At 40.5% G+C, this 51,123-nt stretch overlaps 1 protein-coding gene across 2 annotated transcripts; it reads left to right on the forward strand.

Annotated features, from left to right (window-relative positions):
• Window positions 1–11,598: 11,598 nt before the first annotated feature.
• Window positions 11,599–50,752, forward strand: NXPH2 (neurexophilin 2). 2 transcript variants are annotated; one of them, XM_030488539.1, is made up of 2 exons: window positions 11,599–11,852; window positions 48,305–50,752. In XM_030488539.1, the coding sequence occupies exons 1-2, from the start codon at window positions 11,799–11,801 to the stop codon at window positions 49,046–49,048; spliced, it is 798 nt and encodes a 265-aa protein (XP_030344399.1). In that variant the 5' UTR covers window positions 11,599–11,798; the 3' UTR covers window positions 49,049–50,752. The 2 variants fall into 2 exon arrangements, with proteins under 2 accessions (XP_030344399.1, XP_030344400.1); XM_030488540.1 differs by lacking the exon at window positions 11,599–11,852 and adding an exon at window positions 45,797–45,867 and having other exon boundaries at window positions 48,305–50,650.
• The last annotated feature ends 371 nt before the right edge of the window (window positions 50,753–51,123 follow it).

Raw genomic sequence — 51,123 nt, forward strand, 5'->3', positions numbered from 1 at the left:
CGCATCTCATTCAACTCTGACACAGCAGTGATAGCAGCAGAGCATTGTTTAGGAGCACTGATCACACAAAAGCAGATAGAAGTACATAACAGACCTCTTCATTTGTACTAAGAAGTTAAGCAGCAATAACCCCACTTATGCCTGCAGATGGTTCAGTGCCTATAATGTTTGGTTTGGGTTTTAATGCAGAAATATCAAAAGCTGTTAGTGGCAACACTGAATGACCTCCTCCCTACAGTCAGTGATTTTCTTTTGATACTGAACGCATACAACAGAGTGACTGATCATATTTTGAGTCTCATTAGGCAGTCACAAATGGAAGGAAAAGAGGCACTAGCTAGCGATCTCTGTCCTGATGAGCAATTGCAGGATAAACCGCTGTCAGTCCTCATGGATAAGAACCTGCACTCTCTGGGAATGTATCAGTACAGGAAAGGTTGCTGTGTATAACCAGCCTATGCAACATGTGCCAGATGTGACACTGCAGGAAAAATACAGGAAGAAACAAAAAGGCATAATGGGTATAACAGCCTTACATGTGGCACTCCGTCTGTCTTGTGAGATGAAAAAATTTCCGTATCTTACCACATAATCATATGATAACTGCTTTATTAAGTTGAATAGCTAAACTATATTTTTCTTCCTTTACTCAGTTGGCAGGCCCTTTAAAATGTTAAAATATTCCAGTACTGTAAATGTAAACCAACTTACAAATGGCATGTTTTTCCCAGTTATTCTTCTTGATCCCTGAAAAGAAATACATTAACCTCAGGACAATGGGTCAGAAGCCGCTGAACTAGAGCCTTTGCCATAGGTACGAGTCTGCACTTGGACCATTCCCACTCACACACAGGGCCGCTAACAGAAGCTTCTAGTAAAAGTAGTTAAGCATTTTCAAATCACCTCCAACTGCTGTGAAAAGAAGGGAAAATGACAAATACAGCAGACATAAGCCTCCTCACTTATAACTCACTTTCTTTTTTAATGTTCTAGCATCTTTCCACTCCTCACAGTTGCCAAACACATTGCATTAAGCACCAGTATCAATAAATTTAATCTTGCATATTGATTGTCCTAGAAAATAAACTATGGTGTATGTTTCTAGAAAACTGTTACAAATGCTGTAAGCATGTGGAAATTACAATCATTAAACAAAAATTCCTGGTAATTTAAAAGCTTTCTAAAGTAACCTTGAAGGAGTCTATATACATCAAATACCACCTGCCTAAACTTATGCCCACTGTTGCTTTGAAATGACTGGAAGCAGCACTAACAAGGTTTGACTCCTAAAAGGAATGTTGAGCTTTAGGCCTTTCAGTAGTGAACAAGACTACTGAAGATTTCTACTTGCTACACTTATTCACAATCTGGCTACAATGTGCCTTATGTGATCTGAGAATAAAGAGGAAACTACATGACTGCACAAAATCCCCAGATATCTTTTATGAATTATTTAATCCTACAAAGCATATTTCCCTCGATTCATTACTTTATTGATGATATTTGTTGATTGAAAAGTTACAGTAGTAATACTTGCCTCCACTAATCATCAGATCAAAGAAGGCTGTCGGGGGTTTTAATTTTGGTAATGCTTTTGAAGAATGTCTTCTGACTTGAGAAATCCAGCTTTTCTCATCCATCTGGGCATTTTCTTTCTTCCTTCCTCCTGATTCCACTCTCAGAAAAATTAATCTGTCTAATCTTTGCTGCTCTAATTCTGCAACTTTTAAAGATGGCAAAAGCTTTCATGGGTCTTTTCAACTTAGTCTTACAACCATAAAAATTTGTGAGAATTCTCCAACCAAGAAAAATGAGACGGTGATAGATTTGTCAAAGACTTGGTGGACAAAAACGAACATAAGAAGACATATATATGCCTCTTTCTGCTGTGAGTGAAAGAAAACCTCTCTGGAGTCAATAGCAGGAACACGCCATTCCTCATCTTCCAGTCACACTAGGTTTACAGCTTTGTCTCCCTGTGAGCAGACGGATGATGTTTTCTATTCAGTCCTGCAGCATCAGACCAGATGATATTGACGATATCCAACGTGCAATTTTAGACTCCTGTAACCATCGTAGATTAATTGCTTCCACACTTTCTAGAACAGGGGAGTCTTAGTCTGCTCCAGATCTCCCACAGGTACTGTAACATTCACTGCTGCATTTCAATTTTCATACAGTGATTTATCCCCTGAGCTGGATAGTAGAGTAAAATCAGAGGTCAACACAGAACAAACTGCAGTGTGACCTTACGTAGGAAATGTTAATAGGTCATTCATAAATTATTGCTGTTCTCCTTAGATCAGCCAACTGGTCTCGATATACCATTTTTAGACAGCTTGCCCTTATTGAGACAGGTTTTTCAGAGCAAAGTTAAATAGCACTGATGGGAATATATGGCAAACTCAATCGCAAACCCATGGCTGTGCCTCTGGACTTCTAGTTCAACAGTTGCTCCCAGCGAGGCCTCTTTTTCCCCACAGTTGTCTGAATTTCAAGCACCTGGTCTCCAGACATCACAGATTTTTTCAAACAAAACCCCAGCAAAAAAGCAATAAAATAAACAAAATAAGCTACCTTCTTTCAGTGAGATTCCTTAGGTCCTCTGATTTATTCTAATGATGAACAAACTGAGCACCTTCACAGCAGGCTTTGCCAGCAATCCTAAATAACTGCTGGAAATCAAAGTCTGCCGTTCTTTCTCTCTTCATCCACAGAGAGAAGCTGTTTCTCCAGAGCATCAAAACATAACTTCATCCAAAGTTCCTCAGTGGTTCTGGTCTGGATTCTAAACAAAAATAAGAGGTTTGTGTTTATTTTCCTGCTCCTGAACTACCTTTCCTAAGGTACTTCACTCCTCTGAATGAGCAGGCTGATGCTTGCTCCAGGGCCTATAGTGCCTGAAAAAGAAGTAGATATTTAAAACAATGCAGGAAAGGAACTATAGGAAAAATTAAAAGAGAAAAGAAAAAAAAAAAAAAAAGGGATGCTGTTTTCAGTGCTAAAAAAAGGTGCTGAAGTACACAATTACCTTCAGAGTGAAAAAAAATTTCAATTTTAGATGTTAAGGATGTTAAACGGAGGGGATTTTGCCTTATTTAAATTACAAAATTTTATACTGAATGTCAAAGGAAAATTTTGATCTATGAAGCAGGATGAAGGTACATTTAGAAGTTTGAATTCACAGGGGAATGAGTAACTAACTACAGGCTGCAGTGGTCTACACCACCTATACCACACTTAACAGCAGCAGGGCTTGCATTACAGGCTGTAATTCTTTGATCTCATAACTGTGGCAGCCAGTATAGGAAATCAGTGGAAGGAATTGTACTTACTCTCCACCTCAGCTGTCTAATGACAAGCTTACAAAAGAGGGAAGCACAAACTCTTTCACAGTAGCATGACATGAGGAAAGCTTGAAAAATTCCCTGTTTCCCTCACATATAAAAGTGTTTTGTGAATAGTTCTTCGGCATTGTGGAAGATGATAAAAGAAACAAAGGATTTGTGTTAATTTTCAAAACCAACTGATTGTGTACTTAGCCAAAGAGCTTGCATTATTTGTCAATCCACTAGAATTGTTCTGATAATGTAATGCATGTTCTGGCTGTTTTATGAAGAACTTTATCTCATGAGGTACCAAAGGCCACTGGGACATGTGCTACAGTCTAGCTTGGGTAGATTTAGAATAAAAAGGAAAAAAAGAGAGTAATACCATCTGACAATTGCTGATAATTCATATGAAAACAGACGTAGAGCACAATGTCTCAATCAGTGATTCAAGTCACTGCTTACGTGGGAAATGTAAATAAGGAGATACTCATTTGGCCAATTTGGACAGAAAAATGTTCTTTTCAAAAAACACATGGGACCTCTTTAAGGAAGAAAAAGATACGTTTTTCTCTATCTTTGAAAAAGTTCACTTGGGCATGTTATTTCTTTAAGCTATTTATATCCCTGACTTGCTAAAACTCTAAAAACCATGAAAAGTATTATTTTTGTGTTCTCCTTTAGAACTAGCCATATTCACCTTGATACTTAGTAATTGTGAATGTTCTATATAGATATTTTCTTATCAATCCTCATGCAAAAGTTGACAGTAAAAAAATTGCATCTTTTTATATATGAGATTATGACTTAGAAATGAAAGTGAAGTGGATTTGGAAGTGCTCACTGAACATTTTTTTTTCCCAATACTAAATGAATGCAATAACAAATTCTAATCTCTCCAGTCACAGTCATCATTTTAGCACAGCTCTGACTTTTTTTTGTTCATAATATTATGTTGGAATTTTTTTAGCAGAATTACACAGCAAATATTTTTGTCATAATGCAGATTTGCTTCTTTGTCTCCTGGATCAAACATTATCCACATGGTACAGGTGTGCTGATATGGTTTATTCATATTCTATGGAAAAAAGAGTAAAAAAATTAAAACCCCTCAAAAAAATCTTCAAATAGAAAACAATTTTAGAACTTAGAGCCTTAGTGCTAAAGTAAACAGGGTAGCCACCGCATAAATGAATCTCACACAACACTCCATTCTAAATGATAAACTATTCTTTTGCAAGAAATTAACTGATAAAATACTATATCCATTCATGAGGAGGAAAACATACTAAAAATTCTGAAGGTGGGAAAAAAGAACACCTGAGAGTATTAATGCAGGGACACTCTGCCCTTAAATGCTATGATTGCTTTATGTGAATATTTAGTACTGCAATAACTCTAGCTAGTATGACTTCTAAACCCGATTTTATTTGATAGCTCTTGTTACCCAGTTACAGATAACTCATTCTCCTTCAAAGCAGAATTTTCATCATTTTTCTCATTGTATCTTCCAAAATCTTTTCCATGTTCTTGTTTTGACATGTCTAGCCATAGTTTATAAACTTTAGAAGTTTAACTATTCTAGTAGATTATAATACATCTAGATTTTAAAATAAAAAACATTAAGAATTTAAGCAAGCTTAACTTTCTATGAAGTGTAAAACACTATCTTAAATCAGAATTAATCTATGCCTGGAGTATCCCCTGAACTTTGACAGAGGAACATATAAAAATATTGTCAGGAATACAGCATATTAAGTGGATAACTTTCTTCATCTGACACAGTTACTCATATGGCTCCAATTCAAGAAAATTTCTCTGTTGAAGATGTTTATAGGTGACTAAAGTCAATGAAGTTGGGCAGACGCTGAAATGCTTTCTTGAAAAGGACTTCAATACAGGCTGCAGCACTTCCCTGAATGGCAACTACTCATCATCAAAAAAACCCCATTTGATTCACAAAACAAAATACATAAATAATTGCATAGAATCATAGAATAGTTAGGGTTGGAAAGAACCTTAAGATCATCTAGTTCCAACACCCCTGCCATGGGCAGGAACACCTCGCACTAAACCATGTCACCCAAGACTCCATTCAACCTGGCATAATTAAAACAAAACAAAAACGCACCACACGATATACATTATTTGTGATTATTACAGCTGAAATCCTGCAAATTTTTCCTCCCATGATAAAATATTATTATTAATGGGAATAGATATAATCAGAAAAAAATCCTAACAAACAAGCAATGCTGGAATGTGAAGTTTGGTCTAGTCTTTGTAAAAGCAGGAACATCAGACACTAAATTGCCTTCTAGGTCCTGTTGTATCAATTTCTTTAGTATTTTGCCTAGAATTACACTTTGACAATTGCTGATTTGCCAAGGTCCCTTTTTATTCATTCATTCATACTCATAAAAACATTTAAAATGTATTGATTACCCTACTGTACACCTCTCAGTTTTAATTAATGACCTGCTCTCACCAATCCTCTTCCAGCGTCACCAGCATGTCTACTAGAAGTTTTGCTTTATCAAAAGGTTGTATTTGTCCATAGAATTAGATCTAGATGTTCTTTTGTATATACTCACAGATCTGATAAACTGTTATACTCGGTTGGATTTTTAAACTTTTGAATATATTTGAACTCTAGGAACTCAACAGGAGCTAGTAAATACTGGTGACTCATCTCTCAAATAATTTTCAAGATCAAAAGTAAAGTTAAAGGTACAGAAGAAACACAGGTCAATACAGCAGCCCCGCATAGCCTTCTAAAACCAAACTTTAAATCTAAATTTGAAGCACTTCTTTAAGGATCTGAACTAGAGTTTGTCAGTGCTATAGCACAGATTCATTACCTGAGTTAAAGCAGGAGTAGTAAATAGCAGACTATTATTCTCTATTTAGACTAGTCACTGCAGAGAAACCCAGTACACTAGCTGCACTGAGAAAAAGACTTTGTGTGTAACCCTAATTAACCGATTTGATAGAAAACTCCATTGGGAAGGCAATCTCCATTTCACACGAAGTTTACAGGTCAACTTAAAGACAACTGAGCACCTCAGATAAACAAGGGAACTATGAATAAAGAAAAATGAGAAGGTAAGAGGATGGATAGCAGAGAGACATAAAGTGCTGCTGTTAATGCAGCTGCAGAGAACAAAATGACAAAATTTAAAAATTATATGAAAGTCATTACATATAAGGAGAGAACAAACCAAAATATGTCAGAATATGTCAGCTTGCCAAGTCTTGCTCAGGGAAACAAGGCTACTAAAATTCCTGCATGGACCGGAGTAGAACAATTAGGTATTGGAATACAAAACAATGGGAAGCTGGAATAGGCTTATTTGTTCAGTGTATAGCTAAGATATTTAGGGAAACCAATCACAGAAAATCAACTTGTAATGATTTTTGAAAAAAACTTCACATAGTTAAAATTAAATTAATGGATAAATAAGAACAGGCTTGCAACTTAGGTTCCTAATGTCTCGGTGCCAAGTGTGCTAGGCCTAACTAGATGAAATAAATCTAATATTTAAAGATAAGCACAGACCGCAAAACATGGCAAAATATTGATAATCAAAGCTAGTATGTTTATTAGAGGTCAGAAAGTGTAATAAAGTGAGAATCATTAAAATTCACATGAAAAAGTGGCCAAGATTCTTCAGCCTCAGATAAACATATATGAAAAGAAGAAATCTGAAGGCATTCTCTCTCCTGAATGAAAAAAGAACTAAAGATCGTCTAGGCGTACCCTCAAACGAACCTCCTGCTTTAGTGTTCAACATGAATGAAGGTTCTGAATGTTAGGGCAAATATAACTAATACAAAGGACAGGAGAAAATGGAGGTGGAAGTTATAACACCCATAGTAAAACCGAAGTACAAAGGCTGATATGTTCAGACAAGCGTAGATGCAGAAAGGGTGGCAGGCCATCCTCATTCCAGAATTCTGAGATAACCAACGTGGAAAACTGCCAGTCAGGTAGACAAGATTCGTAACAAATGTGTAAAATCAGGAATGATATATATGTAGAACAACAAATGCAATTCTTATCCCTAAGAACATGGAAAGGAAGAGGAACGCAGTATCAGCAAACATAAGCTTTAGAAATAGGCAAGAAGAAAAGGGCTTGGAAACATGGCTAAACAGAAAATGCGATCAATTTGTTTGGTTTTTGTTTGGTTTTTGTTTGGGTTTGAGTTTGTTTTGGTGTGTTTGTTTTATCCAGAAAGGTATAGATTATTCTAGGATGATTAATATTACCTCCCTTTGACTAGGTTGCTAATTTTCCAGGCAAATTAAATAGAGTCATCTAGCAGGACTTCAATCAAAACATGACTGGATGTCATGTGGAAAAAAATAAGATAGGCTGGAGAAGGTGATTAGGAAAAGGTTGTGAAAAGGGTAACATATGGTTTAACAGGTTGTATTCAGGGTCTGGAAGGAAATAACTAATAGGGTTCACCAAAGATTGATCTTGGGACCACTACTATTCAATAAATTAATTCGTAATTCCAGCATGAAATTTAGGACCATGCTATTGAAATGTGCCACTGACACAGACGCAGTAGGCAGCCAGTAGTGTAAAGGACCTGGATAACATGTTGGAACAACCGGCACAATAAAGAGAGAATATAATTGTGACATATTCTTGAAAAAGGAAATACAATAACACACTGTTTCAGAGAACGTATTTCCAACAGAGACAGATTAGGCATTCATGATGTTCCACAAGACTACTAACATCTAAATTTGGACACATACCCACATTTGAAAGAGATTAATTCTAATGGGAATAGATAAAAGAAAAGCTTTACTAGACTAACACAGGAAATGGAGTGCTGCTGCCTGAGAGAGACTGCCTGGCTCACATAATTAATAAAATGTGAGAAGGAATCTTACCTTCTATATTTTTGGGGCTACACATTGTCAGAAGGAGGAAGAGGAGCTCATTAAGATAAAGCAGCGACTGTAAAAGGACAAAAGTGTATAAACCCAAATATCAAATACAGTAAATCTGGGAACTAGAAGGGTTTCAAATGAAAGCGGAGTGAACTTTTGGAGTGGATTCTTTATGCAGCGTGGGATTCCCCCTACTCCTGACTAGCTAATTTAAAGACGGATCTTGAAGAGTTTCCAAAAAGAACCAACACTTCACTGCCTGCACTCAAGGGAGATGGACTGAATGACACCAGCAGCTCTTCCCAGTCCGCCATTCCTAATATTTGGAAACAGAGTGAAGGGTCTCAGGACTAAGACAAGCAATAGTTGATGTCAGTGTTCTAAGTTAACTCAGAGGAATGAGATTTAAGAATTAAATTGAGGTTGACTAACAGATGGGTTTGATGCTAACTACAGGTTTTACTTGTTTGTGCTTATAAATTCCTTGATAAAGAAATAAAGATTACTATTAACTTTGTGCATAAGCATTAGAGATCATGTGTTAATCAGATATTTTTCACTGTCTTGCAGCAGCCAAGATGGTTTAGTACAACCCTGAGCTCTTAGTTAAGTTTTTCCACAGCTAGCTCATGAATTCATTTCTAGAGAGATTAGGATTACTTCCTGTTATTTCCTGAGATGAACCAACTATTTGCTATTGTGCCCTAAAATTAGACCAGAAAATTTTCCCTTCCCCATTTAAATGACATCTGAAGAAAATGCTAACATGCCAAAGCAAGGGAACGCAAAGCTAAGGCCCTACGTTCTGTTCTTAAACAACACTACCATGGGTTTTCTGGGAAGTAATACAAATGACAATAATCACTTATTGTGCACAGTGCTTTTCATCTTCAAACTGCTTAACAAATATTTACTGATAGTTAATCTGGAAAAAGTATGGTTTAGGGCCAGATTCTGATAGCTCGTGTGACAAAGTTAATGTCATTTAAATCGAGTCTGTTTGTATTTAATAGGATAGTACAGTACTTTAGTTTAAACACTATTGTTCCATTAAAAGCCAGTTACAGAAATTCGGCTTTCTTTGAATTTATAGAGCACAGCTTTTCATTTTAAAAAAGATCTATCTAAATACTTCATCCAAATTTAGTCTTCATAATTCTAACTAATTGCATAACAGTGTTTTCACCCAGCTGCATAATGCAATTCGTCATGAGGAAATAAAATCTTCATTCTGCACTTGCAGGCAGTACCGCCTGTGAGCAGTAGATAGCACTCAAGATGTTTCCATTTACTATGAGGACCCAAGACCGGACCGCTATTGCAGGACAAGCCCGGCACAAGATAAACTCACACCCATGTGTCTCGTATTAATACAAGAGCTTTGGTCAGCTCAACAGAGCGCTTCATTAGACCAATAACTGGGTAATTCACACGTGCAAACACACAATTTCTGTATCATAGAAAATATCTTTTTTTGATACTAAACATATGTGTAGCAGCATTTAACTATTTTCCACCCAGGATGTGAAGACATCTTTTGGATTTAAATTCTAATAGGAAAATCCTAACACATCTTATGCTGATCATTTTATATCAAAAATAAAATCAAATGGTAGCACAACAGGTTAAAGAACATTAAAATAAACACTTCAAAAAAAACTTTTTATACTATATTGACTCAGTGATCATCACTTTGTTTTTTTTCTCTGAATCTCTGAATCTGCTTCAAACGAACCCATTTTAGAGTTGCTCAGTTTATACGTATTTTCCTTTGCCATAGATCAAGCATCTTTTCTGAACTCAGAGGAGAACACAATTTGTGGCTTGATCACACGCACATGATGTGTTTTTCAGGACCCCTAGTAGCAGAGCTAGGAAAGGAACCAGTGGGATGTAACAGCTAAATAACCGCAGTCACTATCTGGTAAAATCATGGCTGCTCACCACTGCAATGAAAGGTCTTGCAAAGCTGTTTCCCCTGGCATTTTAGTGGTTGAAAATACAAAGGCAGTCAAAATGTAACCTGAACACAGGCCTAGTAAGAGGAGATAGGGCAACCAAGAATTAAGAGGAAACTAATCTGCAAATGACATGCAAGGTTTGGAAACTGATGCCACTACCTTCACTTGAGTGGCAGAGAGCTTGTGTATCACATCTCACGTGAATTACCGACCAACAACCACCCACCCTGCCAGGCTGGATGCAGGTGTACCTGTTAACGGCGCTACCGCTTCGGTTCTAGGCACACATGCAAACATGGCCGGTTTCCGACAGGTCCTGCCCTCCTGCTCTCAGAACTGTATCTCCCCTTTCAAGGCTGCTGCATTACAAGGTGGTCACTCCTGCAGCTCGAAAGCACAGGAATGAAATTTTCAGGCTGCTCATGCCCATCTCAAAAGCAGGTCCGGAATGTATTCATTAATTTATGTTATTAAATGGACATAACCCCAGAGCGACTTCTTTGAAGCCGAATTCTCCAGCCCTCAGGCTCCCAGCACACTCGGCTGCCGTTTACCAGGCCCGGCATACCCCATGTCTCCAGCAGCACCACTTACAACCCACTGCCCTACGCAGCTCAAGCCCCACACGAGGAGCCCACCTGAGCTTGACCCTGTCCCCGGCACCGCTCAGGGCCACAGGCATGTGGTGCCCCCGGGCAGGCGGAGGGCCGCATCCGGACCCCACACCCCTGACCCGCTATGCCTCCTCCCTCACAGCTGGGCAGAAGAAACTCGTTAAGTTTCCCCGCAAGGACCACAGTGTGTGGGTGCCGGGGGTGGGAGGGCAGACCCACCCTTGTGAAACAGAGCGGTCATAGCAGTTTTCCTATAAAAGCGGGACTGGGAAAGGGACACATCAAGTGAAACTCTTCACCTGTCTCTCCTTTTGCACCAGCGCAAGAGGCCGGCGGCAGGGCCGGGCAGCGATGGCTCCCTGAGGAGGGGGCAGCACCAGGGTCGCTTCCCTCAGCGGCAAGCTCGGGCTCTACTCCCGAGGGCCGCCATTCCCCTCTGAACCAGGTGGTGGCTGCAGGCGGAGGAGGGGCGGCCGCGCCTTTAAACTTCCCGTGAGGGGCGCCCCGCCTGGGGCAGCGGGGTCTCGTTAGCGCTCGGTGGGGGCGCGCCGTTCGCTGTGCACTTCCTGGTGTGGTTTTCAACTTTGGTCTGGCCGGGCGGCTCCTTCGCTCCGGCGGGACCATGGCAAACAGCAGGGCGGTGGGCTCGCACCACCGGCATGCTGCTGCACCGCCGGTCCGTGGCAGGCTGTGAGGGGTTCCCCCTGCGCCCCGCGGGGGCTGCCGAGGCCACCCGGCCCGGCAGCGCCGCCACCGCCGCCTCCTTTTTCCCGCCTCCTGCCCGCCATGGCCGCCCGCGGAGCTGAGCGGCGCCGCGCGGAGCGGCGTGGCAGTGCCGGGGTCTCGCCGTTGCCTGCCAGCGCCCCGTGAGGGGGGACAAGCGGGGCGGCGTGTCCCTGCGCTCAGCCCGGCCCCCCCGCTCCCCGCAGCGGAGATGTGCGAGACCCGCGCGGGGGGAGTCGCCTCCTAGACCGGCAGCCAGGATGGTGCACCTGCGGCCCCTGCCCCTCGTCGTCGTCCAGGGCGTCCTCCAGCTCGTAAGTCTCCTTCCCCGCGGCCCCGTTCCGGTCCCCGCCGCAGGACTTCGAGGGAACCGGCTCCCTTCCCGCCGGTGTGGGCCGCAGACGCGGGCTGCTCTGGAGGCAAAGGCAGGGCTGGCTCTGGGCAGCGCGCACCGCGACAGTGGGTAGCTTCCCACAGCACGACATCGATTCTTATTTCTTTTTTTTTTTTTAATGTGTGTGTATACACCTATATACATATATATATATGTCTTAAGCGCGTCCGTGCTTTTCCGCGCGTTTGCCGCTCGGCGGGTTTGTTTGGGATGGCGGGGCACGCAGGTACCCGGGCGAAGAGCGGCCCCGGCAGCCGGGATGCGCCGGGAGCCACCGCGGGGCCGGGCACGGCGGGCGGGCGGGTGCCGAGTACCACCCAAACCTGCCCGCTCCGGAAAAGTTTTCTGTTGGCCTCAGGTGCCTCTCTTCGCGTGGATGACATAATGGGCTGTGTAGGTCGAGTCACCCGCGCTTCGGAAGCTCCCCCGTTAGTTTCGGCTTGCTGCAGCGCGGGCGACGGGGGCTGCTAATTTTTACTCCAGACGGTAGCAGTACACACGCCTCTATTGCGCTACATGTGCCTTTACGTGCAGCGGGGGATTTGGGACTGACGTGGCGGCAAGGTGAAATGTAGAGTTTGGGACCCCGGAGCTGTGTCGGGGAGGGAAGGACAGCGAGGTGCGCGGCCGGAGTCGGGAACGCGGAGCCCGGCTTCCCCCCTCGAGTCAGAAACTGCCGGCTTGTGGGGTGTCAGTGGTAGAAAAATGGTCCTAATGCTCGTGGTAACGCGGTGGGAGAGGTTTAAAAAGAGGAAAACCTGTATTTGCAAAAAGGTTTGGCAATCTTCGCTTTAACTAGTGTTTTTAAAACGTTAATTCGAAGTTACGTGGGGGGTGGGGGGAAGTTTTGGTTTTAGTCCCCTCCGATTCGTGCTGCAAAAGTTGTGCCTCTCTTCCCCGGCTGAAAGTATTTGAAAGTTTGTCACTGTAGTCAGTAGGGAGTGTGTAATAAACCTTGAAGGGATTAAACACCCTGCTTAAGAACTGGAGTCTAATATTACAGTGTGAGTTGATTGATTAGTTTTTGAGGAAGCTTATGTCAAATTCTAATCCGGTTTCGGCTTGTGCTTGTCGTGTAATGTTTTTTGCTCCAGCGGTTTATCACAGCAATGGAGTAGCGAGCTGCAGTCCTGCGATAAGGTACCCATTGCTTTCACACTCCTATCCTTTTGGACAATAAAAGGCTGTTTACACTCTCCACATTCTCACAGCCCGATTTTCAGCTAAACAACGCGCAGGGGTGAGAGATGGGAAAGGAAAGCAGAAAATGGATTGCAAAGTTGTTGAGCAAAGAGAACTAAATAAAACCTCTCTTCCTCGCACCTACAACCTCTCTCACACTCTCCTTTTTACTTATTTTAAACAGATATCAAAGGGATTGATTGAACCCATCAACAGGCATCGGGTTTGTTACATGATGTTTTATTGATGATGTTGGGAAGTTGCTCGCTGTGGTTTTACGTGCCTTGGGTGAAGGCAGACTAAAAAAGCAAAGTTGCTGTCTTGAATTAAGATAAATAATCATGCATAGTCAGTGCAGGTTTTCAGGTGGACGTGGCATTCAGCTCACACTGGGGTATTCATATTTTCTGTGTTCCTTATATACAAACTGGTAAAGTTTTAGAGCCAATTAGTTTTATGGCTTACATAAATTAGTTGAAATTATAAATTAAAGCAACGTGAGAATGGGTGATATTTTGGAGGCATTTTAGGTATACCTTTTAGTAATAGATTAGTATTAAAAGCTTGTGTAAATGCATTTTGGCATACTAATATCAGAATACCTGGTTAACATCCGATTAAAGTTACAGCTTATTATAAATTGAGTTGAGAAATACTTGATGCTGGTGGTAACACATTGAATACAAGTCTCTGCTATTCTTTGTTCTCTGGCCAGTATTTGGAGGGACTGGTGGCTTCTGGAATGTAATTAGCAGTTTTAGCAGGCAGGCATTGGTGGTACTAAATCTCAATTAATTTTTTGTTTCGGTTTGTTTTGCTTGTTCAGTTATTTTGGTTTTCTTTGGTTTAACTGAAGATTGACATTAAAATTAACACAACACTAAAGGCTCAGTGTTTCGGCCGAGAAAGAAAACAAGTATGGGTTTCAGTGTTGCAGTACAGAAATTAAACCCTTCCTGATGGCGCAATCTTAAATTTTTATGAAACTGGAGATTTTGGAATACAAAATACTTTGGCACTGTATTTTAGCAAAGGTAGAAGTACTTCATTTATTTTTTTGCTAGATTTAACTTCAAGCGTGTGCTCGGCTTTCAAGTACTGAAGTGTGCTATCTACTTACCTGCTTCTTAAAGATGCATAAATATAGGATAAAACCCATGTGAAACTTAACAAATTTGAGGAGATGCTGAGGATTATGTCAGACCATCTCACTGAATTTCGGAAAGCAGTGTTAGTTAGGTGGTTGTTTATGTGCTGTATCTAATACTGACCAATCAGAAGTTCATGTTTAGTACTTAATAGAGTGTGGATGCATTTCTGTAGCATATTCCTGGATTATTATTTTGATTAATGGGTGGCGTACAAGTATGCATGCAGCGTAAGCGCATACACATTCCTTAGACTACTCTGCATATTTGGGTATATTAAACAGTAAGAAAACCTGCTATTGAGTCAGGTTAAGGTGCTAACTTCTGTAAAAATGCATTAGTGTTCAAAGTCATGTTTACATTATATTGTCAATATAGATGGAAACAATAACTTACAATGCATAGGCAGTACTTGTCTGGGCTGTTAGCAATAAGAAGTCCAAAAATTGTTGTATTGTGTCATCATTAGTAGGTACTCTTGCTTTGCTATTAATTTTCTGTAAGCTCTTTCAATTGTCACATAATTGCTGAATGTCTTGTTACTTAGCTCTTTATAAATAATGGAGTTCTACATGTTGGGAATTGAAAAGACTGAAGTATTAGGATTATATGGTTTGTAATATGCCTGCTAGTGTTTGTTAAGTTAGCTTTAATGCCTTAAAAGGAGGGCGGCTTCTGCTGCATCCCTGGGAATATTACTTATCATTTTAAAGAAATCTTGGTTTAAAAAAACCCCCCAAAACCAACTAAGAAAACAAACAAAAAAAACCCCCACAAAAACCCCAAACCAAAAAGAAAACCCCTCCGCTATCAGAATCCATTACTTTCTTTTTGTGCTATTAATTTGCACCTTTTAAAATGTCACATTTCGTAACGTTTTTTAAAGTAGTTCATATGGGATCTTCAAAATGTATGAAATTTCTCCCTTTAAGAAAGAAGAGGGCAGGGGGGAAAGGTCTGTGTATGTTTTCAATCAAGAAGCAGAGTTTGCTTTTGCTAGAGACAGCTACTATAGCCACTACTTTCCCTTTGTCTTGGCAGTTACAAACACTCACAGACAGGATCTGTGGTTCCGTAGGATAACCAGGCACCTTAACTGTTAGTTTATTCTTGCATCTTCGCAATCTGAAATCAAGAAAGGATTACAACAGCATTTTCTTGCGCCTATAGTTGCATCAGCATTCCCACCAAGAAACTCCTTTCAAATGTTATCAATTGGGCAGAGTTGTAACCATGTTAGAAAACTGGGAATCAATTCTTTTACAAACCCTTAAAAGCAGTTTTTTTTTTTTTCTCAGTAGTGTTTCTATAGACGATGAATAACTGGGGGGGGGGGTGTGTGATGATGGTGGAACAACCAAAACCCAAACAATGTTATTTTAAGTTTTTTCTCCACCAAGACTGAAGTATAGCATTTGACATGAGTGAAATTCAATGACAGATTGTTTGTTGTGGACTTTTCAAGGGCTGAAGTTTTTAGCACAAAGCAATTTGTCAGACAAGCCAAAATTTTTAGAGGGGTTTTGTTTTATTAACGGAATTTGAGGTTCTTAACAACTTCAGCTGAAAAAAATATTTATAACTTGCTAAAGTATATGACATTGCTTCATAAGCAGAAATAGCTTGAAAACTGAGATAAAGCTGCATTTCCATTTAAAACATGTATACCATGCGAGGCATAGGAATGCAGAGGTATGTTCCTCCTGGCTACTTTAATTTTGTCTCCGTAGCCTTGCAAACGTGGTCTGTGTAACATGCCCTTGCAGTGAGAATCAGAAATAGGCACCATGCAAAACTCTCAACTCTCCTTTGGAAAGGTAAATGCTTCCCTCTAGTCATCTTGAAGCATGCAGATGAAATTTCATCCCCCTTAATTTCAGGGAGAACTTTGACATGAAATATATTGGGCCCAAGATTTCATTTGATTTATTTTGGTATTTTTCTTGATGCTGTAGGCATTGTAAACCTACATCTCATTCTAGAATAATAAAGTAATATAAGTAACCCAAGGAATGCAGGCAGTTTGAAGTTGAAGACAGCTCAACAGACACTGGTTTTAGCAGTTCAAGAATTTATTATCCTGAATAAGAAGTTATGTCTTAACGTGGATGAGGCTAGGTATAGTTTACATAGGGTGTTCACATGCAACTCGGCTTGCCCTTACATCACGTCTTTTGGCCTAATTCTGTGGAATCGTTGACTGATATTTTTCTGTTTATTTGTAGGTTGTCTGGGGGCATAGAAAGGTTATAGACCCTATTTAAAATCTGTACAGCAAGTCTGTTTGACTGATATCCAACAGACCACAAGATACTCCAGGCTTCCCTAACACAGGGCACATAAAATTCAAATCTCACTCTTTCCATCTGTAACATGGAAGGTATTTTTCTGCCATTGTAAAGCATGTTGAAAGCTACATGTCAGATGTGCTGTAGGTACTTCTTGTTACTGGTAGTGCAGTGTAAATGATGGGGAAGTAAAACAAAGATCAATGGAGCCCAAAACCAAATTGGGATGTGCTGATCGGTCCCAGCTTTCTGTTTTGCATTTTGAGCCTTGGTTTCTGCAAGAAGGGAATTTGGGCATGTGAGTTGAAAGGGAACAGCAGAAACCACTCACTGGTCTGGACATTCAGGACATCGGAGAGGTACAGCTCTGCTATAGGTGCCCCAAATTCCTCCTATACTGTTGAAAGTCAACACTTCAAAACCAAAAACATATGAGAAGCAAGAGGTACTCTGGCATAGCATGGGAAATAAGCACTGGGCAGTAACCCTCACCTGGGGTGCCAGCGCTTAGCTTGTGATCACTGGGTGAGGTGTTAACCCGTGTTTGGCACACGTATGGAATAAGACATGGTAGTTCTTGGTAAATAGCTGCAATAAGGAAAGATCAGCCCTATTGTATGCTGAATGGTTTGAAGACAAAAGCTGTAATTCCATAGGCTTAGGTTCCAGCCCCTGTTGGATTAAATCTTCATCAGAAAGAGCAGAACTGTTCTGGTGCTCGGGGAAACTTTGAGTCTTTCACCACATACTTGTCAACGTATCAAAACCAAATGCAGCGAGGAAAAGGGAAGAATTTTTTGCCTTTATCACAAAATTGCTGTGATAAGTGACTATTTAAAAGCACATGTACTTCAAAGGACAGTGCATTTGCTCTGTTAATCTGCCTTCTAGTCCTGATTTTTGCCCACCTCTTTACTTCAGTATACCCATTATAGAGCAAAAATACTGGCCTTGAAATTTTTACTAGATCAAATCTTGCAGAACTGGATCACGTCTAGCAGAACTGGAAAAAAGAGTGGAAGCTCCCTTTCACATGACTCTTACAAGTTCATCTTGAATTTGATTTCCAAACATCCTACTCTGGGGCAGCTTTGGCCTTTCACCTCAAATCTTAAGTATGCTTGTATATGTTTCCTTAACCCCATTCATTGTTCCCATTCTGTTTTCATTCTCTCAATTTCCCACCATGTTTGTGGATGTAGTTTATGTTGTTTAGTTAGTTAAAGAAACAATCAGAGTTAAGGAAAATGACGGGTGGACCTGCTAGGTAGGTTCTGCTTTCAGCAGAGCATCACTCATCCATGAGAATCATGTTTCACATTCTTAGAATCCCTTACCCCCAGTTTAGTACTTTTCACACTTGCAGGTTTACTCTTATATTCTTATCTATATTCATCCTATTTGTCGTCTGTTTCATTGTTCTTCATACTTCACATGCTATTACTGTACTGTTGTAGCACTGAAAATGTGCTAACATCTGTGCAGAGTCATGCAACACCATTGTGCCCACACATCGGGTCATGCACTGGGGGTGCTCCCTGCGTTAAATGAACTGATGGAGGACCCTCAGCATAAAGCTGCAGTCCAGGAGACTGCACCTTGCAGCAGGACTCCTCCCAGCACGGAGCACAGGCTGGAGCCCTAATGTTCACCTGCTCCCAGGCTCTGCATACCAGGCACTTGGAATGCTGTAAAAGCTCTGGGTCCTGTGCAGAAATATGGGAGATGTCAGCACTCTGCCAGCTGAGCAAGAGGTGAGACAGAGGGTGGATGAGTTTCTGGATGAATCTCGCACAAAACCTATGAGGTCTGTAGGTCAGGACTTTGAAAACAGTGTTCATTCATTTCCTGTAGGGAATTTCCCTGGGGGTTGGTGTCCTGTGTCAGCTATAAGCTTAGTCTCAGTTAACAAAGAGGCTCAATGAAATAAGAGTGAAAAAGAAATAAAGAGCTGTGAAGATGGGTCCACAGTTAAGATTATGTAGTTTCGTCCTTGCAGCAGAGATTTTAGTGCTGGTGTGATGCTCTCCTCTCCCTGGAATGGCAGCACTACTGTAAATACAGAATTTGAACGACTTAACTGTAATTTAAGATAGAATTAAAGAGCTGTAGGAGCTGTAGTTCTTGAGATAGGTTTTCTCTTTGTTCCAAATGATTGGTAGTAATAGAAGCTGTTACTAGCAGGGAAGTGAAAATGAAAGAATAGGGAGAAATAAAAAAATCAAACTAAGAAACTAATATCTCTAAAATAATTTTTTATGTGCACTGAGACAGTTATGGTTATTGTGTCATTACAGTGCAGAGTTGAGGCTACTTCAAATGCCCTAATTCTGATTCTCCAGATCCAGCATGTTTGGTTTATGTTTATGATCAGTTGAGAATTCCTGACTTGGTACTTGGTTTTGATGATGACCAGGTATTTCTAATATCGTGCATTACCAGTGTAATGCACAACCTTAATTTCATCTTGCTGTACCCATTATCTAGGAAGATAAAACACCATGCATAGAAATGCTTCTATATTTGTTTTGTTATTATATATATTTAAGGGCATTTTATGGTTCTGATGGAGAAGGAGCTGCCTGTGCTTGAGGCTGACCTGAGGAAAAAGAAGAACTTGGAGTCTGCTGTGGGAATACGAGGTGAAGATGAGAGGGAGGAAGATGGTGGAAATAAAACAGCCCAATGGGCAGGTGGAATGAGCCTGAGCAGTTACTGCAGGAGAGGGACAGACAGACCAACAGTGGCAAGGAATATTCCTACAGTAACACCAAGTTCTGCGTGTGAGAGGCTGTGGTGGATCCTTTCTGCTGTAGGGAATTTCCTTGTGGAAAATCCATCTTCCTTTCTCTCATCCCACTGGAGAGAATTTGGAAGTGGGATTTTTTTCAACCGATGCCTTTGAGGAGGAAAACATAAAATGCCTTCCTGAATATCTTTACAATATATTTTAATATAAATTCAGGACAAAGTGTAGTAATAAGATATTTATTTCATATACTACAGGGCAGGGGTTGCATTATGAGGCTGTGGTCTACATGGGCGCGTAGAAACTCCAATGTATTCCCTGGTTCATGGGGTTCAACCCCGTCTGGAAGTCAAATAAAGCGCAAGTCAGTGCCACTAAATCTTTCTAAGAGACCAGATTGGCAAGATTTAAACCTAAATATATCTAAACAGCCTCCAGATTTAAATGCAGGAGAAACTGTACAACTGCTGGTTGTAGGCCATGTAGATGTGTATTCCCATGTGCCAGGAATTGTGTATTGCATGTGAAAAACTAAACTCCTTATTTCACAGATTTTGGTGTTCAGTTTGGGGGTAATTACAGAATATTCCTCTTTTACTTTATTCTGTTGTGGATTCTTAAAATGTGCTTTTAGTTTGGAGCCTCCTTGGTTTAAAAGCAAATAAAAATATCTTTAAGATATTCAGAAATAATAAGAAAGATGTTGGGAAGCAGTATCTTGAGTTAAAAGTGAAACTTCAATCTTCTAAATTATTTTTTTAAAGATTAAAGCACTGTAGCTGCAGAAAAGAGCTACTGAATCTGATCTTAATTGGTCAGTGACAGGGACATTTTCAGAGTGAGATGATGTGGAGCAAGGGAGGAGCGAAGCCCAGTCCTTCAGTTTCTTGAGCAACAATGTGCAGGAGAGAAGGCTAAAGCCTGCATTGTTTTCCGCTCATTAAACTAACAAAATGGTAATCAGCTTTGTGGAAAGATGTGTGGTAGATAATGTTACTTCTGTTGCTGTGGCACCACTGAAGAGTTATCAGGTGCGTTAGCCTGGACCACTTTAAGTTAGATGATTGAAACACTTCTATGTGACAGTTGCTTACTGAATTACACCTCGCTTCCTTTTAAAACAGATTAAATTTTGTACATTGCTAATTTCAATTCTGTCATCATTCAAGGCAAGGAAAAGACTGATGTCAAACTCCTTACTGGGTTGGGACAAATCCTGCGATGCAGCTGCAGTTGTATGCCAGATTCTGCTCTATCCCTCTGCTGAACCAGTCATTGAATGTCTTCCAGTACTGGAAACCTCAATTTTTGAGTTAATTTTGAAACAAACTGCACTGTCTTCTGTGCTGAATGACCATAAGTCATCTTTGCGTTCCCCTGGCTTGAGTCTGCTCTCTGCTGTAAGGAAGTTTCTGGCCCTCCAGGGAGCTTTTCTAAGCTGCATTCTGCCATGATCTGCCTGCTTGCCTCCTCTTTTTCTCTTTTTCTCCCCGCTCTGTCCTCCTAAGGCCTTTTCCAAGGAAGGGCTGCTCAGTTCCTCTGGGAGAAGCAGCATCTTCCTTGCTTGCTTCTTCCTCCTGGAGATGCCCACCTAATCCAAAGTACAATGGCCAGGAGCAGGTAAAAAGACTTCCTTTCTACTGCTCAGATTTATTCACTTGGGGGTTTTTTGTTTTGTTTGGTGTTGGGGTTTTTTTTGTGGGTTTTTTTGTTTTGTTTTTAATTTAAAACAAAATGCACTGTTTTTGTACAGGAAACAAGTCTGGGATAAATAATTCCAGAATCTATTAGTGATCATAGTTCACTCCTTGCTGACAGCTACCTGTCCAAGCTCTCTAGTAGCAGATCAATTCAAAGGCTTTATCAGCTTTGAGTCCTAGGTTATATGCCATACTCCTAGGCTGTTGCTATTTAAAAATGTCCAGTTTTAACTCATTTGTGACACAGCAAAATCTGAGTGGGTAGCCATTATTGTAGCACAAGACTAGGACATGTAGAACATGAGCTGGGGACTGTCACACTTTTTGTTTTTAAGAAGCAAGTTTTACAGAACTGCAAATTCTATAGACAGTGCACTAGTTCTCTATGAACCATATATTTCCCTTCTGACACCCTCTCCCTATCAAGGTCTTGCTGTGACAGTGAGCTCAGGTGTGTAAAATTTAGATCAAGACCAAGAAATACAACAAGCTGCATTTCTACCACGTTAGCATTCTAGGGTCAGAGAAGGATTTTTGTTTTTATGGTTTCCCTCCTTCCCCCTAGAGCCTCAAATCCCATATTTCTTTTTGTACAGAAGTTGTGGTGAAACCACAGCTGATATTTTTCCTTAACATTCTAAAAAAGTGGGGGAGCCATTCTCATCCAGCTCACTCTTCAAGCCTCCTCTTATTTTTCATCTCACTAAAACTCCAGTATCCAGTTCCTGGCACCTAACTGAAGCTAGCTTAAAATAATACCCAGGTAGTTGAGTGTCTGACAGGAGAATAAATTCATTGTTGAGTTGGGATCTATTTGATTTAAAGTAAATGACATGCCTGTAAATGTAAGAATGAAAAAACTTGACATACCTCATACTCGGATCCATTTTATGGTATTCACCCCATAATCCTTTTATTCAGATATGCATGATCTGTGTATTATCAGCAGTGGACAGCCTAGCACTGCTGTGACTAGCGATTTCAGACTCCTCATTTTGTTTAACAAAACGTTTTTATGGCTGTTGGGTAGGATCGGTTACTCTGCTTGCTTAGATTGAAGGTTCAGCGTTGCTGTTTTTTATACTAAATGTTGAACACTAGGGGGAAAGGAATGGATTTAAAATGGCTAACTTTGTATTTATGATGACTGAGAATACCTTTCTGCAGAGATTTGCCGCCTGGTGAGTTTGCCGTATTCTTTCAATGAACACCACAGCTATATTTTTGGTGGGATAACAGGATTAATACGTTGAAAAATACAAATTTTGGTGTATCTTTCCTGTGTTTTGATGAATGGCATCGTCTTGTCCAGTTCAGATTAACTACTAGATATACTTGTAATCAATGTCCATAAGGCTGGTAACTGCGAAGGAGATTCAACTGTATGTTCTATTTAGATGTTAAAACTGTAGTTCTCATAACACAAACCAGTAGTCACTTAAGTGACTTATCCTGTACCAGTGATGCTAATATCCTCCTGTGCACTGAGGGAATATTGAGATAAACTCGTCTGTGAGCAGGTATTAATAAAACTTGCTCTACTATGAGTATGTGCCCTATGCCCCTATTTCTGTCTTACCCACTGCAGTTATTTAATAGAAATCTAATTATCCTTGAGATCACCAACTCTGTCAGATCCAATTGAAGTGCACGGAATGGTTGAACAGTTACTTGAGTGGGACTGACATACAGCTGATGGGCAACAGTGTCATAGGAAGCCTGATTTTCTTAGGAAAAGGGCTAAAGTAATGTTTAAACCAGAAATGAGTCTGAAAGCCAAAACACGCCTGCATCCCAGTCAGAAGTTCACCAGGACCTCCAAGGATGGTCACATTTCAAGGGTTTGGTGGTTGTTGTATAGATATGTAGAGGCTATAAAAGAGGTTTGACTCTTTCCTTACTTGCTGTATAATTCATTTGGTTCAGGCTCCTCTTCAAAATACTCAACTGGGAAAGTTGTAGTAATCAATATTAGTGGGCCAAGAAAACCTACGCAAATAAAGGCCTTTTGTGGGTTTGTTTGGTTTTTGTTTGGCTGGTTTTTCTTTTTAATTTCTTCAGTATAACAACTAAATATGGTCAGGATTTTTCCTATGTTTCCGGAAAATTCAAAATCATTAAAAGCTTAGTACAGAAGTGATCTATATCACAGCTTAGAATAAACACCTGCAGTTGCATATGGTGCCTGAGAATCATGTTCAGCAAGCTCCCCACACAGAAGGAGGGGAGATACCTAGCAAGGTCCTGAGAAGAAAGGAGCAGTAGCGTAAAATGTAACCTTTTTAGAAACTTCAGAGCCTTCCTCTGGGTTGCAAGATGCCTTCTTTCGCTTAGACTCATGGGCTTTTTAAGGAAAGCAGGTTAGCCTAAGGTAGAACAGCTTTTAATAGGTGATAATAATATCTCCATTCTCTCTGTGCAGGTAAGTCAGCACTTATCCCCTAATTAGGGTAGCAGAAGGGAAAGCTAGCCTGCATCTCTCAAGAAAGTATCATATTTATCAAGATAGAGAGTATTAGACAGGAGGGTGCTCAGTCCATGTCCCCAAAGGGACTGAAAGCTGCTTGGATCTACCTTTTTGGAGGAAGAAACAGATTAAGTACAAAATTGTTTTGGGTTTTGGTGGTGGTTTTTTGGTTTTTGTTGGGTTTCTCTGTTTTTTGTTTTTGTTTGGGTTTTTTTTGCGGGGGGGGTATTATTTTTTGGTTTAGTGTTTTTCTTGGGGTGTTTTTGTGTTTTGTTGTGGTTTTTTTTTTTTTTTTTTTTCAGGAGGTGGGATAGGTATGTTAGAATTTAGTGGAAGTAGGAAACTGACTTTCTTGCACACCTACCAGAAGATGTACTTCCTTCCGTAAGGAGACACTAGACCAAAAAAAAAAAAAAAATTCCAACAAAACCCCCTAAAAACTAAACTAAAATAAAAAGTGGTGGAGGCATCATTGCGAGCATTTTTAACTCTTTCTCTGACCTTACTCAAAGGTGTATGAAAACCACATCCTGAATTGGATCCTTCAACAGAAATCAATGAAGGAATGCCTAGATTTGTATCCCAGGAGAGCCCATACATGGATTAGGATCTCAGGTGCTCGGAGAGGCATGCTCCGAAACAAACTAAAGGCAGTTTGCCTTCTTAAAGCATAAGGACTACTCGGGTCATGTGTCTTACAGTATGGTTTTAGAGATTATAGACTTAGAACCTAGGCATCTGTTATGAACCTGTGGAAAAACTATACTTTGTGTCTCTCGCTCTCCCCATTCTTTGGTTGTGTTGTGTTTTTTTGGTTGGTTGGTTTGTTTTAGCAGATGTATACCAGGAAAAGCTACCCAATATCTTCCTGTGATGTACTGTTGCTCATACTGAGCGCTTCCTAGTATTCTTCCTTAGGTTCCCATGATAATCCCTAGGAAGTTTCACAGCTGACAGTGTGATATTGTTTAGTAAGTTTTTCCTAATATTATACACAAAGTTTTCCTAATTCCTTCCTGTTATGTGTAGTTATCTTCTTTTCTGTCACTCTTGAGACACTTTGCTTTATGCTGCAGTATTTGCCTGTTCTTGGGACCTTTTCCTCAAAGAACTACAATGTTAGCATTGTGAGTCAAGGCATGTTTTGCCTCTTTATTGATCTTTTTCTACTGGTCATGCATGTTTGGAGTAACTTGCATCCATTGCCATTCCTGACACCCCCTCCCCTCTATCCCCCCATTGGTTTTCACAGAACATCTTAATGGAAAGATATTTGGAGTGGAGACCCATATAATTAGGGTTAAAAGATACCAACTAAGCATAGAGGTCTCTTGCAGAATTTGGCAATTTTGCACATGAAGAAAATGGACTAGATTCAGTAGAAAAACACTATATTCTGATAATTCTCTTGGAATATCTTTTCTACTTCAAACTGCAATGCTTTCACTACCAGATCTTTTTATGCATCTCTGGCCAGCTTATCTGGGTAGCTTGGGTTTTTTAATGGACATCAGCAGTCAGCCTGTGAGGATGGGACTATGTGGATGCTATGTGTGTGTTCTGAAGATGTCAACTATGTGACTACATTAGCACTGTGCACAAGTTAATGAGCATACCACCAAAAAGATGAGTGCAGTTAAAAGGTTTTGATTAGCTCAAAGCTCAGACAGAACATTCTTGTATCTAGCTAGAAACATTACCAATCTCCCTGCCGTATTACTTCCATTACAAGCTCTTTGGGAGTACCTTCTGCTTTGCTTACAGAGCTGAGCACACATCAGTGCTCTGAGTAAATACAGTAGTGGCTGTAAAGAAAAATAGCAGGAATTACACATAAACAGATTGTATACCAAAATATTTTGCTCAGTTTCTAATGTTTGATTAAAGAAAAAATTCCCAAGTGACATGTTTCTTTGCAAACAGTGACGACCTTTGTAGCCGTCAGTGTGTAAGAAAAGCTTCTGTTGAAAGATGCTATTCCCATGTTCTGTTGCTGTAAACCTGATATTGCTTCAGATTTCTTATTCCTGAAAGAAATACATTTAGAGTAGACTGTAAAATAGTGCTTTTACTTGGAACCACCACTTGCTTCTCGTTCAAGTCATCATCTGTAATAGATAAATTTTCCATTAAGAGCAAGACAAGGTGCTGTTTTTTCTTGCAGTAGTCAGAAATAAGAACAATAAACGTGTGGGAGAAATTCATCAATTTGGTTAGAAACATCAAGGTGCGTGCCTATCTGAAGTACAGACAAATTGGTTCAGAGAAGGCTCCAAGTATAGAATTATTGACCCTGGAGGATAAGATACAGAATAACCTTCCTAGGCTGTACTTTGTCCATTTTAAGTAGTGTTTGCAAGGTGAGTAGTTTAACAGTCTCCTACTCATGAGCAAAATTTAGCAGTAGATGCATCAGAGCTTTTCCTAAAAATTTTTTCCTTTTTATAAATTACACTGCTGTAAAAGTATATTAATGTTATCTTCACTTACTTAATGTTCTGTAAGACAGTATAAATAAGTACAACTGATAAATGCAACTCGTAAAAAGAGAGACACATTTATGTACTTTTGATCTAGTGGTTCATTTTCTGATTGTGGTCTCAATTGCGGTGGCACACCATAGAGTTGATCCCTCCCTATGGCGTGTCACAGTCCTGGAAGTGATGGGGGGTCTGCAGTACTACATGCATGTCTAAGGTGAAAGAATCAATCAGCAGATCCCAGTGAATCTTTTTTTTTTTCTTTTAATCTTTGTAAATACAAATAAAATTCTTAAAAGTTAAATTTGAGATAAATTCTTATTTTGCACAGTGCTAATCATGTATCTGCACTGAAATATTTTTAAGTCTATCAGGCAAAAAAAACCCAAACCTGTTTTCTTAATGTTTTTGAGCTATCCATTCAGGAAGTGCGCTGTTTTTCAGACAACTCAAATAGGCTTCGGTCTCTGTCTAGCTGTATTGCCAAGCAAGGAAGAACATCTCATCCTATGGCACATTCAGTGGGAAGTTACCAGATGAAAGCTGTCCTTTAAGTCTACTACACAACACGAATATGACTTTTGTTTCAAGGAATATGTATGTTTGAAACAAGGAAAAAAATATTGCCAAATTCATTTATATGCTTCCATTTAAAGTCTGTAGTTCAGATAACTTTGAGTCATCATGTTTAAAAAATAAAGCTGCTAGGAAAATATTATTTTGAGTGGATCATATAGAGCATTTTGGCACAAGCATTCTCTGAAGGAAAGACTGTACTTGAACAGTAGGAGAAGAGTGGTGATAGTGCCTTTTTGAGTATCCTTGCTTGCTTAACTTGGTGAAGGAAGTCCACCCTCTCATGATGTTGCACTGCTGACATAAATATGGGCCTTGAGGGGTAAAAGTACACTACTAATACTGACAGGAAGACGCTAACTTAAATACTCAGCACCCATCAGCGTCTGCTGAAGAGAAAGTTACATTTTCATTAATATGGGAATTTTGCATGTTTAATAACACCCCTCCTTTGGGTTCTTCAAACCCAACAGCAACAACTTTCAACAATGTATTTTGAAAATAACTTTGTAATGAAATTTGAAGCAAACAAGATTGTTGTAATCATCTTCTTCGGGAAGATTAGTTCTCAGGCATTTTATTTTGTTTATATTGTGTTTTCCAGCAAACTATATAAAATTTTTTTCAGTAATGATAGTGATTATGAAAATTTAAGCCTCGAAAATCCCTCTCTGAATTCAGTGTAGAATCTTACGGAAGAATGGGACTCCATTTGTTACTGACCTCCAGTTGGAGTACAACACTTTAATCACTACCTTCTGAGCCTGAGTCCAGCTGCTTTTTCACCCAGACAGTAGTCCACTGATCAAGGCAGTTAATGTCCCAACTTGGAGACACAAATGCTTGGGAGACTGCATCAAAAACCTTGATAAAGTAGATGACATTGCTCTCTCCTCCTCTGCAGATCTAGTCTTTTGATAAATATTTGGCAATCAGTTTAGTCAAGCATGGTAAATTTAGTAAATCCATGGTAAATCCATGCTGGCTATTCCCAGTCATGTGCCCAGATATGACTTGTGGAAGGATTTGCTCCATGATTTCCCCAGGGTCTGCTGTGAGTCTGAGCAGCTGGTAACCTCCTGGATGGTTCTTAGCATTTTTTGAAATGGTCACTGTATTTGGGTTTTTCCTCCCCCAGTCTCCAGAACCTTTCAAACTTGATAGCGAACAGCCTCATAATAACATCAGCCAGCTCTTTCAACACACTTGAATGATACCCATCCATCCTTGTGGACTGTGTATGGTTCAGATTGCTCGGGGGATCCCTGACTTGAATTCTCTTCTGTGACTGATTAGTAAGAATCATGCAGGGAATAGAATCAAAACTTCAGAGGGCTTGAATCAGTTGCACTTAGTTGTGCAAGAGTCAAATGCATCCCTTGGATTTCAGTGTTATCTCACTGAGATAGGCACCACTGGTTTTGTTTAGTGATGAACGCTAAATGATCATTAAGCCAAAATTTAAATAATCATCTGCAAAGGAAGAGTTGTCATTCACAATTTTTTCCTCTAACTTAACTCTAGAAGAACATGATGGTTCACTTCAAGTCTCTTAAGGAGATCTAAGCTTTACTTACAAGAGTAGGTCTTGAGTTTGGACTTCTGTTACTGGAACAGAGAATGGCCTTGTAGGGGCAGAAAGAAATGTTCCTTGCAGGTGACCATGCTCCTGGGGGGAGCACCAATGTCCACTCTCATGCTGACTCTGGAACACCAGTCCTATGTGAACTGATACATTTCTCCCATCTTTCTTTATCCCTATACAGTTTGAATATAGTATACTTTTCCCTGAAGTCTACATCAGCAGCATATAAGATTCAGCAAAAACTTCAAGAACAGCATTAGTGTGGGTTAGCCTCAGTTTTTGAGTAAAACCTCATGACCAGCTTGCTTAAAATACTGATTATTTTATTCTTTAATGTGTTGTATTTTATCAATACCCACAGATATAGAAATAATATGTGCTTAAGACAGACACAGGAAGATGATTTGTAATTCTTTGTAAATCTCCTCTTCCTGAATTCAGCCAGTGTTTTATGGATCGCAAGCATAGACGTAAAACTGCCAGCCTATGCTTCGAGTTAGATTAACAACTTTTACTCCTGCAAAAACGATTTGCATTTTTAATCATCTCTTAGTTTGTGTCCTACATATTAAGGGCTCGTAGAGAAATTATTAAATTGCGAAAATCTAGATAGGCAAATGAACCTCAAAGCAATTATAACACCTGCAAATTTATCAAGTGCAGTGATATTTTTCAGCTATGGAAAGAAATTACTGTTAACCATTGTCAAGCACTTGCAGTTTTCTGCCGTACGGGAACTTCATTCTCCCCTCAGATTGTTAGCTGATGTAGTGACAAGCTGCAGAGAGATGACAGATTTAGCTAAGGATTTGGAGTCTGAACACCTGTGCAATGTCATGCATTTAAAAATAGAACGTGACAGCAAAACATATCAACCCTCTAATGTCCAAATGGAAACCACAGGGGTTTTTCCTTCAGCTTTTATGCAGAGAAGTAGCTTCCAGTCATCACTGTCCAAGTAAAAATACAAAGCAAAAGCAGGCCCGAGATAAGTGGGAGCAGGTTGGAGTGGTAGGCACAGGTGCACCAGACATACTCAGTAACCACCATTTCTTTCTTCTCAGTGATGTTCTGATGGCCTGCTTCTTTGAGGGGTGCATATTTTGAATGTTTAGTAGCAATTTCTTCAGGAAGCACTTGGTGGTGGGTTGGAAGAGGACTGTTGAGTAAAGGTACTTTGTATACCTTGACTTCTGTGTGACTCATTCAGCCCTCCAGTGAAGCTATCAAAAAACAACTGAAACATTTTTTTGTTTTGTGTAATCTTCTTTATGGGAGAAAAAAGCATGAACCAAGGGCAAAAAGATAAAAACAGTCTTGCTTGATTACTGTGTTTGATGTACGCATTATACTCTCCTCTGGAGGAGCCTACGTCATTGACGGTATTTGAAGGGAATATCTCTACTTCCCATCTCTTTTAATAGTATCCTTGAAAAGTTAATCAAAACTAAATCATGTAATCTTGGGGTTTTTATAGAGGAAACTAGGTTTCCCTGTCTGTCTGAGACTAAGTCTGCTGCAGTCCCCGCTGGCTGCCAGTGTCGCTGTGCTTTCCTCCAGGCTTGAGCATAACTACTGGGCAGCACTGTGGGCTTCACTGAACCCAATTCATCCCCCCCATTTCTCATTACAAGTGCTAACCTTCCAGAGTGTGCTCTTTCTTCAGCAAAACCTTTGTTTTCAAAGGTTTTTTTTCCTATTGGGTGCCATTATTTTGAGAGGGGGTTTTGGCCTCTTCTGTTGCAATCCTATTAACTGCGTTAAAAAGGGTGTTTATTCAGTGGTTGGAGACTACAGTTCTATGTGATTGTGTGATGAGGAATTAAGGAGGGTTCATATTTAGCTTTTATATGCTCATTTATGTATGAGAAAGAAATCTACTTTAAACTCAGATAAGAATTAGCAATGTGGATGATAAAAGCTATCACACATGAATGAGTTGCTTCTTAAAATGAATAAAATAAATTAGACTCCCTGTTTAAGAGCATCTGGCACCCTTAGAACCTAGTTCATATAATGATATCTCTGTTTATTAAAAAGAATTATGTAACAATATGGTTGATTTATTTCAAGATGATTGGCTTAGCATCCTAATTGGACTATGCAGTATGCCAGAGAAAGGGGAAAAAAAAAACCTTTAATTAGCACACTCATTTGTGGATGACTGGGAGCATTGCACATCATGCTTTGCTTCTTTAAAGGTGTGCAGCTGTTGGATCCTGCAAGGAACCTACACTTTTCAGCTTCCACAGAAACAGTCTTCACACCTATGAGACCATCCGTACCAAGCTGATGTTCAGGCACTGGGCCCTAGTGGAAGCTAACAGAAACGAGCAAGGAGTTTCCTTTGAATCCAAAAAGCACTCAGTAATTCCTTGCAGGCAAAGGAGCCTTCCCGGAGAAACAGCAAGACAAAAATGTGCCTTGATGAATAAAGCTCTTTTTCCCTCACTGCGGTCTCCCTTTTCCCTTGCTGAAACTCCCACCTTCCAACTCCCAAATACTATTAACATATGAGAAAATTAGCGTGCTGTATCCAAGTTTTATACTCATCCTGGTGCAAAGCTTTATTTCTTCTATTTCCAGGATGCCTACTTATATATGAAAAACATGCTTTTGCAACACTGACTGCTTTACCAGGTTACCACCTCTCAGCTGAGACACAACAGTATTTTTTTATATTACTAGGATTATTATTGGTGAACTTACTAGTAACACAAAAGTAATGGACTTACTTATTGAAATGTGTTCAAATTACTTAATATCCAAACAGTATTTTCAGAATAGCATTTGACAGTGGTTCAAATAACTTTCAAGATCTTTCCAATTTATTTCAGTTCCAAATGCAGTTTGGTGTGTCAGCCAAGAGTCTTGCGGGCAAATTCCACTTAAGTGGAGTTAATCACATCAGCACAAGTTGTTTCTATACTGTAGTTTTACACCAGTTTAAATAGAGGTTTAGATGTTGATTTCTCTTCTGTTAACTTAAGATGTTCTGAGTCCTAGATGATTTATTTTTCCATTCTTATAATTGAATGTCAACTCCCCATGTCTCTCCCACCCCTCAAAGCACACAGAAAACAAGACAAAAACCTAAATTAAAATCAGAGTAAGGATTTGACTTAAAACATAAAAGAAGAAATAGAGCTGAAATTCCATACTTATTGCACCCTGTTGTACCTAGATACTGCTGCACATCTGGTATGTGAGATAATGCACTGTTTAGAGACTGTGTTACAAACACAGAAAATAGGAAATGAGCTTCAAGTCTTCACACTACGTTCCTTCACTACCAGGAGCAAGTAAGGCCGTTCACTCCATTTGTAGGTTGTGTGATTTGATTCCCTCTGTTTCTTTGCTCTGTAAAGAATATTAACATGGAGGAAATAAGAAAATGAATGGTTCTGTAAGAATTATTTTGTGTAGCACAGCTGAAAAGGATTTTTTTTTTTTTTTTATAAGTTCCCAGACTCTATACCAAGGTTTAATTGTAATGTTAGCCACAGCAAACAGTAGGAGATGCTTGGTTGAAGCCACTGGTGGAGCAGTAAAAGCCACAGGTATCTAGTCCGTTCATTTATCATGTAATATAAATAATTAAAACTAAAGGCAGTTGTTAGCCATTCTTGACCTGCAAAGGTGTATCTTCTGTCAGGACTACCTGGTGTTGTAATTCGCTTTTGTCATGATCACACATGTCAGTTATTTGCATGAGTCTAGCCTGTAGCTGTCAAGACAGGAGAAGCTGAATCTGCAGCCAACGTGCTTTCCAGTTACTTCGTGCTGAAACTCATGGATGGCTGCATAGGTCTGATTTCTGGTAGTGAATGTTTTCCTCATACGGTCATGCAAAATGCAAGATTTTTGTTACAAAAAATGACCTGAGTATAGTATACTTAGCTCTGGACTTAATGTACAGGAAATCATATGTCTCTAAATGTAGAACATCAGACTATATCTGGCCTTTTAGTGCTTACATTCTTCCAAATTAAATGCTTTCTCTTAGTTTTGTGTGTGCATACCTGAATGCCTGTTCACCAATAGTGGGAAAGGAGAAGGTTTCTACGGTAAGCCAGGACACACAAGAGGAGACTGGCTGTCCTTAATACAAAGCCTGATACTAGTGATGTGCTCCCAACGTACAGCACCAGGTGGGATGGCAACGAGGAGGAATACAACAAGCAGGGAATCTTTGGTGTGCAGCTAACCCCCTGTTCGCAAATCCAGACCTGAGCAGGAACAGCTCTCATACCTTGAGAGTAGAGGAGCAGTGGTGGGATCATCACAGTCTGGCTATGATGCCAGGAAAGAAGCATCCCAAACCAGACAGAGGAGCAAATGAGCAGCGTAGCAACCTCTCCTTCTCCCTCCAATCTGTGTTACATTTATTCTGTGTCGTGACCATGAAGATGAAAGCAGAAAAAGCAGCTAAGTGAAGCATGCTGTTGGCACTCTGGAGAAAGCATCTCCTCCCGAGTATTGAGCAGCAATGAAGCGCACATCAAAATTGTTTAGACGTTTTGATCCATATTCAGCTATTGGAATTTTTTCTGAAATTCAGCTGGGGCCTAAGCGTAGTTGAACATGAGCCACATACATCTGATCTACACTAATGAGGTGTTGCCCTTTGCTGGCTAGACGGAGATCTGCCAAGATATTTCTGGAGCATGATTTGGAAATAGCAACTCTGTTCAGTGAAGTAATGTATTCAAGCTTCTTGTTCTCTGAATGTAGGTGATAACAGTCCTTGTTTCTCACTGTGAATCCAGCCGTCTTGCTCTCCTCTATGCGTGGCTTGTGGATGGAAGAAACTACTATGCCTCAAACAGGAGCTGGAAGGTTCCCTTCAACCCCAGCCAAGAACAGAGGAACCAGGTTTATTTACAAATTTCTGAACCAAAATCCATAGCAAACTGCCATGCATATACTCTGGCTAATTTGATGGTCATGCCTGTCCAGATTAAGTTTGTACTGGTGGGCGATCCACACCAGGAACTGGCATGGGGCTGTGCTGCATTGTGGGCGGGTAGGACAGACAAGCGCTTCCTGAAATGGTTCATCACAAGCAACTGGCACTTTCATAGATATCATTAGTTGTAATGTTATTTGATGTAACACAGTTTATTGGCCTCAGAGATCAAATCACATTTTTAGTACTGATTCATTCATGCACATACATATTTATAGACTTCAGAAAATCTCTGAAATCAATCACATAGGGCAACGCATTCAATTTTAATACAAGGGTTTATTTCCTGTTTCAGTAGAACCACCTTTTGTATCCACAGGAGGCAGTTTAAAATATTTACAACAGAGCTGATTTTTTGTCTGTCATATTCTTATTACCAACTTTGGCCTAAGCAGCAATTACATTTCAGTTTGCTTCCTCCTTTGATCTGCACACTCTGTATGAAATTAGAAACAAGAAGGAATGAATGACTTCTTAAGCCTGACTTCACTCACACATCACCAGTTCTTCAACCTTCTGCTTATCAGCTCACATCTTATATCCCTTGCTTTAAAAACCTGTTCTTCCTAACCCAAATTTGTTTAGGTTTAGAGATTTTTCATGTCACTTGTTACCATTCAGTCCCAAACCCATTCATAAGTTGTGGTTAGGTTTCTTATGCAAACTCAGAATTCGGCTATTTAATGAAAAAGTCCTTATCTTGTAGTAAGCCCTTTCAGACAGTACATGAATTATGCAGTGACCTGTAAGTCTTACTTGCAGTTATGATTCTTCTGAACTGGTTTGTTCTGCTTTTTAAAAAGTAGCAAGAACTGATTATTGTAGAGTGGCTGTTTTCAGAGTAAGTATTAAATTAGCAAACTCCATTTTGGAAGCAAATTCATTATCTGCCAGGGAGGTCAAGACTACGGTCAACTGAAAAAGAAAAAACCCCCAAGGAAATTTGAACCCTGAGGTGCAAAAGGAACACTTTGTGTTTGTTGTCATGCATGGCCAAGTCCAGGAGCAGGGAAGAGAGTCAAAGGCATTGTTAGCAGAGGAATGGGGGTAACGTAGACATTATCTAAACTTCAGGGGGAAAAAAAAGTCTGCTCTGAGAAAAACAAGTCAATAGAGCTGAGCTGAGATTTCTTGTTGGATACTTATGTAAACTGACCTCATGTTCAGGCCTTCCCAGGTTTTGCAGCCAAAGGTTTGGGGTCCAGTTGGCTATTACAGCACATGTATCCCCTGACACTTGCATTCCAATTTGCATTATTCGTGCTGACATAGCAAAAGCTTTGTACAGTTAAGTTTTTATACAGCCTTTCCTCTAAAACACCTTTAGTACACATCTGAAGAGATGTCTTGTTTCTAGGATTGTACATTTTCTGGGGTATGTATTTTGGACATGTGTGCTTTAAAAGCAATACGCAAGAGTCCTATTTCCCCTGCCCCCAGTCCTCCTGTGGGTGATTTGTCTGCCTTTAGTGTTTGTTTCACCAGCTGCAAGCACCCTGCTAGTACAGTTCTTTTCTACAACCTGAAAATGTTATTCTTTATATGCCAATTGAAATACATCAAATGCATGGTGGGATAAGACCAAATTAATACTTGGGGTTATGTGCACAGTAATTCACAGTGAAAGAAAGATTGAAAGACATAAAGATATGTTGAATGTATTCCCTTTTTTGTTTGATACAGATAAGGCATATGTGGAGCAAATAGGTTTGAAATTATATTTTTATATGCAAATGACAGCAATTTATATTAACTCCTATTGTGCTAAAATGTAACATTTTCGTCTGATGTCTGTCTTCAGATCCCCTTTCTGTTCTTACAGTGCATGTACAAAGATCTTAGATATTAAATATCTTGGTAAATTACGGAAAGTGAACAAGCCAGGCACATGTCGTGACATTCTTCCAGTCAAACTGATATCAAACTCATCTCTTCTCCTTTTTTTAAACCCAAGTCATGGATTCATTATATCGGGACAGATGACTTACCAGCTTATAATTAAGCCCTATTAAAACTTACACGGTGACTGGATTTCAGATTTGTACCTCGTCATTTTTAAAGTGTGTCAAACCTATAATTTCATTTTGGAAATAACATTTATCTATACCTACCACTGGTCTTGACTAGGACTAATTCTGATTTATTTGTCTGTTTTAAGAATCAATCAAAAAAGCCAAGTTTTTCTATTTATAAATAGCTAAAAACAATGCTAAGGAAAATGCTTCTGTTTTAGAAAGCTTTTAATTTGGAAAATATTTGACCAACTAATCTCAAACTGTTCCCCGAGTCTTTAAAACACAAACAAATTCAGGCTGAAAGGAATTCTGTTTTTCCTTTTCTCAGGGACATAAAAGATGGCTGAATAAATTAAAAGGGATTAAAATTGGGTTTCAGTAGGACCTTATAGTATGAAGTCACTGTTACTACACCATTATGCAGCACACAATGGCTGCAGGCGTGGCTGGCTGCTGCTAGGCAAAGGCTAATATTGTTTCACCTTAAAACTTAATAATAAGGCAGCTTCAGTCAATGATTTTCTCTTCTTTAAGAGTAATTCATTTAGGAAAGCAGCATGCATGCATGTGTGTAGGCAGCAATAAAATATCTCGAAGTGCCCCAGTGAGCAACCTCATGCTAAGTGGTTTGAAAAGAAAAGAGATTTTAATTTAATTTAGGGAACTGCAGTGGTCTGCCACGCATACTGCAGGGAGGAGCGACGCTGTGAGCCAGCACGCCACTGCTCCTCTGGCAGGCGTGAGGGCAGGCAGCTCCCAGCTCCCACACCTGGCTGCGCGGTGGGGAGGAAGACAAACCACAGCCCTGCCTTCATCCCGAATCAATGCGACGGCATCATCTCTGCCGGAGCAGGCGGGGAAAGGCAGCGAGAGGTACCCCCAGCAAGGGATGGCTGTTCTGCACAGTCCTGGGAAGGTGCTCCCCCCAGCGCTAGCCAGGCTTTCCCAAAGGGCCTCCATTTCATTGAAAAGATGTAAGTGGGGGAGCTTCTCCCCGACGTGTGACCCTCACATCTCCCTGCCACTCTTCTGAAGCAGCCTCATCCCCAGCGTTTGTACCCCTGCCCTCCCCAGGCAGCCTCACCTCGCAGCACATAGCATTTCTTGTGGAGCGGGAGGTCACGTTGCAGTCTAGCATACTCTTGTAATTCCCGTGTGTTTCTATCACAAAGCTTTTAAGCAGAAATATTTTTCTTGGGGACACGCTACAAATGTGAATCGGGTCTGACTGTCGCTGGTGCACTAACAAAAGTGCACATGGGATGTAGGATTTCCAGGAAGGAAGATGATGCTTGGAGTAAACAATGGAATGTGCTTTCAGGAAGAAAGGTTTGAACTTGAGGTTATTAGTCAAGTCCCCTTATCCCTGCTGATGGACTCTTGGATACATCCACACACGTTCTTCAAATACCAGGAGGATTCAAGAGGCATCATCAAGAGTCACTGAATAACCCCAGTTAACAGAATCTTTAGCAGAGCAGTATTGCCCAGGGACTTGAGCTGGCCACAGCTTTCCCAGGATGTCAGCACAGAAAGCACTTGTGGCAGCTCTTTTCAACCAGGAGCTTTGCACACTGAGCTCCGTGGTGTCTCTGAGCTGTGGTTAAACCGCAGTGTGACAGTGATGTGAGTTGGGCTCAGCCAGGGACGTGGCAGCTCAGCTTGGCCCTGCACAGCACTGCAGCCACACAGCGTGTCTTGCCATTGCTCCCACAGGTCTCTGTCTGAGCCAGGCACATGCCAGGAAAATAGCTGCATTTTTTATTCTTTAGAGTGAGCATTTCCTCCCTGACCCAGCAGAATTCTGTACCCTCTGACAAGATGCACTTAACAGAGAAAGCTGAGATAAAGTTCAGAAACTTGGAATTTGTTCAGCTCGTTCTCTTGCTACAGTCGTCCCCAATTAAAGGCAGACGATACCTTCCAAGAATGGGCTCTTCATCTCTATCCCATCAGTGACAGGTTGTTAGGGGATTCAGCCTGCAGCGAAGCAACACAAAGATCTTATGCCATATTTAAATAATGGTGTTCATTGCCTATTAAAATGTAACTTCTTGCTTTAAAGTAGGATTAATTAGAATGTGCAAGAATGCAATTCAGTTACATTTTATGCTTCAAGCCAGTGCGTACTTTTCATAACTCATTCCCAGAAGTAATATGAAGGGCAGCACGGCATTCTCAGTTCTGCCATTAAAAGCACAAATGACTATAAACCCCGTTCTTTTCAAAAACTTGGCTCAAGTATCACCATTGTTAGATTTTTCATAACATATTACTTTGGTCATTACTGTTTTGCAAGATAATTGTTCCAGTGATCTAACTTTTGACAGTATCCAAAGTGGCTGAAAATAGTTTGCTGCAGCACCTTTGTCTTTTAAAGGCCATTTGGGGCTTGTTATTTTAATCCTTGTGCAGCCTGATCTATCACTTCAAACATCTGTCAGCTGTGCTTTGTCTTGGAATTGATAGTGATGGTGTTACTGATTTTTCAACAGCAGCTGTTAGAGGTTCATTAGTTAGACTTTCAAAGGGAGTAGATAACTGTAATATTTTTCTTTGTTAATCATCTCTTACGCGTTGTAATAATACAGAGCTTGAAATCTGCTAGAAATGCGCAGTTTTTCTGTAACTTGCCAGAAGCATCCTTTTATTCCTTTAATCTGGCTCGATTATTAAAACTCTCTTCTTCATAATGCAGTAAAAAATTGAATAATGGCACATGAGTAGGAAGATAGAAAAATCAGCTTTTGCTGTGTCGTATTTAGTGCGGAGGGAGGTCACTCAGGGTCTCAGAGTTCACATCCAAATATGAATCAACTCCGTAGAGGAGATTAAGAGCTGTTCAGTAATTGATTTTTAATTTAAAATTTACAAGGCATTCGAAACCTTGATGATAACTTCAGTAAAATCAGGTTCATTTCTAACAGATACAGCAGTTTTCTGTTAATGCATTTTCCCTACCACATAAAATAGTCTTAATGGTTAAATATGATTCTTAAAACATTAACCCCCAAAAAGAATCCTTGCAAGCTGGCTTCTAGCAGTGTGACTCCTGCTAGGAGCTTCGAGGGACCTGAGCATCTGCGAACTCTCCTGCAAGCTGAGAGCGTATCAGTGCTACTGCTGGTTCAACCGGCAGTGCTCACCAACAGATAATTACAGTTTGAAATTAGTATTTTAATGAACTGATCTCAGCAAACGTAAAGCGAAATCTCCCAGGCATTAAAAAAATAAGCAGGAGGGAAAATTATTAACTGTAAAGTTCAACACTTTACGGATGGTCAGCAGGTGCTGCCTTGGCAATGAGTCTGGGTGTTCCCGTTTCAATTTTTGATAAGAGGAGGCTTGTTCAGGTTTTGGTACTGCAAGCTGGCGCTGTTCCAAGGGACGTGGTTTAGTGGGACTTGGTAGCGTTATGTTTACAGTTGGACTCGATCTTAAAAGGTCTTTTCCAAACAAAATGATTCTATGAGCAGTGTCTGCAAGTGGCACAGTGACTTCAGTGGGGATTGAAAACATCTGGGACATCTCACAAGCTTTCCAGGTGAATGGAAATGTCTTCTAGAAATAAGTAACTGCCAGATCCTCATCCTAAAAGCAGAAGTCTCAGTCCTGTAAGACAATACCTGTGTCCATATAGCACCAGTGAAGCTCAGTTCAAAACAGATTGCAAGAGTGCAGCCTGAATTTCAAGGAAGTGTACACAGTGATTCAAAAGGCACCTGAAAACCAGTTCCTTTTATACATTGTCAGAGCATAAATTGTGTTTTCTTCTTAAAGATGGACAAGTACCTTGATCTGGTTTGCATCAGGCACTATGGTCATGCCAGGTCTAGGGAGAGGATTGTGTAGAGGGGAGAAACAAACAGCTAGAGATACCTGCTTGAAGACCCCTGCCAAAAGACATTTCCTCCACCACAGCCTTTAGATGCATTTGGAGAGCCAGAAGACCCAGGCCACCATAGAATCATAGAATGGTTTGAGTAGAAAGGGACCTTCAAGATCATCTAGTTCTAACCCCTCTGCCATGGGCAGGGACACCTTGCACTAGACCAGGTAGCCCATAGCCCCATCCAGCCTGGCCTTGAACACTGCCAGGGATGGGGCATCCACAGCTTCTCTGGGCAACCTGTGCCAGTGTCTCACCACTCTCATAGTAAAGAACTTCTTCCTAATATCTAATATCTTCCAGTTTAAAGCCATTTCCTCTTGTCCTGTTGCTACCTGCCCTTGTAAAAAGTCCCTCTCCAGATTTCTTGCAGGCCCCTTTAGGCACTGGGAGGCTGCTCTAAGATCTCCCCTGAGCCTTCTCTTCTCCAGGCTGATCAACCCCAACTCTCTCAGCTTGTCTCTGTAAGAGAGGTGCTCCAGCCCTCTGGTTATCTTCGTGGCCTCCTCTGGACTTGCTTCATCAGGAACCCACATGCTCATCTTAGGTTTAATCTTCTTTCCAGTTACCAGGGTTAGAAACTACTCTTGAAATAAATGCACATTGATTTTTGAAGTCAGAGTTCAGCTTTTAGCCATCTGTCTGCAGAAGTCCTTCAGAAGTCCCACCTAGCTAGATTATTCCAGTACTGTGTCATAGACTCAGTGATCTTTTTATTTCACTTGCTGAGTGACAGTTGATCTCTAACACAGTTCAAGACACCATGCAGCCGGTCAGATGGATCACCGACCCACTCCTTGGCAGCATTTCCTTGTCTGTCCTGTTATGAACCAAAAATCCTTCTTCAACATTTAATGTATTTATATATCTATATATTAAGTCTAAGCTATCTGTATATATCATAACTGAATTTGATATTTTTTGTACAAGACTTTCTTTTTCAGGTCATTCACAGAATGGTTTACATTTATGTTACTTCTTCACCCTTCAAGAAGAGCTGGAATGCCTCATATATAGTAAAGAGGAAAACTACTTAGTAATTTCAGACAAAATTGTAAGAGTCATTCCTCTACAGACGTACAAATGGGTTACCTATCTTTTATCTCAAAGATCTCTATTCCAGAGTTAGGAGGCAAAACCCCAAACAAGTAGAAAGAGGTTAAGTCTTCAAGAATACAACTGGTGCACATTTTTTGGCAAGAAGCATTTCTCAGAACCAATTTTCTGTTCTCAGCAAAAAGGTAGATCAGTTCAATGCATGGATATAATTTAAAAGCTATCTATGTTCTAAGCAATTTATCCAATTGAGGCTGGAGGGAACAGTTCAGATATGACCTAAAACTACTTATCAGGGTTGTGGGAAAGGCAGCACATACTTTCCACAAATACATTCTTGAAAAAGGAAATCTTTGCAGGCTTTACTTTTAAGTTTTACTCTTTTTTCCTTCTTCTGCTTCTTCCTCCCAGTTTTGTTTCTTTGCTGAAGTGCTGTATTTGTAAAATATTATTTTGCTTTCTCACACAAATTGGAGGATTTAAAAGTGCTTTTTTTTTTCTCTAAATACAATACTGAGTTTGAAGTATCTGTTTTGTTTAAAACTATGCAATGAAATAGCATCCCTACATTTTAGATTTGTATTTTTGTCCATGGGTTATTTGGATGGTATCATGTCACATCCTCATTAAAGTCATGATTTCTACCTGTTACCTTCCCTAACCCTTAGGTGTGTACAGATGTAGACTGAGATCTTTCTCTGCCAGATCTTTTGAGGAAAAATGGCAAAGCACCTTTCAGCAGTGCGCTGGGAGCCACACTTCATTAGCTTCCTGCCTGCCTGCCATGAAAGCAGAAGAGCAACTTGCCATATTATAGGATGGAAAAATAGTGCTGAGTCGCGCATTGGCTTTCATGTTTCCAGTTTATGTTTTCTGACTTACCTTTTGTGACAGTCTGAAACTCCTGAAAGGCAAAAGGCTAAAAAGTGAGAGAAAGCTTCAGGCATACCCCTATTGTCGTGTCTCTTTCAAGTATTTAAGTGTGTACTTGTGTTTAGCAAGTAGTTGACTTTAAGACAAGTATTAAATATTCACAATTAATATATTGATGCACAGTTTCAGCCTTCCATTCCTCATTTTCTTTCTGTCATTTTCCTGTCATACCACTCAGACCCTTTCCCCGTGATGCTGAAGAGCGATGGCTTTGGAGGAAGCCCCATCACTAGTCACTGATAGCATGATGCAGTACAGCAATAATCGCTTCCCTTTTGTGGCGGGGATGCTAGTACGGATGCTAGTATAGTATCCCTCTGCAGGGGGGAATTTTTCTGAGGATTCATTTACAAGCAGAAAATTTAATGGGCTGCAAGGTTCGATCATGAGGCTTTTTTTTTTCTGCTGAAGCAGCTTGTCATTTTAGTTTTAACTGTAGGAGACAGGACAAAATTGTTAAAGCAATCCAATTATATTAGCTGTTGAACAGGGGATTTCTGTCCACCTTTGCTGAGCGAAAGAAAGTAGCAATAGCTGTATGAACCTTTAAAACTTTCCAAATTGCAGCCTCCCTGACATGACTGGGAGATTTTCAGAAGTCTGTGCTCTGCCACCGTCCAGCTAGAGAGCAGCACTTCTGACAATCCACTCTCTGCTCTGCTGTTTCCCCCCCGTAAAGGATATCTTTGCTGAAATCAGGATGCTGAGCCCCATAGTCCTTCTTCATGATCCATTCTAAAATGAGAGAGGAATCAAGCAGGTGAACTCTAAATTTCTGACTTAATTTTATCTTTGCACCAGAGTGTTTCAAAGAGTCTGTCATCGCCCACAGGAGGGAGGAAGCCAGTCACAACAACTAGCTGGTATTTATTTATTTAGAGTTTAGCAAGGGAGAGGTTGTACAAGTGTAGAAAAGTGTTTTGGGTGCCTGGAGAGCAAGGGCATCCTCAGTTACAACATTCAGCTGCCTCTGAATATTCACATCCCACCACCCGCATTAGCATGGGTAAATGGTGACAGCCATTTCTGTAGAGTCTCTTCATTTACATGGAGAAATAATTAATTCCCAGCTTTTGACAAATGCATAATGAAACTGGGGTTGCTTAACTAATAAAGCTGACAGCAGGACCCTCAGTAATACTCAGGTCCCGCTTCTGCCGGTGTGCTGCTTGCACCCCTGCTTTCTCCCAGGCTGCAAACCACAAACACCTCTTCCAGAGCCACATGGAGCACAAAGACCCCGCTCTCGACCTCCAGGTGTCTTCTGTAATTTCTTTTGTTTCTGAAAATTGACAGAAGGAGATCCTTGCTCACTCAATTCCTTCCCACCAGTGCAGTGCTCAGTGGATTAAATGCCACATAATGGCTCATGGGCTCCTCGTGGGTCAGACCAGCTGCCACACAGGTAGTGAGCATCGCTGGGACTTGGGGAGCACCATCGGCAGGTGCTCACGTACACTTCTTAACTTAGAAAGCCAGTTTCTAATAAGCAGCTTCTATCAACTCTTCCATACTTACGTAATTTAAAATACACCTTCTGAGAAGAAACACAAACTACAATCCGTGGCAGGATTTACATGCTGAGTACAAAGCGGAGTACACACTCAGTGTTCACTTGATGCAGCTTTTTATTGGCAGTGTGAACTAGCCCTTCACGTTGGCACAGAGGCTAGTTGTCTAGGAGCTGCAGCTGATTGCAAAGTCAGGAGGAGGAGAAACTAGTGCAAATTCCAGAACCTGTCTGGAAATGAAAGATTTTTGATTCAGTGCGAAGCAAAATCTTGTTTCCTGGGGCAAGCTGACCTGTGCAGCTTTGTTTTCTCAAGGAGGATCCAAAAGCTTCCCAGCAGAGTATTTGGGAGAACAGATTAAAAATCAAAAATTTACAAGCAAAAACCTGAGCATGTGTTTAGGCAACTGAAGATCAAGGCATCCTTAAGGATGTTTCTGCGTGGTAGCTTAAGTTGCTAATTCACAGCTTTCATTCCTAGCAAAAGCTGTAATGATAAATGCAAGCTAATCCACCTGACAATTACAAAAGCACATGAGCTTATACCACCCTGAAAAATAAGTCTGTGACTAGATGGAACAAACGTGGCTCTTCTATACAGTCCTGCTGAAAAAAGATGCTTAGTTCCTGAATTCCTTGAAGCATTCCTGACAGCGATCACATCTGCTGCCATAAAACCCATCATGGCCTCTGCCTTTGGGAAAAACATATTTAATAATCAGTAAAGTTCAAGCTCAGCTTGTTGTGATGAATTATTAGAACCCATCAGCATTTTCTTGCCAAAAAAAAAAAAAAAAAGGGCTATAATGGAACATAGTTTTATGTTTTTCCATTTAATTGATGATGGGCTGAGTTTTTATTAATCTTTCTGGGCTCCAGTGTAAGATGCTGAAAAAGCTAATATGAGATCATTGTATCTGTCTGGTTAATGTGTGTGCTTTGCAAAATTGGTAAGGCCTGTCAAGACATAAATTATTTAAAATGTGATAAATGTGTCGAAATCATTGAATTTTCAACCAGATAATTCAGAACTATTTCTCTTCCCTCCCACCCCCTTCAAACTGGGGTTTTGTGCAGCCACTCAATGATGCTGCATTATGGTGGCCAGGGAGGTTCTGAAATGGCACAGGGAAGCCTGAGAAGTGCCCTGTGCTGCTGCAGCAGTGACACAAATATCAACCATGAGCTACAGCCTCAGGGATGGAAGCAACTGAGTGAGGGGACCACTGGAAGCCTCCCTCAGTATGAGTTTTTCACTGGTGAAACTGGGGGTGGGAGGAGGTTACCTCCTTCCTACCACCTCTTCCTCTCCACCAGTAGGATAAAACACTCACCAGTGAGCGGCCAAGGGGTGCTTCAAAGTCGTTTATCCCAACAGTCGTTTATCCCAACCTATTTATTTCAGCTAATTGCCAAGAGTTTTTAAATGATTCCTGGCAGGGATGAAGCTATAGAAATGATGGTGGTGATTGATGAATAACCTGGGTAAAATTCCCAAAGCATCAAAATGATGAACTCCTGCACACCTGCTTTTACTTAGTGCCTTGCCCACAGAGAAAGGCATGGGAGCAGGTTCCAGACAACCCCAAATTTATTTGGGCAAATAGAAAAAACTGCAGCATTTACTAATACCAGTGTCACATCAACACAGGTTCATTTCTCAGAAACAGTTCACAGGGAACGTTATTTAACCCTGTGCTGCTCTACCATGGTTAGGATTGTTCATGGAAAGAGAGGTTTTGAAGAGCATCTTCCAGAGAAGCGCACAGGAAAAAAAAAACCAGCTTGAAGTTTAAAACTCCATGAATATAAACCACATCATGAGATGTTCTTGTGGTTAACAAAGAAAAAGAAAACAGCAAGGCATGTTGTGGATTCTGTGCATCTCAGTGGGTCCAAGATTATGTTTCTTACTGGAAGGCATCTACAGTCTAATGGAAATTTTAAGGTAGCCGGGTGACATTTTACAGCCTGTGTAATACGGAAAAAGATGAGGTGTTTTCTTCTGTTTGGAAATTGATGGTTTGGAGGGAACGGGAAATACAGGTGCAGCAGAGGAGAACTGCAGCAATAGCCATCTATTTAAATGTATACGCTAACTTCTCTAAGCTAGTATTTTTTTGAATACCCTACAAGCAATATATTCCACTATAGGGAAGCATTATAGTGAAATGGGAAGATGCTGAGGAAGTAATTTTTTCCAGCATGTGCTGCATTCTTTCAGTACAGATTTTTTTATTGCCTGGAAATTGCTAACCAACATGAATAAACAGCTGAACAAAGAGCATTGGCCCATCGTTGCTAACAGCAAAAACCTGCCGTCAAGCAAAGGAAGGGCTTTTGCAATGTATAGAGGAAAATGAAGCGTTAAGAGAGTTTGGTTCTCTTATAGTGCAGAAAGCTTTATTCAAAATAGGAAAAAAAAACCCTGCACATGCACAAAAAAGGTTTTACATTAAAATAGCACAAATATTATTCACATTTCTGAACAATGCCCCCTCATTCCTGCTCCTGCGCTGCACACTGAGCAGAGCCAGGGGGGCCTTTGATAGACACCTTCGTGTCTTCGTTGCAAAACACAACAAATGTGCCAGCCTGCCCTGTCCCCTTCCCTGCAACCCGTGGAGCTGACAGCTCTGTCAGCCTCTGAATCTCCTTCCCATACTGAAATCAGTGAAACAAGACAGCAGTAGGATGAAGCAAGAGTTAATGCTGAGTGAGATTGGAGAATCCTACAGTCTACAAACTATTTCAAGGAGGAGGAGGAAAAAAATTACTCAGGTCAAGTGTAAGGTACAACTCTCAGCAGTAGCTAGTGATTGCTGTCTAGGAGTTAAAGACAAATATTACATCCTTATAATTGAATATATTAATGATTTCATGTTCTCCTATTATGAAAGCTGTTTCATTGCCACATGAAATAGTCCACGTCGCTGTAGCTCTGGGGACATGTTTCATTATCTTATGATTACATCTTATTCAGTGCAACACATAAATAATTAAAAGTATTTTAGCATGATGCAACTCTGCAGTTCCACCATCATGGTTTTGAAATAATTGTGCCCTAATACATTATCAATGTGACAAACCCACCTAGTTTTAGCATGCATTAATATTTCCCACCCTTCAGCCATCCCAAGACTTACACCTACATATTTCTTCTTTTTATATCAGAGCCTTCTGAAAAAAGCTATCTCATTTGGAGTGAGAGCCCCCTGAAGAGACATACATTGAGTATTACCAGCAGCACATGACTCAATGCCCACTAGATCTCTTCATAAAAGGAGAGGGGAGAAAAGAGCCATTGCATGGATTTCAGTAAACATTGCAGAAGTAGCCCAGAAGGATGTGTGTGTGTCCCTGTGCCCTTGCCAGAGGACAGTCAGAGGTGGGTGCGGATACCGGCAAAGTTAGAACCTCCTGTGAACCAAGTGGCTTCATTTCCATGTACTTCTACTTAAAATTTCCAATGGCAGTTCCCTCCAGCTCAGTTGCTAACAGCAGCACCAACCATAGGTGCCCGCAGTTTTGCGTGGTCATTAGCATTTTAAGTAGCAGAACCTTTAGCCATGCAAACACAGAGAAAAGTTTCTGCCAGGCCTCTGGTCCCAGCTGCAATCTAGAAACACAGCAGCGAAGCCTCTTTTCTGTGCTTCTAAAGGCCTCAGGTCAGTTTTGGGGTGGAGGATGGGTGAACATGTGCATCAGTTCTTGTTTCATCTGAACAGGATCATTTCTCTGCAGCAGGGGAGTTATTTCCCTGGCAGTGGTGATGGCCAGCTGTTCTCAGCATCACCCCACTGATCTTGAGATTGGGAGCAGGCTTAAAAGTGGCTGAAGACCCATGTGTAAACATGACATTGCTTCACCAGGAGCTTTCCATCACAGCGGAAATGATGCTTCCCCCAGCATCGTTATGACAGCGCTATTTGTGCTGGTACAGATAAGCATCTGTCACTGTTCCCATTAGAATCTCCTATTTTCCTGGGTTCATAGCTCAGCCATAAAAAAATGTAGCGTGGAGGCAGAAAGTTGATATACAGGGTCTCAGGCTGAGAGTGATCACTGTTGTCTTTTCTTCCCCCCTTTCTAATCTGAAGAAGAAAATAATGTATTTCTGCAGAAACACACCTGACCACTGTGTTTCGATCCAGCTGTAGATTTATTTAGCAATAGTAATGGTGATGAACACCTTTCAACATTCGAGTTGTGAACATTGCTGCGATGGCTGCCTTTCAACGTCCAGTCTTAATTACTGGGTTAGGGATGATGAAGGAAAACATGTGGCAAGTGGGTTTGGGCTCTGGCTTAGAGCCCATTGCTAGAGAATAGGCCCCAGTGAGGAGCAGGCCCTTCAGAGCTTCTGATCTTTGCCAGATGTTGAAACTAAAAATTAAAGATTATAGAAACAGAATATTCTAGAAACTGAATACTGCTAGGAACTAAAGGCATAGAAGACCTTCTTGGATGAGTAGCAGAGGGAAAAGCAAGCCCAGCATTGAAGTTTCCCTAGTGAGACAGGCAGCACATCCCACCCAGCATCAGCACTCCGTGTTTTGATTGCTTTAGGCAAACTTCCACCCTGTAATCTGGCTGTGGGTGCCTGCCGGATAGTGAAAGCTCTGTCCTGTGTGGCAGTGATACCAGAAGACCCCTATCTGGATCCTGGCACTGCAAGATGGCTGATGAAGTGAGAGCAGCAGTTGGCCAGGAGGAAGAGACAGCAGTGATTTCTCACTGGGGATGAGGGCAGTTTGTTCTTCTTTCCATTTTAAGTGCTTTTTCATTCTCTTCACATATTTTGTAAGAATAATTGCAGCTGAAAAAGTTTTTTTCTATACATTAGGATGATAGCGTAAGACAGTCCTGAAGAGTGCAAATCCTGAAAACCCGTTATCCAAAACTTACAGTCAACCTTTAAAGGAATTAAACAGGAAAAGTTATATGATCATTTTTAGCCTGCTGAAACATGGATTCTGCTTCTGACCTCTTGAGCATTCTGCATTTTCAACAGGACTTCTCTCTCTGAGCGTGCAGGAAGGACATACCTGGGTGTGCGTATTTACCTTAAATTGGAAGTCTGAGGCCTGTTTACTGAGACCCGTGCATTTCACTCTGAAATCTAATGCTATTCTGTTGCTACCAGCTTTCCGATTACAGACAATTTTGCATCAGACTTAGCTTGGTCTCATCACATTTCTGAATAGTGAGATGTGTGGTATGGCTGGGATTGCTCAGAGCTTCTTGAAGGCTGGGCCTGGCCAAATACAGGCAGCTTAGTAACTGAAGCCAAGACACCAAAAATAAGGTTATCTTCCTTGTCTGTCTCAAACTAAAAGCACAAACAGGCATGCTAACTTGGGAAAAATGGAAAAGGCAGCAGGAAAGACAAAAGTACAATAAACAGTTTAGGACACAAATACAACACCAGAAGCAGCTGAGCAAGGCAGGATTTTAAGCCTAAACCCGTTGAGAGGTTAAGAGAAGAGAAAAAGGGGAATGGAAAATGCTGCTGTTCTGTTTCACTCCATCTCTCAGCAGAGATGCCTCTTTGCTTTTCAGGTTTTTCCAGCTTCCTTGGGCATCTTTTTATTTAACAAATCTATGAGCAAAGGGTGTCTTGTTCCTGTACATCACAGCCCTCAACCTGTCCAGAGATTTATCCATTTGTGCCAGTGGACAGCTCCCACTGAGCTTTTTGCATCTTCTGTAAGCTATTTTGAGTTAAATCCTGGTTCAGACCCTACTGGTGTAAAAATAAGTATTAACGGCTCCTTTTGTGTCTTGATAGTTTTATACAACTCTTCCTTTCTGCTTTGAAACAGGTATTTTGTGACACTAACCAAGTCGTACAAGCCACAGACGTGCTGGACTGGGAAGACAAAGATGCTGCAGAGACACTGGTTGACCACGTGGTCCATTCCAGGATCATCAATCCTTTACGCCTGTTTGTTAAGCCATCTCCAGTACTGAAACACGGCCAGGTGTCCTACTCCGACAGTATGGAAAACTTTTGGGATTGGTTGTCCAACATCACGGAGGTTCAGGAATCTCTCACACGAACTAAACGCAGACCTATAGTAAAAACTGGGAAATTCAAGAAAATGTTTGGATGGGGCGACTTCCACTCTAACATCAAAACTGTTAAGCTGAACCTCCTCATCACAGGGAAAATCGTCGATCACGGCAATGGGACGTTCAGTGTTTATTTCCGACATAACTCCACAGGATTGGGAAATGTTTCTGTAAGCCTGGTGCCACCTTCCAAGGTGGTTGAGTTTGAATCGTCTCCACAGTCAACACTGGAGACCAAGGAATCCAAGTCCTTCAACTGCCGAATTGAGTACGAAAAAACAGACCGTGCTAAAAAAACTGCCTTGTGCAATTTTGATCCTTCAAAGATCTGCTACCAAGAGCAGACTCAAAGCCATGTCTCCTGGTTGTGTTCCAAACCCTTTAAAGTTATCTGCATCTACATTGCTTTCTACAGCGTAGATTACAAACTGGTGCAAAAGGTCTGTCCCGATTATAATTACCATAGTGAGACTCCGTACTTGTCCTCTGGCTGATACAGTCGTGGGTAACTACAGATACAGCATCACTCACAAAAATAAGCATTTCCATTAACCTTTTGGAGAAGAACATGCTTTCCTATCAGGTTAAAAAGTCTTTAAAAACTGTAGCGGTGTTTGTGCTGTATCGTAAATAATCAGACTGTTTAGGTAACAATCATTTTTGTTTGAGACTCTTGCATTTTAGCTCTCATCGTTAATAAGGGAACTACCAGGCAGACCCATGACAAAAATCAAACAGAATTCTGTCTGTCATGAACATTGATCTGGAAAACCAGTTTCGTAAACTAGACTCAATGGTAGAGATGTCGTTTACTTGACTTGGACAGCACTTAGCAGGATCCTGTTTCTCATTGGGGACTTCAGATGATGACATAAAGCACAAATGATGAAGCAGACTTTCAGCTGCTTATATACAAAATCCAAATGAACAGATATCCCACTAATTTCATAAAGAATGTTGCACAGTGCTCAAGGAATCAAGTCCAAATACTAAGAGAAAGTGCTATTTCTGGGACAAAAAAAAAGGAAAGGAATCTGCGTTTTTATGAATTGTAGTAGTTGTACGTATTCATTGAAGTGAAGAGTGAGTAGTTCTTCCTTCAGCCTTCTTACCTGTGGATATGCAATGATGTAATTAGACATTGATGAGCTTTAGTTTATTAGACCCACCAGGTGTGCAGGTTTGGTGTACATGTCACCTCTGGTCTTGATTCTTCTCCAATGTTTACATACACACCAGTACAAGTTTTACAGTGATAGAGAATACACTTACCTTGGAAAAAGATAATCTCTGTTAAAGTCTGAAAATTATGGCAGGGGCTGGCTTCCGTGTACAGGAAGCAATTATTTTGCTGTCTAGCCTTCTTAGCACTGTATTGGAGCAAGGATAATACATCACAGCATAAGGACGATACCTGAACGACGACAAGCTTTCTGCTTAATGGCACCCAGTTGTCTTCCTTAGCATTGCATTGCAATTAGATCAAAATATAAGCAATGACAAATAAAAAGAACAACAACAATCTATGCACCTTCACCTCATAAAGCACGTTTCAAGTAATTACTATCAATATAAAAATATTCAGTATTACATACAGCTGAAGTACTATTAAAATACTCCATTTAAGTGGTGCACACCCAGACATGCCTGTGACAGTCGGGAGGACTCACTTGTGAGATTAACTCTGATTTCCTTGGTAAAGACGCATACAAAAAAAATAAGAAATAAAAAATTACTGTTAAAAATCTATGAGTAACTGGCTAATTTGTTTTTCTCTTTAGGCGACAAATCTAAATATGTGGTTTAGTTTGATCAATAATCTAGGTGTTTTCCTTCATCTTATTTCATACAGAGCCTCTCTTGGTCTAAATGATGTTTTTTATTTGTCTATTACTGTCAATTCCTACAAGATGGTCTACTTTGTATTCTGTATAGCCTGTCCTCGTCCTGGCTGTATATAAGCTTGGATTTATTGCAATGAGTTCAGTGGTTGGTGCTTTTGTAACTTACCTGTAAGCCATGATTTTATTGCCATCTATTTTTACTCAGAACTGTAGGCAATTAAAAGAAAACCCTACATGCTATTTATTGTAGAGTATGTGGAAATTATGTATGTATATACACTTAAATATGTGTACATATACAGAATATATGTGTACATCTATTTGTATGTAAATAAAGAGAGTTTGCTAAATCCAGCATTTGCTTGTGGTATACTTGATTTTTAATTTTTTTTCTTAAATGCTGTGTATATATATATATAAAAACACAAAGTAAAACAAAGGCACTGGAACATTTTTCCCCATTTGTTTTTCTAGGAGATGAAGTTTAAGTATGCACTGCAGTGAACTGTGCTACAAGCCTAGGCAGAGTAGGTTCAATAGCATTTCATATTTGACAAATTAAGTGCATGTTTTGACAAAGACAGTCACGAACTGTTTAGTAATTGTGCAAGGTGCATTAGAAGTAAAGGGGTTAGTCTAAATTGGGAAACATCCCCAAGTAGGAACACGCTGAGAGAGGCGGCAGTGCGCTGCTGATTCAGCCCTTGCTCCAAGTCATCATCGTC

This window comes from Strigops habroptila, chromosome 5, assembly GCF_004027225.2.
Source record: "Strigops habroptila isolate Jane chromosome 5, bStrHab1.2.pri, whole genome shotgun sequence".
In the NCBI taxonomy this organism is placed as follows: domain Eukaryota; kingdom Metazoa; phylum Chordata; class Aves; order Psittaciformes; family Psittacidae; genus Strigops; species Strigops habroptila.

Bases quoted from the DNA above. Each gene is read 5' to 3' on its own strand.
- NXPH2 (XM_030488539.1), top strand. From the start codon at position 11,799: ATGGTGCACCTGCGGCCCCTGCCCCTCGTCGTCGTCCAGGGCGTCCTC. The intron at 11,853-48,304 runs GTAAGTCTCCTT...GCTTTGAAACAG, and splicing joins TCCAGGGCGTCCTCCAGCTC to GTATTTTGTGACACTAACCA.